Below are 72,089 nucleotides of genomic sequence, written 5' to 3' on the forward strand. Positions count from 1 at the left end.
TAAAGCATTTATGTAAATTACTATGCTTGTAGGCAGGCGCATAAATCTCACTGCAACCTCATGGGACCTGCAGGCCACATTTTGGACAGCCCTGTTACGGAGGATACAAAAGCAATTGAAAAAGGAATACTTACCCTTAGATATCTAACAATTCTATTATGACTTAAGTAACTCTAAGTAACTTTTTTTTTGGAGGCAGCTAGGTGGTGTAGTGAATTGAGTGCCACATCTCTGAGTTAGGAAGACCAGAGTTCAAATGTGACCTTAGACACTTATTAGCTGTGTGATTCTGGGCAAGTCACTTAACCCTATTTACCTCATTCCTCATCTGATCTATAAAATGAGCTGGAGAAGGAAATGGCACATTGTTCTAGTATCTTTGCTAAGAAAACCCCAAATGGGGTCATGAAGAGTCAGATACAACTGAAATGACTGAAAACAATTTTTCATGCTCCTTCCATAAAGTACAGAGATAAAAATGTTTTCATCCCTTCTTAATTGATATAATCTAGTTTAATGATTTAAACAGATACACCATCATAACTCTTCACAATAAGGTTGTTCAACTATTTTTCCTAAAATAAAACTGAACCTTGACTAGGAGTAGGGGACAGGTGCATTTTCATTGATAGGCAATCTAGAGAGGGAGCTTGGTTACTGTGGATAGAGTACTAGGAGCCAGAAGACCTGAGTTCAAAACGTGTCTCTATCTTTGTTGCCCTGGGTGAGTCAATTGACCTTGCTTAACCTCAATTTCAACATCTTATAAGTGGGGATAATAGTTCCTATAGGGGAATTATGAGGATAATTTGAGATAATTTGCAAAAAGTACCGTAGTATGGATTTAAACAAACAGAGGAGTGGGATTCAAATAACTAATTCTAAGTATGCTCTTCTTGTTTGAATAATCTTGAAGGAAAATGTTGCTTTGAAATCACTTGTGAAAAACTCTGAGTTGTTAGCTTTTGTAAAAATACTCTCCATGCTACTCAAATATTTTCATTATTAATCCTTGATTTTTGAAAACTTCAGTGTAAGAAGGTCATATACCTAATCACTAGGTACAGCAGATTCTTATAATCCACTTAATTTTTAACATCATTCAGCCTTTAAAACATTGTCAAAAAGACTGTTTCATACAAGCATGCAACATTGAACTAAAATGATGGCTTATATGCACACAACACTTCAGTGCAACATTCACAAGTGTCTGAGGTGTAATTGAACCCAGATCTTCCTGATTCCAAGTGATGCAATCTCCCCATTGTACTCTGACTCTAAATTGGCCGTATGGGAAAATCTTCATGTTTTGATAAGAGTATTATGGAAATTTTAGGTGGTTGAAAAAAATAATCTAGGTATGAATAACCATGGCAAGACCAGGTTGGGAAGCAAATAGGTACTACATGAATGTCAGAACTAGGTGGTGCAGTGGATAGGATGCTGGGCCTGGAGTCAGGAAGACTCATCTTCCTATGTTCAAACCTAGCCTCAAATACTAGCTATGTGACTTTAGGCAAGTCATTTAATCATGTTTGCTTCAGTTTCCTCCTCTGTAAAATGAGCTGGAGAAGGAAATGGCAAACTATTCCAGTATCTTTTCCAAGAAAGGGGTCACGAAGAGTCAGCCACAACTGAAAATGATTGAACAACAACAAAAATATCAGAACTGAAATGTTGGGGTTCCAACAATTCCATATGGTCATGAAGATAAGTCCCAACTGATCAAACCAATCACATATTGTAGTCACATCTAGTTGAGCCATACTCTTATAAATAGTCTTTGACTTGAGTTATGACTTTATTTTCAAAATGTATGCTAGGTTGTTGTTTTAGTAACAATTGAATTTCCAACTTTTCCATTTGTCTTTTGATTTCATTCATGAATATTAATGAACATTGCTAGCTTACGATTTAACATCCTTCTTTAGTTGCTATCATTGAAATTTGGAGTTATTACTGAAATGTTTTTGCTAAGTTCTTGCCATCTCCTTTGTTCTTTTTCTCAACATTCCTGTTGCTAAATAAATGGTTGCAGAGATCAAAGAATCAGGTAAATGTTTACTTTTCTAAAGGATATGAGAGGAAAAAATTCTAAGGTAGCTATGTAGCCATGTCCTTTTTAAAAAATAAGAAATGTTTGCATATATTAATGATTCATTTCGTATGTCTTCTGCCTAGGGGATATGACATTCAGCTATTATAGCTGGTCAGATGATAACTCATTAGGATTATCCTAGTGATTTCATTTTTTGTCATCTGCTCACTGTAAAATATACATTAGTGACCCTGAACTTTTTTGAAAATTTATTTGTTGTTGAGAATATGTAGCCATGTCATCAGTAATCATAGTTAATGTAAAATAAGTCAACTAAAGCCTTGATGTTACATGACACTTAATAGATCTGAAGTTAATATTACATGAGTCTATCAGGCCCCATTCAGATGAGTTTAGTACAGAGCAGAATCATCTCATTATTACAGTCGAATTATTACATGGCCCTCAGACATGTGTCTTCCCTACACAAAGCCTCCAATATAGAAGTATCATTACTTGGCAATCTGATTTCTTAAAGCACTGTGCTATCTGATTCAGTAACCTCAAGTCCGTATTGCCTAGTTATTTTAGCTTCTAGTATTTATCTATGTGACTTAGATTAGATTAGATTCATTCAATAATGGAAGAGTGAGAATTGCCTTATTTTTATCTTTATATTCTCATTCCCTTGCAAAACATATTGCACAAAGAATATATTAAATAAATATTTTAATTGAGATAAACACATATTTCATAGTTAGAAGCGGAAGGGATCATAGAAGTTACCTAATCCAATACCCTCATTTTAAGTGAATTTAAGCCTAGAGGTATTAAGTAATTTTCCAGGGTCAAACAGGTACCTATTAAGCATCCACTCCATGTTTGGCATCTTGCTACACCCTGTAAATGAAAACTTGAAATGAGATACAGTCACCTTCCTCATAGAACTTACAGTTTAGGAGGGGAAGAGTGCTGGATATGGGGATCCAGGGATCTGTGTTAAAATCCTGATTATGAAAACCCAAAGAACTCTCGCATTTTCGTTGCCGTGGAGTATCCTCCCGTAATCTCCTTTACAAATGGGCTCTGTGGCCTAGCGCCCCCTTCCCCCGAGCCAGGTCACCCGTGATCGTCCGCCGCAACCCACTGTCTGACAGGGGCTGCTCGGGAGCCACCACTAAGGTTTACATCATCATAAGAAGAACAAGCAACATGGCAGCAATCCCGTCCAGCGGTTCACTTGTAGCAACCCATGACTACTACCGAAGGCGTCTGGGTTCCACTTCCAGCAACAGCTCCTGTGGAAGTGCTGAGTACTCTGGGGAAGTGATCCCCCACCATCCTGGTCTTCCCAAATCAGACCCAGGCCACTGGTGGGCAAGCTTCTTCTTCGGGAAGTCGAGTCATCCGTTCATGACAACTGTATTGGAATCCCCAGAGCACTCAGGAACTTTCCAGGTTGCTCATGGCACGATCACCTGTGACCTGGCTCAGGAGGCCATGAGGAAGCGGCATGTCAGCGAGCCCAGCAAGACCAACACTGGGCCTTCCGCATGAACAGCAGCACCCTCCTTGCTGCTCCCTCGCTTCTGAAGTGTGCTGGGCATCAGAGCCCATTTCCCTCTCCCCTCCCCCCCTTCCCTCTCCCACCTATTCCCTTAGAATAGATAGGCTGCTTAAGTGTAGAAGTAGTTGTGTTGTGTGTGTGGTTTTTTTTAAAAAAGGAAAACAAAAGCAAAACACCAAAAAAACGAGTAAAAGAAGCCACACTGTTATTATTTTTTTTTTTTTTACTATCTGAATCACCTATGTGCTTTTCAGCAACCTCAGTAACTTGTTCACTTTGTACTCAACAGAAACTAATAAACTTTGAGCAGCCTTTAAAAAAAAAAATCCTCATTGTGCTGTTTGGTACCCTGTGACCTTGGACAATCAATACCTTTATGGACCTCAGGTTCCTCAACTATAGTATTGGGTGTGTATGTGGGCGGGAGTGAGTGTTACCAGATGACTCCTGAGCTCTGTATCTAGGATCCTGTGACGTAAGGACAGATGACTATAACCAACGTAAGTGGGGTTGGAGATACGACAAATGAAAAGCTTTATGAACTTCCTGAAAGCAACGATTATGTCATTTTCTCCTTCTTTTTGTATTCCTGTTGCCCAGGGCAAAGTTGGGTCAGGAGTCCTCTTCCTGACTTCAAATCCAGCCTCACACACTTACTAGCTGTGTGACCATGGGAAAGTCACTTAACACTATTTGCCTCCATTCCTCATTTTTAAAATGAGCTAGAGAAGGAAACGTCAGACCACTCCAGGATTTTTGCCAAGAAAACTCCAAATGGGGTCACGAAGAGTTGGACACGACTGGAAACAACTGAAAAATAATAATAAAATAAACCTGAGTGGGTTGAGGATGGGGTTAGTGACAGCAGGCTGGATTAAAATCACAAGAAAACTTGAAAGAAATAGTCTATTTAGACTTTGGGAATAATATTAAATTAGTTGTGATGCTTCCTCCCCTCATTCCGTTAACTCTTCCCTTCCTCCATTACAGGAAATGAGCAGGGCCCAAACAGGAAGGAGCCACATTCTATTTCCTATTCTTTTCCCTTTCTAACCTGGGCCTATGTTCTCTGTAGGGGATATTCCTTCTCTATCACCTAGTGATCATTTGGAAAACATGTGTTGTAAAAATTAGTATGTAGAAAAGCTCATTTCTGGGGAAGGTAAGACTATCCCAGAGAACAATAGGACACTTATAAGGTTCTATCAGGGTTACCTCAACTTTTCTAAGTAGTCCTGAGGAAATTACTTTGAAATGCTGTTTGCAGAACTGGGACTCTGAGAATTTTCTCTGTTGACTTTGCTGAAAGAGGCAGTCCCTGTGAGAGTCTGGGTCATTGTTGTATACCTGAGAGAAAGCTTAGTTAACTGCTTCATTTCATCAACACACCACACAATACACACAAAAGGCCCATGAAGCCCAGGGAGCCCATAAGTGGAACATAGAAATAGAGCACCAGTCTTCCTTCATACATTGAAAGAGTTGGGGTACAGGGTCAGAAATCCTGGGTTCAGACCTGGCCTCTGCTTTTTGCTACCTTAGGCAAGTCTTCCTTGGGTCTCAATTTCTTCATTCATAAAATACATTGTTAGGTAATCCCTAAAATCTCATCCAGCTCATATGACATGTCCCTCATAGCAAAAACCTTTAGGAAACTTCCATCCATGTATCTAAGTGTGTCTGATCTTCAAGTAAAAAAATGGTGATTTAAACCATATATCTTTTTATATTTCCTAGACAAGAAAAAAATAGAAAAACCTGAAAAAGAAATCAAAGGTAAAGATGGCAAATCTTAAATATCTGTGTGTATTATATTGTCTGCCAGTGAAAATGTAGTAATAATAATGGGCTGATGCCATTTTAAGATAGTTGTTTAGAATATGAACAGTGACTTTGTAGGATTGGAATTATTCCAGTGATTGGAATTATTTACATTTGTATAGTGCTTTATATCCATTAATTATCTCATTTGAGCTCCCTAGCAAACCTATGAGGCAGGTATTAGTTATTTTATCTGTATGTTATAAATGTGGAGACCAAAAGTTAAAAAGTTCGTGCAGCTAATTTAAGTGTCAGAGGCAGGATTGCAACCCAGGCCATCCTGATTCCAAGTCCAAGACCCTATTCACTCTGAAGATAGCAGATAGAAACTTTTGATGATAGCCACAGAGGTCAGAAGTTTATGTTATAAGGCAGCATGCCCTTACTATTTCTAAATTTTCATTAAAGATATGAATTCCCCTTCATTCAATGCCATATGCTGTATTAGAAACATCACTGGCCTTGGAATCAGAAGACCTTGGTTAGTGTCCTCTCTGAAGGAGGCTGAAGCAGGCTTTTTAAAGCACTTAGTGCTTGGTCAGACATAAAAAAACATCAAGGTCATCCACTGCATCCTGGGCCATCACCAGTCATCTTGATTTTTGCCTTGTCACTGGACTTCAATGACCCTGGATGAGAGAGTGAGGCTGACAACTTTGTGCAACCCTGCTTCACTTAGATCTAATTCACACATGAGCCAAGATATCAACTGTAATGTTATTGGTCATCTACAAAGAGAGAGAGAGAGAGAGAGAGAGAGAGAGAGAGAGAGAGAGAGAGAGAGAGAGAGAGAGAGAGGGAGAGAGGGACAGGGAGAGAGGGAAAGGGAGGGAGAGAGGGAGAGGGAGAGGGAGAGAGAAAGAAAGAAAGAAAGAAAGAAAGAAAGAAAGAAAGAAAGAAAGAAAGAAAGAAAGAAAGAAAGAAAGAAAGAAAGAAAGAAAGAAAGAAAGAAAGAAAGAAATAAGGAAGGAAAGAAAGAGAAAGGACAAATAACATGGGAATTTGCACAAGTTTGTTAGCCTTGCCATTAATTTTGGATTTTTTTTGGGGGGGAGGTGTCCCTCAGTCTTCCCCCACTCAGACATCTGCTATTCCTTAGATGAAAGTTTGTGAGGTAAAAGTTTGTGAGGTGAAAGTTTCTGAGATGAAATTTCTTGAGGTCCTGAATGAGACCAAAGTTGAGGTGAAATTTCTTGAGGCCTAGTCCACTTCCCAATGGAGCTTCCCTCAGGACTTACCCTTTGTTGATTCAGTGTAGTCAGCCTGGAGGTGTCTACAATTCACTCAGATCAAATCTCAGCCTCTGGAGGCCCTGCCTTTCCTGAAGTTGTCTCAAGTTATTCTAGAAAGACAACCGCTTTACTCCTTTATTTTTGTTGCTCTGTGTTCATTTCCTGGTGATTTTCTGTCTGTTTTTGGAAGAGATCTGGAGAGCCTGGAAATTTCTGACCCACTCCACTCTCTGATGTTTGTGCTTTCTACATTATAGAGTTGTTATATGGGTTGTCCCAAAGGTCTTTAGAATAATTTTAAGTTATTAAAGCTAAAACTTCAATAACACTTTGGGGACATCCTAGATGGATCAAATTAATTTAATATATATGAAAGTATTTTGTAATTGAAGAACCATTATATATAATATGTGTAAGCTCTGATTATTCCCTGAGAGAACAGGCGTTAAAAGTTTGACACTGGCTTCACAAACTTTAGTTTCAACACTTAGAGGCTAAATAAAAGTGTTCGTCTACCCTAAACCACATTATTTTGTTTCTATAGAAAAAACAGCTCCAAAGAAGCAGCTGAAAGAGCACAAAGGTAATAACAGAGGGGTCAGAGGGTTTGTCAGGAACTCAGCAGGAAATGACTACACTTTACATCACAATGTGTGTTTGCAAAAATAATATTTCATTTAATCAAGTATCTAATATGTTTATCCAGTTAAAAAACCATAAGCATGATAAATAATATGGGAAACCTGGTTCCACAAAAATGCCCCATTAATCTAAAGTTTAAACAGTTGTGTCAGTAGTATGACTAGATCCATTGTCCTAGAATTGCAAAATCAGAGCTTGGGAAGGGATCTCCATGGACCTGTATAGGACTGGTGATCTTTTCTTCCAAACCTCTGAGAAATACTCATTTCTGATTGACGTTTACCTGTTGTTATTGTCTTGTTGTTCAGTCATTTCAGTCACATCCAACTCTTTGTGACTCCATTTGGGGTTTTCTTGACAAAGATATTGGAGTGGTTTAACTTTTCCAGCTCATTTTATAGATGAGGAACTGAGACAAACAGGGTTAAGTGACTTGCCCAGGGTCACACAGCTAGTAAGTATCTGAGGACAGACTCCCACTCATGGTGATGCTTCTTCCTGATTCCAAATACAGTGCTCTATCCACTGTGCCCCCTAGCTGCCTCATTTACCTGTTGATTAGCTATGAACGCATTACCTGGAACCTCACAATATTCCTTTGAACATGTTTAGATAAAGTAGTTTTATCATACTTTGCATGTAAGGAAACTGAGGCAAAGAAAAAATGGAGTAATTTAAACTGATACCACAGAAATCAAGGGCAGAGCCAGGAACGACTTAGATCTCCTGGTATAGTGAGTGGAATGGATGTCAGATTGGAAGTTAAAGTTCTTGGTCTAAATATTAGCTCAACCACACAATGGCTGTGACCCTGGAAAAGTCACATCTTTAAGTCTGAGATTCCTTAACTATATAATAAAGCAGCTAAACTATATCATACCTAAGCTCTTGTTAATTCCTATGAGCATCGACATTTCCTCTGGTCTCATGGAAATCTGGATTATGAGATAGTCTCTACTGAATGATTTAGGCTTTGTCTGCCTTAAATACTTACTCATTTGCTCTAAGTCTCAGTTTCTTCATATGCAAAGCAGGAGCTAATAATGTCCGTAGTATATCAGGATTTTGTGGAACTCAAATGAAATAATGCATATGATCCATAGCAAACTTTTTAAAGCACTATATAAATGTCAGTAATTTGCATTCATCATAAACAACTAATTTTTGAGGAATTTGAATATTACTAAAATATGCTAAACATTAAATTTATATTGAATGCTATTTAGTCTTTCTTTACTGATTCAGAAGATACTTCAAGATTTGGCAGGGCTCCCAGGTTCATTGGTAGTCATGTCAACAACTGCCCTATCAGTATTGGAGATAGAGGATATTGAGGTCAATCTATATAGACCCCAAGACATACTTTAGCACTGTCTTTGTTGAATGTATTTCTCTTGTCAATTTTTCTTATAAATTTGCTCCTTTCTCCTCAAAATGAAATACATGGGGGGAAAAGGAAATTTTGGTTAGTAGAGGCCTATCCTCAATTTAATTTTCTACTTTTTCTAAAGTAAATATGGTTAATCAGTAAAGTATTGTGTATTTATTACTGATTTCCAGAATGTTTAGCCTAAAGATTACAAGATTCTCAGTCATCAAGAAAAGCTTAGAGCATCTTGGTTCCACTCACTAAATTGGGGAAGTAAACTGAGATAGTTTAGAAAATTTTTCAGAAAAAAAAGTGAAATGAAGTCTTCTTATTTGTAACCTGAAAGTCAAATTAATTTGAACCACTTCCAATCCCCCAGCATTTCAGTTAATTAAGGTTCTTTGCAACTGTGTTTACATTAACAATGTGGCAAGGATTGTTTAAATTGATGCCATTATAAACATTCCTTTCAGTCACTTTTTTTTCCATTAGTGTGAAGTGTGAAATATTGCCAAACAAATTTACTTTTATAAGGAGACTTTGTTTCAGATGTCTATTGTAGGAATGAGCCAAGTCAAAGCTGTAATCAAAAGCAGTTACTTTAAAAATTCACACATTTGATTAGCATATTTTTCCATAAACAGACACAACAGGAAAAGAAAATCTTCAGTCTCACAATGTGACGAGAGGTAATCAATCTTGAGTTTCTAAAATGTTTAACCAATATTTTGCTGCTGAGGTGCTCAGTTGTAAGGACTCTAAATATTTATACATGAAAATACTCAAGACGTCCAGTTGACAGGACAAGCTGCTATACATTTTTTAAAGCAATAGAAAAGGTTTCTGTGATGAGATTTTGTGAATAGTTGTAGTCTCATAGAACAACTACAAAATTGTCTAACAAAGTTAATACATTAAATGTACAATAATATATTAAGACAAAGAACCTGAAGATGCCTTGAAGCATTTTAAAATAATAAGTAATATTTAAAAGAGCATAGCAGTGAGATCAGAATTGAGATCGATGTGAAAAAAAGACTAATCTTATGACTCTGTTCTTACCAGTAAGTCTCGACAAAGCCTACAGAAAATATGTATGAGGGGATACAGTAGAGGGTAGACTATATATGCAATATATTTATCTCATGTAAGACATCCTAAGAGCAAACTGGTGCAGTCTGTGATTCTCATTATCAGCAAGATATTAATGGAAGGACTTGAGAACTTTACAGTAAAATCAATAAGCAGGTAAGATAAAATGACTTTAGGAAAGATAAAATTAAATGGAATACTTAAAGCTTTGCTTTCGGAAAAAAAAACAGAAAAGAAAAAGAAAGTGGAGGCAAGTGACATAAGTTTAAATTCCCAGTTCCCATGACAATAATGAAAGGCTGCCTTTATTTGTCAAATGGGTAAAAGTCTCCAATGGGAGATTCCCAGTCAAGTGTAAAGATGGGATTATCTCTAATTTATATTGTGTTATTTGGAATACTACAACAAACAACTAGAACAAAACCTTACTTCAGCATCTGTAGAATGGGATGACAAAATACTGTCAAAGTCTCCCTAGAGAACAGTAATTATCCCAACAATATTTTTGAGAAAAAGAATTTTCTTTTAGTCTATAGTAAAATTTTAGTCCTAAGATTTTTCTCAAACATCTGACAAGAAAATCATTTGTAAGTGAGGATACTATTGAGAAACTGATTAAAACAACTATTTTAAAATCCCACCCTTTAAAATAACATTATTGTTGCAGAAATGAAAATGTTATCTATGCTTTCCTGTTTCAGCAAAAGATAGCATTTTTTTGTTATGCTAGTAATGATCTCTGTTCCACCTGATATATTTCCACCGTCTGCAAATAAATAGATGAGTTTTAAAATAGTAAACAGAAATCCACTGAAATATTTCTGTCTTGCATTACAGCTATTAAGGAAGATATTAAGAAGAATTTGATTAATTGTATGTTACCTTTTTGATGATCATTTCTAAGATATAAGAGGCAAAATGTCCTCTCTGCAGTCCATTTCTTTTTTTATAAGAGAAAAGACAGTATTTACATGCATATTTAGGACATTTGGAATGTTAAAACTTACTTTCAAAAAAATTTTTTATGAAATCATACAGAGTTATTTCTAGCAGGGAAAATTTAGTTTCACAAATAGCTATTTCCAAAGAATATTTTTTAAATAAAGAATAAATACGGTCTTGAACCCCTGATGATTAATAGTGCTTTAATAGCTCGTGTTTTCTTGCATTAAAGAAACTAATTTAGCTATCAGCGAAAGTTATTCAAAGGCACATTTTTACTAACACTTTCAAATTATAATAATTTCAGTCCATTAGCTTTTTTAAGACAAGACATAGTTGATGTATAGGTTGCAGAATAATATGGATGTTTTCTTTGAATTTTATTTCTGTTATAGAATATGTCATTTGGACTTTGTTTGTTTTCTTACAGAAAAAGTGACCCACACGCCAAAAGTAATGAGTAAGTTCTGTTAGTGACACTCAGCTAAGTGTTGCGCAGTTTATTACGCTGAACTCCTCCTTCTCCTTCTCTTCCTCTTCCTCCTTCTCCTCCCTCTCCTCCTTTTCTTTCTCCTTCTTCTTCTCTCTCTCCTCCCACTTCCACTTCCTCTCCCTCTCTCCTTCCCCCTTTCCCCCTCCCCATTCTCTTCCTCTTCCTCTCCTCTTCCTCCTCCTTCTCTTTCTGCTCTTCTTTATCCTTCATCTTTTTGGGTGGGGGAGGGTCTCGACCTATGGTTTTATCTTTCTAAAGAACTTCTTAGGAGAACTCTCTCCTAGATAGACAAGGTATGTGTAACACAAAGTTTTAGAGTAGTGGTGGAGAGTTGGACAAAAAACGTTAAGTCACTTGTCCAGAGTCACACAGCCAGTGAGGGTCAGAAGCAGGACTTGAACCCGGATTTCCTTTCCATTCTGTCTATTTCTTAAACAAGCTATTGTAAGGAATATTTTATTTGATGTGATTAGTTATATAATCATTCTAACCCTGTAGTCTTTGAAAGTTGGAATGAATCAGTAATAGGTAAGTTTTTCTTACACTTAAATTTAGGTAATAATTTTAGCATCTGAAGTCTTTCTGAAAATCAAACTAGCCTACCATCTTCTTAAGGCAGGGCAAAAAAAGTAAAAGATGATCTATATATAATACATACATTTGATTGATAATTAAACTACTATAAAAAAAAACCAAATCCTTCTTCTCCTATCATCCCATAATCTCTGAACAATCATCCCAAGTCCTCATACAGTAGGATAATACTAGATTATTCCCTACGGTCATTTTGGTGCCCATTGTCCTAAAAATGAGAGAGTGATATTTGTAGAAAATAGGATTTAGTGTAACCATGATCATAATATCATTCGCCACAAACAGTAATTAGATCACTGAAACATATCATGTGTGACTAAGGTATGAGTGATAGAAAACTCTAAGCAAATAGAGTAGAATTCCAAAGTTTCCTGTGGGATTCTAATTCAGTGAAGTGAAAGAGAATAAGCATTTTACGTTCCTTCATATTTTCTATATTTGTCAATCATAATTAATCAATCATAAATATTTACTGAGTGCTACCATTGTGCCAAGCAAATTGTGGACAAAAATATAGGAGAAGTAGAAATCATGGCCCCTTTTTTCTACTATGTATTGTTGTCATGCTTATCATAATTTATTATTGTGACCTCATCTTATTTGATGGCATCCAGAAAAAAAAAGGTCCTGGGACAATTCGCAATCCAGTTGTCCTTTTACATTTAATGTTCTATGGACTATTGCACAGTTGGGTAAAATAATTGCTTTTTATAGCTGAATAAAAGGATTTAAATGTAGCCTCATCATCCTCTGTAGACCCACTAAAAGCATCTTTGAGACAACTCCAATATCAGATAGGATGACAGAGATAAAAGGTATCTTATCTTGTTCCCACATGATGTTGATTCATTCTGCTAGATTTTGATATCTCGAAATGTTTTTCTTCCATAGATTGGAGATTTGGTATTGGTAATATCTATCAATTTAAAAAGATTTTTTCCAATTTTAATGCATCAATATTATGGAAGAAAATTTCTGTGCTCTGAACTTTTAGCCAATATAATTTCTATATGATTTTGATTTCTTCTGCTAGGTCTCCATATTTTGAAATCCTTTTGCTCTAGATGACTTGAATATTATGAATTTGGGTCATGGCAAAATATATTAAAAATTTGTGGTGAGCAATGTTTTTATCTCTATGTTCTCATTCCAGTACAGTTAATTTATTGAATTGTGACAGACATTTTGAGATCTGTATTTATAATATGGGAATCGTTATCTGAGAGTTTAAGAAAGATAGCAAGCTTCTAATGTCCTATACCTAATATAATATACCTAATTCCAGGTATATTCCTAGATATATAACTAACTATAACTATATGTTTCCCAGTTGCTGTAATGTCCTCATATAGAATGCATTGATCTAATGTAAGGATAAACCTCCTTAAGGATAAACTTCTGTAACTTCTGGTGGTGATTACTTTGTGCTGAATTGTGATGATCTATAGATTTCTATAATTTCTATTAAAAATTCATTTATATAAACCCTTCCATTTCTATAAACAAATCTTTATGACTCAGCCATTTCTTCTATTTTTGTTGATGTGTGTTGTTGCTTGAGCTTATGTGGATGTCACCCATAGAAGGACTTTTGATTCCACTCTTGAATCTCACCTGTTGCTGTTGATTGCATAATTAAAATCTGTCAGTCACTAAGCATTTTAAAGCACCTTCTCTGCATCAGACACTAGGCTAGAGATGGAGCTATCCAAAAATGAAATATAGACTGCCCCGTGCTCATAAATTTTACTGTTAGAGGGATAGAGTGCACAAAAGTAACTATGATACAAAGTAGATGGTCATAAGAAGCAGGTAACAGTAGAAAGAACTCTGAATGTGAAATGAGAAGATCAATGTTTGAATCTTGGTTCTGCTGCTTGTTATCTGTGTTACACTGGGCAGGTTGCGTCATTTTTCTGGACATTGTTATTTTTTTGTTTTGTTTTTAATTTGAATTTATTTATTTAACATATTTAGTTTTCAGCATTGATTTTCACAATAGTTTCAATTACAAATTTTCTCCCCATTTCTACCCTCCCCCACCCACTACAAGATGGCATATATTCTGGTTGCCCTGTTTCCCAGTCAGCTCTCCCCTCTATCACCCCTCTCCCCTCTCATCCCCCATTCCCTTCCTTTCTTGTAGGGCAAGATAAATTTCTACATCCCATTGCCTGTGTATCTTATTTTCTAGTTGCATGCAAAAACATTTTGTTTTTGGTTTTGAACATCTGTTTTTAAAACTTTGAGTTCCAAATTCTCTCCCCTCTTCCCTTCCCACACCCCCTCCCTCAGAAGTCAAGCAATTCAACCTAGGCCACATGTGTATCATTATGTATAACCCTTCCACAATACTCATGTTGTGAAAGACTAACTATATTTTGCTCCTTCCCAACCCATCCCGCTTTATTGAATTTTCTCCCTTGACCCTGTCCCCTTTCCAAAGTGTTTGTTTTTGATTACCTCCACCCCCATCTGCCCTCTCCTCCATCATCCCCCCCTGTTATATTTTTTCATCTTCCTCCCTCTTCTTTCCTGTGGGGTAAGATACCCAATTGAGTATGCATGGTATTCCCTCCTCAGGCCAACTCTGATGGGAGCAAGGTTCACTCATTCCCCCCTCACCTGCCCTCTCCCCTCCTCCTACAGAACTGCTTCCTCTTGCCACCTCTATGTGAGATAATCCACCCCATTCTATCTCTCCCTATTTCCCTCTCTCAGTATGTTGCTCTCTCATCCCTTAATTTGATTTTATTTCTTTTAGATATCTTCCCTTCATCTTCAACTCACCCTGTCTGCTCTCTCTCTTTTATATATATATATATATATATATATATATATATATATATATATATATATATATATATATATATATATATATATATATATACATATATACATAAACATATATATATATATATGCATATTCCCTTCAGCTACCCTAATACTGATGTCTCATGTATCATACACATCATCTTTCCATGTAGGAATGTAAACAAAACAGTTCAACTTTAGTAAGTCCCTTACAATTTCTGTTTCTTGATTACCTTTTCATGCTTCTCTTGATTCTTGTGTCTGAAAGTCAAATTTTCTATTCAGCTCTGGTCTTTTCACTGAGAAAGCTTGTAAGTCCGCTATTTTATTGAAAATCCATATTTTGCCTTGGAGCATGATACTCAGTTTTGCTGGGTAGGTGATTCTTGGTTTTAATCCTAGCTCCATTGACCTCCGGAATATCGTATTCCAAGCCCTTCGATCTCTTAATGTAGAAGCTGCTAGATCCTGTGTTATCCTGATTATTTTTCCACAATACTCAAATTGTTTCTTTCTGGCTGCTTGCAATATTTTCTCCTTGTCCTGGGAACTCTGGAATTTGGCGACAATATTCCTAGGAATTTTCTTTTGGCGATCTTTTTGAGGAGGTCATCTGTGGATTCTTTCAATTTCTATTTTACCCTCTGGCTCTAGAATATCAGGGCAGTTCTCCTTGATAATTTCTTGAAAGATGACATCTAGGTTCTTTTTTTGATCATGGCTTTCAGTTACTCCAACAATTTTAAAATTATCTCTCCTGGACCTATTTTCCAGGTCAGTGGTTTTTCCAATGAGATATTTCACATTGTCTTCCATTTTTTCATTCCTTTGGTTCTGTTTTATAATATCTTGATTTCTCATAAAGTCACTAGCTTCCACTTGCTCCAATCTAATTTTTAAGGTAGTATTTTCCTCAGTGGTCTTTTGGACCTCCTTTTTCCATTTGGGTAATTCTGCCTTTCAAGACATTCTTCTCCTCATTGGCTTTTTGGAGCTCTTTTGCCATTTGAGTTAGTCTGTTTTTTTAAGGTGTTGTTTTCTTCAGTGTATTTTTCAGTATTTTTTGGGTCTCCTTTAGCAAGTCATTGACTTGTTTTTCATGATTTTCTTGCATCCTTCTCATTTCTCTTCCCAATTTTTCCTCTACTTCTCTAACTTGCTCTTCCAAATCCTTTTTGAGCTCTTCCATGGCCTGAGACCAGTTCATGTTTTTCTTGGAGGCTTTTGATGTAGGCTCTTTGACTTTGTTGACCTCTTCAGGCTGTATATTTTGGTCTTCTTTGTCACCAAAGAAAGATTCCAAAGTCTGAGTCTGAATCTGAGAGTGATTTCACTGCCTGGCCGTGTTCCCAGCCAACTTACTTGACCCTTGAGTTTTTTGTCGGGGTATGACTGTTTGTAGAGTAAGGAGTACTTTGTTCTGAGCTTGAGGGGATGTGCTGTTGTTTTCAGAGGTATTTCTATACAGCCAGCTCTGCCACACCAGCACTCCTCCTTCCCCAAGAACTGCCAGCCAGGACCTGACTGGGATCTTAAGCAGGCTGTGCACCCCTTCTCTTATCTGCCACTTAATTCCTCCCACCTGGTGGGCCTGGGGCCGAAGCAACTGCCGCTGTAGTTCTGTAGCTGCACCTCCCCCGCTGCCCCTGTCCCCCACAGCTTTTCCCACTAACCTTCTCTGTTGTCTTTGGTATTTGTGGGTTGAGAAGTCCGGTAACTGCCACAGCTCGCTGATTCAGGGCGCTAGGGCCTGTTCCACCCGGCTCCTGGTCTGGTTGGTCCTGCCGCTGCCCATGCTGGGCTCTGCTCTCCTCCGCCCCCAGCTCCAGTGCCTGATAGACCTCATCCAGTGACCATCCAGGCTGTCCTGGGCTGGATCCTTGCTTCCCTCTGCTATTTTGTGGGTTCTGCAGTTCTAGAATTTGTTCAGAGCCATTTTTATAGGTTTTTGGAGGGACCTGGTGGGGAGCTTATGCAAGCCCCTGCTTTCCAGCCGCCATCTTGGCTCCGCCCACCAAACAATATTGTTTTTACTGTGTATAATATTCTCCTGGTTCTGTTCACTTCACTTTGCATCAGTTCATGTCAGTCTTTCCAGGTTTTTCTGAAATCATCTTGCTCATCATTATTTATAGCAAAATAATATTCCATTACAATAATATACCACAACTTGTTCATCCATTCCCCAATTGATGGGCATCCCATTGATTTCCAATTCTTAGCCACCACAAAAAGAGCTGCTATAAATATTTTTGTACAAATAGCTCCTTTTATCTTTTTTGGATGTCTTTGGGATATCAACCCAGTACTGGTCTTTCTAGGTCAAAAGGTATGCACAGTTTTATAGTCCTTTGGTCATAGTTTCAAATTGTTTTCCAGAATGGTCATATCAGTTCACAACCCCAACTACAATGCATTAGTATCCCAGTTTTCCCATATCCCCTCCAACATCTATCATTTTCCTTTTTTGTCATATTAGCCAATCTGATAGGTGAACAACGGTCATAAATTTTGAGGGGAATGGAGGCAAAAAGAAATCCTTCAGATAAGACCAAGTCGTCAAAGAAAAAAATGGGAGAAGGACCAGGGGCAAAATTATGTTTTAGGTAATGCAGAAATCAGAAGGAAAGACAGCAATTGGACCTAATGTACTTAAATCAGAAATGGAAGCAACAAGAGGAACTGAGATTGGAGATAGAATGAAAAGGACATTCCCTAAAAATGATCAAAGAAACTGAGGACAGGTGAGAATTGGGTCTGATCAGTGCAAAAAATTTAACATATTTATACCTTCAGTGTGTTAGGAATACCTAGGGGTTTTCATCCCAGGGAACCTGGGATTGACCTATCCACCAAAATTCTCTCATGCACTGTTCCCATCAGAGGGAATATCAACTCAATTTTACTTCCTCTCTGATTCCAGGCAGCCATGTGAGGAATATATGCACATATAAATATATATACATATATGTATGTATATATAGGTATACACACATATATGTATGTGTGTTTGTTGTATCTAAAGATAAAATTCAAGATCCTTGAAAGCAGGGGTTGTTTCATTGATATTTTTTCTTTGCATCTCTAACACCTGGCACAGTGCCTGGAATATAATAGGTGCTTAATAAATACCTATTGATTGATGACTAAGGAAGATGTTAGAAGGCTACATGATTTTCTTTTTAAAAAAAAACATAGTTATTTAAATAATACTTTTGATATATTGAAATTTTAGCCTATCTCCAAATAGGAAAATATAAATTGGAGTAATATACTTATTTGAAATCACTCTATATGTAATTTAAATATCATTCTGCACGATCTTTTTTCTGACAGCATTTAATGATTATTTGCTTCTATTCTGACTGAGCCAAGATTTTTTTCAAATAGATTCTGCCTCCTGTGATGCAAATCACAACTCTTCTACCTCTTTCTCACTCTATAATTCTAGTATATGCCCTATCTCTTTTTCAGCCACTCTGAGACCATCTCAGTGAAAATGACAAGGATTTGCTCCATAAAACTAAAGATGGTTTTGTGGTTTTTTTTTCCATGTCCTGGTTGCATATACATACATACATAAATATATGCACATATGTATGTATACACATGGTTATATAGTTTATAGGTATGTGGTAGATAGATAGATAGATGTAGATATACCACTATGACCTTCTCCACATTTTGATGTATTGAACTGCACCTAGCAGATAAGTAGCCTATCTGTGAACTCAAACTTGAAAAATTCCTACCTTGGAAGAAATGGTTAGAATTTCTTCTAGAAACAAAACTCAATTTCATGCCATGAGGAGGAGATTTTTGTCTACTCTTTTATCCAAATCATCTATATAAAAATATCTGAATTCTCCACTGTCCCTGAGATAGTACCTTTTAGAATAATTTATTAGAATATTTTATTCAATAAAACCATTATGAGAAAATAAAACTTTTTTAGAACAAGTAATTTCTTCCTTCATGAAAGCAAGGAACAAATAAGGTCAAATTTTTCTTTTGGACACACTTCTTTGAAATTAGAGGTAGGTAAAATTTGAGGAAACATGCCTAAAGTTTCATTGAAAACAAGCTTTAAAAGTTAAAATAAATTAGTTAGTCAAATTAAAAGTGGGAGTTTATGACTTATAAAATGTTAGTCACTTCAGTTAGTCACTGAAATATTTGGTATCTCAGACCTAGTGGCTCATAGTGCAACTTGATTCTCCAGTCTTTTCTAGGAAACATCAAGAGTTTAAATAGAAATAGTGAACAAAATTTTGCTTTGATGAAAATTCTTGCTTTGTTTTTTCACCTGTTGACTATGTTTAAATACATGATTTGTCTAAAAGCCCATTAGGCAAAAACGTATTAAATAATATCCTAGTTTTAGACCATTGAGCCATCACTAGTCATTCATGAAATGTCACTCTGGTACCCTGAAAGCCATGCAGTTTTCCCAGATCTCAACATGAAAGAATGTGTTGAACGTCACTATTTAGGATACTGAATTAATCCTTTCCAGGCCCATCAAACATATTTTTAAAAAGAAAACAATATAACCATCTACTATGTGCCAAGTATTGTGCTAAGATTTTGAGATACTAGTGTTGCTGTTACTACTACTACTTACTACTATTATTGTTGCTGCTGCTGCTGCTACTACTATTACTACTACTAACTATTACTACTACTAACTAGTACTACTACTACTAACTAGTATTCCTATTAGCTAATATTTCTATAGTGCTTACTTTGTGCCAGGCATTCTGCTAAGTGCCTTACAAATATTATCACCTTTGATCCTCACAATAACCCTGGGAGGTAGGTGCTATTATTATCCTCGTTTTATACTTGATGAAACTGAAGCAAAAAGAAGCTAATTGACATGCCCACGGTCAAACAACTAGTAAGTGTCTGAGGCTGGATTTGAATTTAGGTCTTCCTTGACTCTGCACCCGTTCCTCAATCTAGTATTCCTGCCCTTGAGAAATACAGGATTGTAGTGGCTAGGGAGAAGTTTTGCTTTGGGAAGTTATAAGGATGGTGAGTGGAGCCTTAGGGGAATTAATTGATCTATACTTTCCAGTAGCAAAGGTGGTATTTATTTGATTATGGTTCCCAGAAAAAGAGAAGGAAAACAGGATGGAGATGCATAAGAAAAAAGCCAGGGTGAAATGTGAGCCATGACTGAGGCCTGTTAGAAATAGGAAACTACCTGAATTTGAGTTCATACCCTCACCAATCAGGACGGTGCAGGAAGGCACCAGGCTGGGAGTTTTGGAACTCAGAGTCGTAACTCACCAAGAGCATGGATTTTGCAAATTCAGAAAGTATAACAGACTGTTGAATCAATAGCCTGATCCAGATGCTCCAAACCATCATAGAATCCCTAGAAAGAATCAATGACCCCCTACAAGCAAATTACTTCTTCTTTCTCCTTGGTAGCTTAGACTTGAGTTGCTGATTAAAAAATTAATTGTTCCAAAAATTAGGCTAGGTACAGCAAACTTCCCTTTAACTCTAAAGATAGATTGATCAATTTTCCATCTAAACAACATATGCCAATCACTGTTTGAGCACTCCACAAGAAACTTTAATGGGGTAATTAACATGCAATTACAGATCCAATAATGAGAGACTGCTTTGCTTAACTTTATAGAATGAATCTGAATGCTGTTATTTGTGCCAATCATGTGCTGAATTCATTCTTCTTAAACTAGGTCAAAATGCTTCACAAAACCTAAACTGAATTACAGGAATCAAAATAGCTATTGAATTTCCTCTCAAAAAACCCCCACAACTTTTGTGATTTAACCATAAATATAAGCCAACACCATTGCTGTTAGTATGATTGTGTGGTTTTTTTACTGTTATTGCCAGAGAGATTGATGGCATACTTACATCAGACATGGAAGCAGCAAAAAACACATACCTTCCCATTGCCATAATGATTTCCCTGGAGGTGAAGTTTTTAGGTTATTTATGATTCCCTTAAAAGCAGTTGTGTTCACCAATTAACATTAGTCACCATTTCACTGAGTCTGATTCTTATTAACAACCCTAAATGATGCTCACTTGCCTATACTAAGTCACCAAATAAAAACTATTAAAGAGGCTTATGTCGTTTTACCTACCTACAAATCTCACTTTAAGTAATGTCATAACATATTTTCTTAAAATTTGTTTTTTTAACTGTTTGCTGCCATGGTCTTGGATGACTGGAATAATGTGGAAATGCCATTAAAAATTAGTATCACACAATCTCAGCATGGGAAGGGAACACAGAGATCATTTGGTCCAACCAACCTAAATTATGTATCTAACAAAATATCCTCAGTGGTACTACTAGTGAAAACTCTTGTTAATGGATAACAATGTTTTGCATTCTAAAACTTAATCCTTTGGGAAGAAATCAGCAAAAAGTTTGGTAAAGATAACTATACATACTTGAAGGGAGGGGAAAGGAAGGAGGAGATGGTGATAACTTCCTTTAGTCTATAGTTTGTATGTGAAACTCTTTTGTGATTCTTTCCATTTATTTATGGGAGTCATTTTCCAAAACTCTGGATGGATCCAACAATGAACAGTATGACTGATATCTAAGGACCATTTTAGCTGAGTTTGAAGATGCTTTTCACCAGGCTGGCTGCAAAATGATTAAATTTTGGCCAAAGAAACTCATTGGCTGCCATGTGCTAACACTATAAGTGTAGATAAAAAGAGTGCTCACACTCATTGGCTGCCACATACTAACACTATAAGTGTAGATAAAAAGAGTCCTCACACAGATGAGATGACAGACACTGGAAATGTAGAAGCATGTTTCAATTTGCTGGAAAAGCTCATTTGATTTGCATTAGTAGAAGGATTATGTCCTGAACAAAGACAATAATGCATTATTCTCTGACCTTAACAGACCAAATATTTTAGAAGAGATATTCATCAGCAGGAACACATTCAGAAGAAGGTAGCCAGGATAGTGAATATACTGGAAAAAAACTTTTCATCCAAAGATCAATGGAAGGAAGAGAAAAAAAGAGAGATAAAGTGGACTTGAAGTAGTTAAAGGTTGTCATTTATCTGGAAAGAGGGATTCCCAGAACTAGAGTAAATAGGCAAAAGTTATAGGAGACTGGTTTTAGTTCAATGTAAGGAATAACTTTCCAATAGTAGCCAGCCAGGAATGCAGATAGGTTCTAATTAGTACTAATTACCATGAAGTGGTTGCATTATTTGAAAAGATACTGCATGAGGGAGGATTCTGGGGAAATGGCGGAGTAGGTCAGAAAATTCCAAGTTCTCCAGATTTTCCCCACAAATGAGATGAAATGGCACCTCAAGGCAAACATAGAGTGGTTAAAAATAAATAAGAGTTGAGACAGAAGAGTGGTCCTCCTGGGACAGAGAAGACCCAAAGAAAAATCTCAGGTTTGGTCCTTGTGAAGAGTAAACATCTCCAGGCCACTTACACTTAAAGAACAAGCAGGGCAAGCCTTGGGGTTAGCTGGGTTAGAGAGCAGCCTCAGCCCCAGCCACAGCAACTTTAACCTCCCAGACAGCTGAGCCAGGGAAGATTGAGGGAACCTCTGCTGACAAGGAATGCCAGACCCAGCTGTGCTGCAGAGACTGGGCCTTGAATAAGAAGGAACCAGCACATATCTGTGAGGGCAGAAGCAGTGGGCAGGGACACTGTTGACTGTGGGCACTTACAGGAGGCTGGAGTTCTTGGTTTAGGTTCCAGGACAGAGGGGAGAACTGAAAGAGGATCTGAAACCAGAAGCACCATCCCCCATACTCTAGGCCTAGAGGGATTAAAAAAAATAAGCTGCTACAAATTTAAAAAAAAAATGAGCAGGGCAAGGAGAAAGAATCCAACCATAGAGAGTTACTATGGGAATAGAAAAGACTGGGATTCATCTTCCAAGGAAGATACTGAAACAAAGAAAGCCTCTCCTACCCCAAAGAGCAACATCAAATGGTCACCTACCCAAAAAGAATTCATAGAAGACCTTTAAAAAAACCTAAAATATCAAATGAGAGATACCAAGGAAAAAATTTTAAAAATAAGAACAATTAAAGAAAACCAAGAAGATTATGAAGAGAAAGTCAGCCAGTTAGACAAAGAAATCCAGAATGTTAAGGAAGGAAAAGGCTCCTTGAAAATCAGAATTGGGCAAGTGGGAGCCAGGGAAGTTATACAAGACCAAGAAATAAAAAATTAAATATAAAGAATGAACAAATAGAAGAGAATGTGAATCATCTCATAAGAAAAACAACTGAGCTGGAGAACTGATCAAGAAGAGAAAACATAAGAACAATTGGACTACCTGAAAGCTAGCCTCAAATAGAGCAAATTAGAATACATGCTAATCTGATTAATGCCATCAGTGGAGGTACGGTATCTGAGCAGAGACTAAATGACCATTCATTGGGAATGATAAGGGTAGAGTTAGTTCAAGTTTCAAGAAGGGATTGAACAATGTCACCTTTAAGTATCTTTGAATAGTATGGCTCTATGGAACTGAGAGTGGGGCAACTGCATTATATTCCCTTGTATATTTTTGAGGGAAAAGATCCCTTTTGTGTATTATTATTTAGGGAAAGTGACAGAAAATGTCACATTGGAGTTTATCTCTACCAGGAAGGTTCACATATAAATAATGGGACAGTCTAACATGCTGGTTTTATCTCTTAGGATAGCAAGGAACAAATAAGATAACTGAAATATCATAGTTACTTCTGGGTTGTGTTTAAAGCAGAGTCACTTTCATTTTCAGGAGGGCCTGAGACTTTCCCATTCTTTGTTAGAAAGGAATCTAAACATGTGTTTTTGGCAATGTTAGCCCACTTTTAGTATTAATATGAAAATCAAAATGATCACAGTCTCAGAATTGGAAGCAATCTCAGGTCTTCTAATGCAATTTGGATTGGAAGCAGAATGCTTGCTACAATATTCCCAAGAAGTGGTCATCCCACTTTTACTACAATATACCTTTTGACGGAAAACCAGACCTGCCTTTAGCCTTGCTTGATACTGACTGTGTGACCTTGGGCAATTCACTTGATTTCTTCAGGCTTTAGTTTTCTCATTTGTTAATGAGAGGCCAAGACTAGGTGATTTTTGAAGTTCCCTCTCACTATAATCTTGTGATTCTATGAACACACTACTTCCTGAGGAAATTTTAGATAGCTCTAATTATTAGGTTTCTAAATGAGCCAAAGTCTTTCTTTCTGAAATTTCTACTCATTGCTCCTCTGAAACAAAATGTAATCGCTTTTAGTACCAGGCATTCAGATATGCTATTATCCAACTGATAAAGTCCCTCCTTTTGCTCAATCCGAAGGATGATCCTTGTCTAAAAAGTTTGGTGAAATGGCTGTCACTGCTCATCATTTCTCTTTTGGAAGGTGGCAATATAATCTCATTCATTTATAGTGACATTCAGTAGTGTTGGCAGGTGGCCTAAAGGCAGCCATGTCTCCATAAGAATGACAGGAGAGACCTTCAGAAATTAATGCATATATCTCTTGCACATTTTTGGCCTGGCTGGGCATCACACAAAGATTCCTAATGTGATCTGCTATGGCATGTCTTCTTTTTGGTCAATTGCCAGTGTTCTGAAGATATGGTGTGGTAAAATCCATTTATTTAAAGATATAATGGCATTGCACAATCACACTGAGTTCACTCCCACAAATATTTATTAATCATGCATTCTGTGCTTGGTACTAGAGATTTAAGATATGTATAGTTCATTCCTGAAGAATGAATAACAAGGAGCATACATTCTACTGGAGAGGGGAGTGCAACCTATATATAAGTAATAAACTACAAGATAAAAATAATATAAAGCAAAGAGGGTTCTAAGGAAAGTGCTAAAAATTAGGGCTGATCTGGATGAACCTTGTTGGATGTGACATCTGAGTGATATCTTAAAGGAAGGTCAGCATTCTACAATATAGAAGTGAGAAGGAAGTATCCTCTTGAGTCAATGGAAACTCAAGGTTATGTAAAACAGTACACAATTTCTCAAATCGACCTGCCTTACTTTCTTTTTTTTATTTTAATAGTTGTGTTTATATTGAAAACACTGCAAAATTTCTCAAATCTGTCTACCCTCCTTTTCTATATTTCATTATGTGCTCAGTTCACTGTTCATCTATAATTTTTGTCTAAGATAATTGGACCAGATATATGGGATCATGCATCCTAATACTTATAATAATCTAGAAAATGGTCATTTTAAATACACTTTGTTTTTCTTGTGTGTGTGATTTGACCCAACTCTTTGAAGTGACTGTAGATCACACAGCATTCGGAGATTTGTTGAAATTACTGCAGTTATCTACAAATAGGAGCACTGAAGAACCTCATCATGTGTAAGTGAGCCCTGAACTTGGAATCAGAAAGGCTTGAGTTTGGAATCTGCTTTAGTCACTTATTAGCTATATGGTCCTAATCAAGTCACTTAATATAGAGATCAGTCCTCTCCCAGACCCAGATTTTGTGAGGATCAAATGAGAAACTATACATAAAGCATCTTGTGAACCTTAGCTTCAAAAACATGAAAACAACAAGAGAATCTGCTAGTCTGGTTCCAGCCTGGAACAATAAAGAAAAGCTGGTTGTGGACGTAGAGGTGTTGAAAAACTTGGGAAGAAGTGACCCTTCCAATTTAGAGCTTGTGCTGAATAATGAGGAAAAAGCTGGACATAGTTTAGATAGACATGCGATAGTATACAATGATAAGAATACTGGATCTATTAAAACTTATGGAAGTGAATGTTGAAAACTGAAAATGAATTAATTAAATATATAAGAAAAATAATGAATTTAGAGTCAGAAGACAGAGGTCCAAATTGCAGCTCTGCTGCTTAACTGTTTGTGTGCCTTTAGGCAAGTCATTTAAACTCTTATGGTTTTAGCTTCCCCATCTATATAAATTGGAGGGATTATGTTAGGGTTACCTTAAAGTTACCTTTCAGATGTTAAGTCTTATGAACCCTATTAACTTTTTGAAATATGTTTTCCCATGTGGTCTTTTATAGTACAGTGGACTAAATTTCTAAACAGCAAGTGAGGCCAAGTCTCATGGGGAACAGCTGACCACACAAAAACAAATTATCCCAACGAGCAATGGGAGGTAAGGGAAGTATTATAAACAGAGTCTCAGAGAATGCAAAGAGATGCATAGAGAACTCATTGACCAATTTAGGTTTAAAGATATGTAAAGAAAACAAAATAAGGAGAAATAGCTGAGGATGAATGCAAAGTGGAATAGTACCAGCAGAGATAATACACAGAATGACTGAGGCTACAGATGACAAATAGAATTGTGTTTTTATTTTTTAATTGCAATGTTTGGAGCAAGATGAAAATCACAGAAAAGCCAATATTGCTGCTCAGAGTGGATGGGATAGTGCCATTGGATAATGAAGGGATGGTGTAAATGCTTAATTACTATTTTTCATCTGTTTTCTCTATCAATGAAAACAATTTTTTGAGTGGGAAAAATAGAACAAAAATAATTCACAGAGCTGAAACTCAAGCTAAATGTAGATATGGTAAAAAAAGGAAAAAGTAAAAAAAAAATACAGATAGTTTCCATGTGTTAAGGTCAGTAGAATCAGAGGAATTTATCCTAGAGTTCTGAAAAAACTTGCACAGTGGATTGCTAAGTTGCTGTTGGTCATATATTGTCCATTTTAAAGGAAAACAGATTGTAGTCTTTTTATTGCAGAACAGTGATATTGACCTCAATATTTGGCAAAATCCTAGAACATCCTTAAATGTATTTTTGTAAGCATTTACAAAATGAAGTTGTTATTGCTAAGAACCTTCATAGATTCATGAAACACAAATCAAGCTAACATAACTTTCTTTTCTTTTAGCAAAGCTAATACAGATATAGATAAATGGAATGTCATAGGTATAATTTTCCTGGTTTTTAACAGGGCATTTATAAATGTCTCACAATATCTATGTGAACAGGGTGGAAAAATATAAATTAAATGTTAACGTAGTTAGGTGGATAGCCAATGTGATTAATTCAATCCAATAAGAGTTTGTTTGCCTGGCACTATGCCTGGCACTATGGTAGGGGCAACAGCCCCTACCATGAAGGACATTCTACGCGGGAAAATGGGCTTGATTGAATGAACCTGATCTAAAGTATAGTCATGAATCAAATGTGAACTCAGAAAGCGGTCTTCACTGAAGATTCCCAGAGATCTGACTCTATATTAATCAACACTTTGATAAGAGACTTGGATGAAAGTACCAACTGCCTGATAATCAAGTTTGCAGATGACACAAACCTGGGTAGATGAGGAGGAGATGGCACAGGGGATGGTGATATCTAACATATCAAACAACAAGAGGTAGGATACAAAGTATTTCTCAACATACAAAAATGTTTTGCCAAAAGATGAAATTTGGTGGGGAAAACTTTAAATATGCTTGGGGAGAGAAAAACACAGGATTATGGACTATGGCTCTATGAATCTTTATAAATGAGCTCTTGAGGCTTGAATGAACTTCAAGTAAGCGCAAAATGAATGAACAGTTCGACATTGAAACTAGAAAGCTGTACTCATTTTATACTGTCTCCAGAAGTGTAGTGTCAAATTGTTGTTGTTGTTGTATAAGGATGGTGATAGTTCCCTTGACCTTTTCCCTAGTCAAACCATGCCTAGGGTATCATATACATGAGGTCACTAAATCTCGAGGTTGAAGGGGACTTCAGAAGCCATGCAGACAGTCAATGTAAATACTAAATTCAATAACTGTTTTTCTTTTGGTCAGGGAGAGGGAGAGGCTACTCACAGGTTGTGTTTGTCATTCATTCTTGAAAAGGACCATGACATCAGGGAAATGATGACATGACTTCCAGTTGACATTGATTTGAGTGAGGGAGGACTGTGCAAGGTCACCAGCCTCACTTTCTCCTCCAGAGCCATCTGGGACCAGTGGCCTGATATTCACCAGGACAACTGGAGATGGCCCAGGATAATAGGTCTACAGATAAACTCATCATCCTTTTTTCCTTATTAAATGCCCAAAATTTGTAATGCCACTATTTTTTCCAGTCATCCAAAGTTCAAAACATCAATGATTCTTGAATCTCTCTCCTTCATTGTTATTTAAGTATACTATTGATTTCACTACCAACTTTTCCATATCACCATTTTTCCTACACCAACCACATTACCTTAATAGCAAAATGTCTACTTTGATAACATTATGGAGTAGATAGTGCAAACAGCATTGCCCCTATTTTTTATATGTGAAAAATGAGGCTCAAAAATATTAAGTGATTTACCCAGCATCATACAGCTAAAAAAATGGTGGAATTGTGACTCCAAACGGGTTTTCTCACTCTCATATCATTATTCCTTCTACTATGCCAAGCATTCAACTTCGAGCCATCATGAGTTCTTACTTAGGCTATAGTAATCACTTTGTGACTAATCTCACTTACTTTAATGGCCAGCATGTATATACTTTGAATTAGAAAAAAATAATTGGTCCATATTCTGCCATTGATATGGATCTTCTATGTGATTATGAGCAAACCACTTAAATTCTCTGTGCCCCAGTTTTTTCATGTTTAAAATGAGGGTATTGGAATAAATGTCTTCTACATTTCATGGTAACTCTAGCTCTATGATTCTGTTCTCTCCCCTTCACATCTGTCTTTCACATAGGCACCATATTATGTTTCATAAAGTTGATTTGGATGATATTATTCTCTAATATCATTCAATGGATTGTCCTGGACTAAAGGAGCTGGCAAGCTACAACCTTAGGTTTAAATCCTGCCTGCCTGTTTTGTACTGCTTGCTCTTGAAAAATGGTTTTTATATTCTTAATACAATGAAACTTTAATTAAAAATGTTAAAACCATTTTAGTGAGCAGGCCATACAAAAACAGATGGACTTATGGCATATGGCCTGCAGACTCTAGTTTACTGATGTCTGGAAAGGATGAAGTCTAACCTGTTTAGCCTGGCATTCAAGGCTTCTCATTATCTCAACCTTACCAGCATCTCTCAATTTATATTCCACTAAACCTATCCAAACTACCTAAACCACTGGCTCTTCTGAATGAATCTTGTACCTTCCTGCCCCTTTGCTTTTTATAAATGTTATTCCTCTTACCTAGAGTGCCCTCCCCACTCCCTATCTCTACTAGCTTCAATTCAACCTTTTCCATGACACTGTTCCTAATAATCTCTAAGGATTTGATTTCTATTTCCTTTATAGAGTTTGTGATGCATTGCCTTTTATTAGAGCTATGTGTTTCTATATCTTTTTTTCTACTAGATTTTATATACTTTAAGAATGGAGACTGGGCGGGGCGGAGAGGGGGAGCCAAGATATAAACTGGAAAGCAAGGACTTGCTCAAGCTCTTCCCCAAATCCCTCCAAACACCTGTAAAAATGGCTCCGAACACATTCTAGAGCTGTGGAACCCACGAAATAGCAGAGAAAAGCAGGTCTCCAGCCCAGGATAGCCTGGATGGTCACTGGGAAAGGTCTATCACATGGTGCTGGGAGCAGAGTGCAGCTCAGCCTGGGCCGCAGGACCAATCAGACTGGGAGTTGGGTGGAACAGGACATGGGGGCAAGAATCATTGAGTTGTGGCAGGTACCAGATTTCTCAACCCACAAATGCCAAAGACCACTGAGCAGGTTAGTGGGAAAGCTGCTGAATCAGGGTGAGAGCACCCTGGAAGTGGTGGGGGTGCTGTGGCAGTGGTGGCAGCAGCAGCAGCAGGAAGCTCCTGTGGCTGCTTCCAGAGTTCCTGGCTCACACTGTGGGAGGAATCAATCAGCAGACCAGAGCCAGAGTGCAGGGCTTGCTTTGCCCTTCTTGGATCTGGGTAAAATCTTTTTGGCAGTTCTTGGGGGAGAAGGAGTGAGGTGACAGAAGGTGAGGGCTGACTGGGGAATGGGGCAATCAGAATATATGCTATCTTGGAGTGGGAGGAGAGTAGAAATGGGGAGAAAATTTGTAATTCCAAATCTTGTAGAAATCAATGTTGAAAACTAAAATATTAAATAATAAAATGTTTTAAAAATTTAAATTAAAAAAAAGAATAAAGACTGAATCTTATGCAGTATCATGTTCCCCTCAGAGCCTAACACAGTACCTTTCTTCTAGAAGTCCACTAAGTGTGGTAGTGAACAGAGTACTGGATTTGGAGCCAAGAAGACTTGAGTTCAAATCCTGCTTCAGATATTAGTCACTTAACCTCTGTCAGTTTCAGTTATCTAATCTATAAAATGGATTTGATAATAACATTTATGTCACAGGATTGTTGTGAAAAAATATATGTATATGTACATATATGTATGTATTATAAACACATGTCCATATGTATTATACATACACATATGTATATATATATACATATATGTATATGTGTCTCTATATAATACATAAATGTATGTCTGTGTGTGTATATATATATATATATCTATATATCTTATCTTATAAACCTTAAAGCACTATATGGAGTGGCCCCAAAATCTTAGTGCACTTTTAAGCTATTTATGTATTTATTTTCATTCAACGCATAAATAGTTAATGTTTCTACAATTTCTCATTTATACATGGTACCATGCTACAATTTAAACTGCACTAAGACTTTTGGGACACCTAGATGCTGATTGTTGCCTGCTCATTGAATATGTGAAAAGAAAAGAATAGCTCAGTGATTGATGAGCCCTACTTTGGCTCCATTGAAGCTCAACTAGTTCCCAAGCTTAAAAGCCTTTAAAAACGACATTCTCTTTCTCTAATACTGTAAGCCCATGGAACTTGAAGGCACAAAATAGATATTATCCCTATTTTTTTTCTTTTTTGCTGTTCTTTTTATCTGAATCTGTGATTTCATTGGTGAGTGGGGGGGGGAGGGAGAACTTCTCAAAATGTAGATCAGTACTATTTCTGAAACTTGGAGTTGACTAGTGCGCTTAGAGATTAAGTGACTTGCTGAGACTTACATCATGTTGCAAGAGGCTAGACTTGAAATCAAGTCTCCCTGACCTGAGATTTTTCTCTATCTACTTTGCCATCCATGGGACCTCTCTTCTCTACTATCCACCTCATCACAGGCAAAGAGATACCAAAATAGGCCCCATAAAAAAGGCTCTAGATCAGGTTCAATCTTGAGGGAACTTGAGCTCAAAGAGAAGAGATTAAGCTTTTTGTTGCACTTTCTGTTTTGCTATATCTTGAACTTGGAATTCTAGGGAAGGACTCTACCACCAACTTTAGCTAAAGTTCTTTGTAGGGTTTCATCAAAGGAGTCAGTCAGAAAATCGTACTCAATGGACAAAGTAGATATCAAGTAAAGGAGAGAGATATTTATTTTTTCCCACTAAAAGAGAAATACTTGAATACAAAATACTCATGATCTGACATTAACAGATACTTGAAACATAAAACAACAAACCATCACATATTATTTTTTAGAAACCTAAAGGTATTTCTAGATCTACTAAACAGATATTTCACTTTCCCTTCAGGCTTTCATTGTCTACAATTGACTCAGGAGCTTCTCAGCCTATTGACCAGGCAGACATTACTAACTAATCTTTTAATCTCAGAACAATTCCATCAGTAGTCATCTCTTTGGCAAAGTTGTATGATTGCTGGAAGCAATTACTCCTGAGCAACTGGTATTTTCTCAGGAACTCTGCACTCAATGATTTAGCTGCCAAGGCTGGAAATGTCTCTCAGAACAGCTATTTGGTGACCTGAAATCAAAGGAAGAAATACAAAACAGAAGAAGCAGCTGGGGATTTAAGGTCTAATCTCACATTCATCAAAGGAAATATATATTCTCTCTGCAATGTGTATCAGTTGTAGGGGTCATTGCTCTTAGAGGGACAGAAGGAAAAGAAATACTATTCACCCCACCAGTCTTGCTGAAAATTGAATGGAAAGTTGACAGTCTTGAGCAACACACTCAAAAGAGGAAAGTGCTATTCCTGGCTCAGTAACCAATCATCTTTGATGTAATCCTCCAGTCATGATTACCAGGGGACCAACTAGGAGTCTCTGGTCATACATGCACTATAATAAAAGATATGCATCCCACTGGAAGAAACCAGAACAACTTCTCAGTTCTATGAGAAGTGTCCAAGTGCAGTAATTCAGGGAAGTTCTTCTGAGTGACTGAAGAAGAAACAGGAGAGAAAACTGAGGTTCAATCTATCATTGGAAGACTGAATAAGCTCAAGTTTCCTCATGGCCAAATGTCTATATGCAGTCTCAATGGTGTTTGAAAGGTTCATTTCAATTATCCACATTTAGGAGGTACATTATGTTTTAATTAGTAATCAAACATGTTGATTTTTATTTCAAGTTCTAGAAATATTTTTTCTGCTCCTGTATGTTTTAGTTCATGAATAAAAAGAATCTGTGATCCCATTGATGGGGCTACTCTCATCAGTGATATAGAGGGCAACCCATGCATGTCTGTCCATCCTACATTACTGTCATTCATGTGTTCCTATAAATATATTACAGGGAGATATTGTGTGGATACCCATGGCAAGAATCTTATCTATAGCTTATCCAATGTGTTCTGGTCCTATAATTCTTGATTTCCATTGTGTAAGACTAAATATTTGATAATTGCAGACAAATTATTGGTGTTCTAATGTCTTAGCATATTTTCTAGTCTGATTTAAAAGTGAGACTACCAATCCAGCGCAACTTTGATATAGGGAGCTTTTCTCTAAACATCCCTTAAGCTATGGATGGATATGGACTTTGGTACATTTTGCATTACTTCCTTTGAACTCCTGAGACAAAACAGAATAAGATTTGTTCAGTGTGTTCTCAGGGGGAGCTCATTTAATTTTTTGCTTTTTCTGGTAATGTAGTTTGATGTTGACCTAAGTGAAATGATTTAAAAAAAAATAATTACCTTTGCTTTTGAAACAAAATTTTTAAAAAGAAAATAATCCCTGACTATTTTCTAGTGGTAGAGCTATTCTCATTTTATTGAGCAATAAAGTATAAAATGAAGATTAGGTTGATTGCTCAGAAAGATAAATTTGTGATTTTCTTAGTGTAAAACATGGAAATTCATATATCTAGTCTGTTTATTTAAAAGGGAAAAAGGACCTCTTTATTCCCATTATTTGCCTATACCTAGACTATGACGTAATGTTCCTGTTCCCCATGGAAAAAGCCCTGATCAGTCAAATACCAATTATACTCAACATTTAATTTTTTTTTATTTTTCATTTATTTAATATTTTTAGTTTTCAGCATTGATTTCCACAAGATTTTGAGTTACAAATTTTCTCCCCACTTCTACCCTCCCCCCCACTCCAAGATGGTATATATTCTGATTGCCCCATTCCCCAGTCAGCCCTCCTTTCTGTCACCCCACTCCCCCCCATCCCCTTTTCCCTTACTTTCTTGTAGGGCAAGATAGATTTCTATGCCCCATCGCCTGCCTACATTATTTCCTAGTTGCATGCAAAAACTTTTTTTTTGAACATCTGCTTTTAAAACTTTGAGTTCCAAATTCTCTCCCCTCTTCCCTCCCCAACCACCCTCCCTAAGAAGGCAAGCAATTCAACATAGGCCACATGTGTATCATTATGCAAAACACTTCCACAATACTCATGTTGTGAAAGACTAACTATATTTTGCTCCTTCCTATCCTATCCCCCTTTATTCAATTTTCTCCCTTGACCCTATCCCTTTCCAAAAGTGTTTGCTTTTGATTACCTCCTCCCCCTATCTGCCCTCCCTTCTATCATCCCCCCCCCCCTTTCTTATCCCCTTCCTGCTACTTTCCCGTGGGGTAAGATGCCCAATTGAGTGTGTATGTTATTCCCTCCTCAGGCCAAATTTGATGAGAGGAAGATTCACTCATTCCCCCCCTCACCTGCCCTCTCCCCTCCTCCCACAGAACTGCTTCCTCTTGCCACCTCTATGTGAGATAATCCACCCCATTCTATCTCTCCCTATTTCCCTCTCTCAGTATGTTGCTCTCTCATCCCTTAATTTGATTTTATTTCTTTTAGATATCTTCCCTTCATCTTCAACTCACCCTGTCTGCTCTCTCTCTTTTGGGATTCTGCTGTGGCTGTACAAAAAATTGCAGGGATTCCCAAGAGTTGTGTGATGCCAATCAGTGATTAAATATCTTTCCTGCCCCTTCAATAGGCCAGACATTGTATCTCTCTAGAAGCTGTCTAGAGCATGCTCTCTACGCCTTTATAATGGTCATCCCCCACGTGTAGAATATAATCCCTCCTCACCTCCCAGACATAGCTTAATCCTTTGAGATTCCATTCGAGGGCCATCTTCTACAAAAAACCTTTCCTGATTCCCTACTCCCAAAATGTTAGTGGCTTCCCTCTCTATGTACCTTGTATTTAGCTACCTTTTCTTTATTGTGTTGCTTCTGTCTTTATACTTTTTCTGTATGTACTAACATATGTGCCTGATGTCAATGTGCCCCATAAGAACATATACTCCTCAAAAACAGGAATTATTTCCTTCCTTCTAACACTTATCATAGTTTCTGGCACATAGCAGGTGCCCAATAAACCCTTGTTGACCAATTGATGTTCTCTATGTCATGATACTTTCTTTTTCTGAATGCACTCACCAGTGAAATATTTTTTATTTCTCAGTCATTTCAGGATTGCAAATAAAGGGTGAAATCTACCTCTCCTAACTATTTATACCTAATAAAGCTCGAAAAGTATGAGAAAAGGAAAAACCAATTTTTCTACCCTTCATGATCAGTTGCAAAGGAGAAAACCAAGAGCTAAAGTTCTTGGATAATTTATGAATTTTTTTTAAAAATTGTCATAAATAATAGTATTTTATATTACTTTTATACCCCCTCTCCCTTAGCCTATAATGACACAGAATAAATGCTTCTTGATTTGATGATTCATTGAATCCATCTGGCCCTATTTATATCTCCATTGAAGTCCCATCCAGGGCTTTATCATATTATGAGGTCACCCTGGAGTTTGAAAAGCTATACCAGGAAAGCATAACCTCTAACATCTCCCACCAAGCTGGAAACACCTTCAGGATAGGTCTTGCAGAGGATCATGGGTCAGAAATCTAAAGAGAACAATCACTGGGTTCAGAAAGGGACGGCCACTAGGTGGTGAGCTTACTTCCAGTATCAGTAATTTCTGTCTGCTGAAGCATGTGGGAGTTATGATCTACATTTGAAGGAGGGTTCAGAAAGGATGAAATCATGTTGATTGAAGTAATTGGTATGCCTAATTGTTAAATGAGGGCAATTTGATGTACATTCAAAGTAAACTTGATTGGGAATTAGGAAACTTTGGTTTCATTCTCTACTCTTCCAATTAGCCATGTCTCCATGGGCAAGGTTCTTTCATTCTCCAAGTCTCCATTCCTTCACCTCTAATATTGATTGATTCAATCAATAAGATTAAAATCTATGTTCTCTGTTTTCTTCCATATCTAATGTTCTCTGAATTAGTGATGCAAAATCCTATTCAAATGTTCATTGTTTTCCCCTTTCATGTAATTGCTCCACAATTAGTCTCTTTTGGTTACACAGTTCACTGAATGTTGGCATTTTATTAATTCAGTTCAATTCTTTTTTATATAACCACTTAAAATATTGTAGCTTAAGCTTTAACTTCTAAGGAAAAGAATGTCATTGATTTTTTTTATCAATGTTTTACTCTTCATTCAACGGCTTCTTCTCCCAAATGACCACATCTCTTCCCTATTAAAGTGCATTTGCAAGTGTCCTTCCCAGGCATCTAGTTATTACAGGGCAATTAGTATATTTGAATCAGCAGAAATAAGTAGGCATCAGAGCCATATTCAAAATGGTATTAAAAAGTTAGTGTTTAGCAGAGGGAATAGAGAGGATGGCATAGAAGAATACTTTATTCTATTATGAAATGATTATATTGAACTTTACCTCACTTCCAGACCTTTCCTTGCAAATTTAATATGTTCACCAGTGTCAGAAAATGTTAAAGCACAAAAGTCAAAACAATTTTAAAAATGCAACCTTGGGCTGATTTTGCACATTTGAGTTTTATTTCAAATTCAAAGCTAGATGTTTAGCCTATCCTTTTGTTTTAATTGCCTTAGGAAAAGTTTAAAAGCAAGCAATCAACCTCTAAATACAATAATTGTACTTATAGTTTCCTGAAGATCCCTTTGCCCCCTAGACTCTGATTGCCTGGTTGCTAAAAGCTAAACTACATATAATATGTCAATTAAAGCTCTAAGGACACTAGAATATGAATAGGAGGGCAGGGATAGCTGAGGCCAGCCACAAGGCCTTCTTCATCCTGGATTTCTTCTAGGCTTGCTGACCCAGTGGGAAAATACTTATCTGCTCCCTTTCTACACTCCTCTCTTTTTTCAAATGTATATCATTATATTGTGTTCAGCAACACTCTTCAAAGTTGATGCCAAATAAATAGTGTAATGGAGCCTGCAATTTTGTGGTTATTCAACTATTTGCTATTTTGGAAACAAAAAAAAAAAACCAACAAGATAAATCACTTCCTGATATTTTTTCCTTTGTTCATTTTGTCTAGAAGAGTTTGATGAAGTTCCATCTTCAAAAAAACCCAAAGGTAAGTTAGAAAGATGAGACAAAAGGTAAGTCAGTTAGCATCTTAGAGCCCCCAGCCAACACTTTTAAGACTATAAGTTAAAGATGAATTTGCACCTGCTTCAATGAAGAGTGTTTCCTAGTTGGGAGTTCCTCACACCAATGAAAATACAAATCTAGACCCCACTTACCCCCAACTATTTATTTTACTATCTCTTTTATTCTAGTCATGGGTTTGCATTATGTATGTATTTGCAGTTCAGGCACCTTTTATTTAATAAAAAAAATAAAAGATTAAATAAAATATTTATTTATTAAAATAAAGATATTTTATAATTTAAAAAGATAGAGACAAAAAAAGATATCTTTTGTTTTTACATTAGTTAAACTTACATTGTCTGTATCCTTCTGTCTCCCTCTTCCATAAGGGCCATCCTTCAAAATAGAGGTTATTTTTGTTCTTAAAAAAAAAAAAAAAGAAAAAAATTAGCACAACTTAGCAATAAAATAAAATCTGACAACATATACAACATTTCACCTTTGCAAATGAGTGGAGTAAGGTGTTTTCTCATCTTTTCTTTGGGGTCATATGTGTTTTCTGTTGTGGATTTCCTTGAAGGAATTGTGTCATGGCATTAATTTCGGCAGGATTTGAAGACAAATGTAGCCAGCAAATCTTGTAGCATCCTGTCAGTCACTTATGTCAATGCAAATTAGTGTGGGAACCGTTTTTGGTGATTAACAAGCTTTGAAACAGGAATGGAAAGGACTTTGGTTTCCAGGATGACTAGGATGTTACATGATAGTAAGAACATCAGTCACCTACTTAGGAGATAACTAGGTATGCTGCTGCCATCATTAGGGAGACAAAATGTACTGATTAATTCTAATCTACTGGTTTAGTTACTGGCTGGATAGTGTAAAGGCTGGGCAATTAGAGTCAGGGACTTTGATGAGGGGTGGGGAACCATCAGGGGGCAAATGCCCTTCTAGGTCCTTGGGTGTGGCTTTTTGCCTGAGTCCAAGTTTTACAGAGCAAATCCTTTTATTAAGGGGATTTGTTCTGCGAAGTTTGGATTCAGCCAAAGGGCCATACTTGAGAACCTAGAGGGGTACATGTAGACTTGAGGCCTCAGATTGCCCACCCCTGAACTAGATAAATAAGTAGTTTAAGGTCTCTGAACCTCAAGTTTCTACATTTGTAAATTAAATAGACTGGACTATACCATTCCTAAGGTCCCTTTTACTTCCCAGTCTCTGTGATCATTTTCTGGGAAGCTTCCTGAATTCAGAGCTACTGATAGGGTATGAAATAGTTATTTTCTGCTAAACTCATAAATTTGCCTATAGGCATGAGTTTCTCTGATGACTGCTCTTTGCTCTTATGATTAAAATACAGAATTTTGTGGTAATCTCTATCATTAGCCAATAAATAATTAAAAGATGGGCCTATCAATCAATCAGTAAACATTTATTTGGCACCTACTTTGAGCTAGGTCACATGCTAGACACTAAAACACTAAAGAATGGAGATTACTTAACCTAGAGGTGATAAAACTGAGGAATGGTTATTCTTCTAGAATTCCAAGTTATAAAGAGTATCAGTCAGATATACATCTAATGAGGTAAAGTGACATGACCAAAGTCACTCAGTGACTTTGCAAAACCAGGATGCAAGTAGAAGTCCTCAGACTTAAAATCTGTGCTCCTTCTACTATACTATGCTATCTCTCAAATAGAGTTTTTATGGTTGTTAAAGTACCTTAGAGGTCCCAGTAGTACAATTTCTTTATTTTACACATGAAGAAACAAAGGCTGAAATAAAAAGTCCTAGGTTACTTAACTAGTTAGTAATAGACAATAACTAAGTCAGGACTAGACTCTCGCTTATTTCAAGCCTAGGAGTTTTTCACTAAAAGTCTTTTTCTGTTACTTCTCCCTTTAGGTAGGTCTTCCAAATAAGATGTACCCACATATTTGCTTTTGAAGGTTTAACCAAGGACTCTCTATGGGGATAAAACAAATAACCTTGACTCTTTGCTGAATACTTTGACCCTAGATGACTTAATATCTGTCATCACATATAGAAATGCTACCCATTCTCTTATTCTCAACCTCCACACCCCCTGAAAGAAAAGAAAATCACAGAGTACAGCCAAAATGCCAATGTATTTTCTTAATAGGTCTGGTTATTAAAATTCATTCAAATATTAGAGAAAAATCACTCAAATAATGTTCAGGGAGCTAGGGTCCATACTTTATTACTATTATTCTAAGATTCAAGAATTCTCCAGAAAAACAATCAGTGGATACCTCAGATGGGAATCTTCCATACCCGTCCTGTAAATCTATGCCATTTTCCTATCTTACCACTTTCCCCATAAAAAAAAATATCAGTCTCTTTTCTGGGTAACCTTTCTCCTTATCTCTGGTTTTCCTTTGAACTTTTACATGCTGATGTTCTAATATGAAGACCTAACAACCTTCCTGATGCAAACATTATTCCTTTCTGCTTAGATTTGTGTTCAAATATGCTGGTGCCCTCATGATATGTAGCTTTGTAGTCTATACATTTATGCCATAGTAGTATACTGATAAAATATGTGCTTTTATATTTTTATATCCACCAGAGGAAACTGAAGACATGACTTCCATGAAGAAAGCAAAAAGTGAGTTCATTGATGACTAACTTACACGTTTTTTATGCTCTTCATATTAAAAACAAAAACAATGTATTTGAAACTGAGCTTGAAGATGTCTTCATGAAAAGCCAATAATCTATTCCTGGGAGAAAATTTTTAGTACAGACATCAAGCATGCCTTTAAAGTAGGTCATTTTTTTTCCCTCTCTCTCAAAGAGAAACTAGTCACTCTTTGTGTCAGGCAAGAGGCACTTAGTTGAAGAAATTACATGGTAATGACTAGCCCAGCATTTATGGCAAACAGCCCTATAAAGCTCTGTTTCATAAGTACAACAGCTGAATCGATGCCTGAGCCTGTCTATTACTGTAGGATCTAGAGTAGAACTGCTGAACCTGATGTACTAAACTTCCTTTCATCAAATGGAAAAGAAATAGAACTAGGCCACAGCAAATCAACTGTACAGAAACTGAATTCTGTCCCTAAGTGCCACAGTTCTTTTTTTTCCAGCTATGTAATAGACTAATAATATTCACTTTCTCTGTGTGATCATTGATTCTACTATGCAATCAATGTTCATATTCAGTTATAAAATTCAGCACCCTAGATAGCTCAATATCCCTGCACTAATAAATTTGACATTTTTCTTCAAGTGAAAAAGGAATATGCTATTGGTCCCCAGCTGTATTGCAAAAAGCAATTTCTGGACAGTCTGAATAAAGCACTCTTTATAAAAGCCTTAATTTAAAGTTTTGTCATATAGTTCTTACAAAGTGTCAAAATTTCTGAGGCAGGGAATGTCAACCAAGGGGTCATGAAGCAGGTCATTAAGACATAAAGATACACAAACACATATACACACATATATGTGTGTATTATTCATATAGATATAATATGCATATGTGCCTTTTCTACATGTGCATATATGCAATATACATACACATATATACATACGCATATGCATATACATACATACATACACACACACACACGTGTGTGTGTGTAATCTTTTGGACTTGGAGAGAAAGAACACCTGAATTAGAAAAACAGCTCTTCCACTTATTACTTGTGTGGCCTTGAAAGAGCATACTTCAATTTTCTGAGCTGCCATTTCCTCATTGACTAAATAAGAGGGTTGCACTAGATTGCTTCTAACATCAGGACCTCTCAGCTCAGAACTCTATGATCCTAAGTTTCACATCTTTTCCTACTTCATCAACAAATACCTTCAATCCTGAATGTCTTCCAGAATTTGACATCGTCACTATGGGGAAAATACGTGGAATAAGGATAGTGTCTATATTTTTCCATGATACTGTTGAATGTTGGTGGAAATTTGTTTTTAAGTTAATTCTCATTACAGAGCCATAGCAGCATCTTTTCCTACCCCTATGTTTGCCTATGATAACACTTCATGGATATGGAACAATAATTATCTAGCTCCTAAATCTTAACATCCAATTATTATATAATATAAAATTTTATGTTGATTGTTAAGATATAACTGTACCTTCATATCATATTTCAAATGCATAAAATATGTACTTTGATGCTTTCAGTCTTTATTTCTCTAAATAAAACTTTGTTTTCACATAAATTATAGCATGGTACTGCTCTAGAAAACAAGAAACCTCAGTTTGACTAGAATGTAAATTCCTTGAGGACCATTTCTTTTTCATATCTGTGCTGCTAGTGTCTCAAACAATCCAAAGATTGCATATACACACACACACATATGCACACACATACACATAGACATACATTAAAACAATGTTTTATATGAAACAATAAATGTCTACTGAATTTAATTGAATTAAATTGAATTGAGTCTGTGCACTGCTATGTATTACTTCTGTATTTCTGAGAAGGTCATTTTATTTTTCAAAACTTCAATTTCTTATGAAAAATGGGGATAATAATAGTTGTACTATCTACCTCAATGGCTTATAGTGAGGAAGACCACGCTGCATATTTCTAAGTGTTTCATAAATAAGTTATTGGCATTATTCTTTTAGAGTTACTTGACACTAACACTCTATGTTCTATGACTTTTATAAGCATTTAAAAGAGAATCCATCATATAACATATTCATTAATATACTCACTAACATATGACAGGCTCATTGAATGTGGTATAGTCCCAAATCAGTTTAAATACACAACCTCCCTTCAAGAAAGCCTGTGTATTTAAGCTGTCTTGGGACAACATGAATTTGAGCATAGATTCCATTGTGAATCGAGTAGTGATAGTGCAGATACCAATTTGCTAAAATGGCCTCCTCTCCAATCCCCTTAAAACCAATAAAAATGAAAAAAAATTGTCCAAAGGAGATTTAATCTAAGTCCTTATTGTGACAAGAGTGAAGGTGAAAATTCAGCTAGAGGCAGAGAAGGGGTTTGAAATTTAAGGGATCATGTTCTATTGGCAACAGAATTATAGGATCTTAAATTTGGAAGTTTTCAGAAGTCGTATTATTTGGCTTATACTTGAGGAAGAATAAAGCATTTCCGGGCATTGCTCATACAGCCTCTGATTATTTCCAGTGGATGGGACATGCACTAATCAATAGTTCAATAAACATTTATTGAAGAGCCCACTATGTGCCAGGCACTGTGCTAAGTAATAGGGGTACATGTACAGAAAAGAAAGATAATTCCTGACCTTGAGGAATTTACAATCTAGTGGAAAAATCTGATGAGCACTGTCTTGTAAGGAAGCCCATCCTGGTTTTGAACAAATCTCAGTGCCAAGAAGTCTTTTGAAAGATGATGAAATAAGAAGCAGAACCAACACAAAGTCTATCTCATTACTATTCCAGCAAAGTGGTGATTGGGAAATCCAAAGGGGAATCACAGTGGTGTTTTTTTACAGCCTAGATCATCACAGGCCTCTGAGAACTCAAGAGAGAGAGAGGGAAAGAGAGAGAGACAGACAGACAGGCAGAGAGAGAGAGAGAGAGAGAGAGAGAGAGGAGAGAGAGAGAGAGAGAGAGAGAGAGAGAGGGCATAGCTAGGAGTCCATGTAGGTCCTTCCAGCATGGATCCTGGACTAGAGCTGTTTACCTATAAAAAGTAAGAACAAGAGTGAGCTCACAGCTATGCCTCTCAGACCTCAGAGGAGATTCAGTGAATGCTATGACTGAGTCCTTTAGCTACATACCAAGGCAAGGAGCATAATTGTGGAATCAACACAAGCTGAAGCTAGGGCCTGAGGTTCTGTGTGAAGACAGGGAATACAAATCAGGGGTGAGTTGAGCAAAACTGGGGCTGGCAACCGATTAATAGAAATTTAGGTCCAGGGGTGACTCTACAGTTTTGTTACTCTGAACTTAGAAAGATATCCTACTAGCTGGCAATGACTAAAGTCAGCAGCTATCTACTGAAGCTCTAATCAGGTGCAAGTCTAAAGTTTTGTTACTTAGACTCAAACTGGAGTAGGAAGCCTGAAAATCTCACATCAGGAGAGCAACGGTTAGTCTATGTTCTACATCAGAGCACTTAAAGTTGATGAAAATTTGCAGCTTCTTGTCCTAAACTGCCCTTAATATCCTTAAAGAATTCGGCAGCCAATACCTGGAAAAAAGTAGGAGAAAGATAACACAGATCAAATATGACCAAATATGACCCCAAAATTTCTTCCAGAACTATACAGAGCCTGGCCCTAACACAAAAACCCAATTCAGAAACTAAGGCTAGGAGAAGGAATAAACAAAAAAGACACTAATGTTAGAGAGCTATTATGGAGATAGAGATTCACAAGATATTAACCAAAAAGAAGAGGAGAATTCTACCACATCTAGAAGAAAAGTTTCAGTGACACAGTTTGACTATAAAGTCAGTTATAATTCCCAAGAAAAATAACAGTTATTAAAAAAACCCAAGAGTTTTAAAATGATGGGTTATACCTATCTCACGGAGTTAATATGAGGATCAAATGAGATAAATGTATAGCACTTTGCAAACCATACAGTACTATCTAAATGCGAGTATTACTGTGAAATGAAATATGACCTCTAGAGGAAATAATTCGAAAAAATTGAGAACTCCAAAGGAAAGACTTGGGAAGAGAATTAACAGCTTGAAAGAAGATATGCAAAACCTTACCCAAAAGAAAGGCTACCAGAAAATTAGAATGAATTAAGCAAAAGCTAATCACTCAATGAGGCAATAAGAATTCTTTTTTAAAAGGTCAAAAGGCTAGAAAATAGAAGAAAATGTAGGATACTGCATAGCAGACATACCAGACTCAGAACACAGGCCAAGGAGAAAAAAAATCACAGACACCATATTTCAAGAAATCATGAATAAAAATTGTCCAACCTTATTAGAAAGAGAAGAGTTCTGCCGGAGACCAAAGAATGCAAAATTAACTTCTCTTTTAGTCTTAACAGCCTTTTTGTGATGAAGCCTAAAGAAAGCTGTTATTTCCTTTTCCCTAATTATGTCTTCTTTTCCTGGCACAGAGTTTACTATAGGTTGTATAGTTCAAATTCCCTTCAGACTACTGGACTTAACTGGTTGGCATGCCTTTCATTTATTCACTGGTATCATTTAGGGCTATTGTTGGATAGGCTGCTAATTACCTCCCTCTCTTCCACACCAGAGAGAAGTGCTATAGAGAAGCAGTGACAAACATAGACATTTCCTGCTTATCTCATCCAACTCAATCAATCAATAAACATTTATTAAGCACCTACTATGTGCCAGCCACTTGCTAAGTCACCCATGCTTTATTTTCTACCCTTCCTCAGTGGCCCAATATCTTAACCTTGTGATCATATTACCCATCTCCTTATGATCTTAGTCTCCATTGTTAGCCACCTCTCATGTGTTTTCCTATCTACACCCCTTGCTGGCCATTATATTTCTGTGGTTTTCATGTTGGCATCTGGTTTGGAGCAAGAATGTTTCTACCTAGTCAGCAGGTTTTGTTGTGGGAAAATACAACCCTCTGCTCAGAATAAATTCAGGTTCTCTCTACAGACACCTGTCCAACTGGCAACAGAGCTAACGGGTAGAGAAATTGCCAGAGTAGCATTACAGCCATATGCACTTTATAGTAGTGGCTAGCATTAATATAGCATTTTAAAATTTGTAAAATGCTTTATGAAATATGTTCTCAGAAGATGCATGACTCGTCCATGGTCACACAACTGGTGTGGGGGGAATTTAATGATGTCTTTCCTACTCTGAGTCCATCAGGTCATGCAGTATAGTATTGATTCTCCTTTTTCTCATAGCCCAAATAATCCAGGTGTGTCTATACTTGAAAATCCAGGGTCTGACACATCTTGAATCCTCCCTCATTTTGGATCTTGTTGCAACCCCCTCAGCTGATTACAGCATTTGAAACAGTTCATTTTCTTCTCACATTTGGTGTTGGCAAGCTTTGAAGCCTAATATTATATAAGTATTCACTGAAAGCAAGAGATTTCTGTCCATTTCTATAAACCCTGTACTTTGGCTTTTAAAACTAAACATCTTTACTTTAACTGTTCTTATCTGTCATGGTCCAAAATAATGGCTGCACTTAAGCCTGGGTGTTCTTTTCCACAGCTCCCATCAGTTTCTTCCAGTGTGTCTACTTGGATGGGTACAACGGATACGGATTCCAATTTCCTGTTACACCAGCACACCAACCTGAGAGCTCTAGTCACTCAAAATCACCAGGACAGAAGCAACAAGGGCAATAGGCATGCGTGTTTGGACCTGCAAGCTTGTAAGATTCTGAGTGTTAGATCTTCCCTTGTGATCCACTGGAGTACTTCCAGTGTGACCCATTGGGTCATTTGTATTTGCAAACATTTTATTTCCTCATCTGGTACTATAAAAAATGTGGATAAGGTGACTGAAAATCGAAGTAGGAATACTGAAGCACCTCATGTCGGGATTGGTGCTCAAAGAGCTCCTGTTAAATTGTGTGGTTTTATTGTTGTTGTGTGTGCATTTAATTGCCTGTACAATTCTACTTTCTTTTTCCCTGTGTACAGGTTTTTCTGTTAACATGGACAATTTTTCAATCCTGTGTAAACCTAAGCTTTGAGTCACTCAGTAAGGTAGAGCTAAAGAGCTTAACCTTGTTTACACATATTTGTATTTATGTTGTGACCACAGAACCAAGACATCTTTACTACACCATTTTATTTAAGATCCTCATGGGCCTTTTTCAGCGCTCAAAGAAAATGGTAAATATGTCATAGAATACAATCCAACAGACATTTATTAAGCACCTACTGTATACTAATAGCACTGTGCCAGGTACTGAGGATACAGTGACAAATATGAAACAGTCCTTGCCCTCAAGGAGTTTACATTCTACTGCCTGATAAGTCTATCTACAGTTTATATTATGCCATATTCACCAGCAGCACTGCACAATTCATTTGGATGGTACTGGTGGATTGTTTGTTTACTGTTTTTAGGCAAACACAACATGACATTTCCAGACATCTCCAGATAGCATTATATAGCCAAAAAAAATGCCGACTGGAAGAAACTTCACAGTAATCCCTGAGAATAGGTAATATATGGCAAACATATTTTCATTCACTTTGATAAATCCTTTCTGAGGAGTTTGTTCTCTCAAAGTGGAAATACTTGAATGTCAACAAAGATGGAGGAAGGCACTTCAGATGGAAGTGCTGCTCCTAGAGCACTTTATTTATTTTTTCTAGACAGTCAATCATCAGAGCTAGGGAAAGGGATAACATGACTTTGAACCTCATGAGAGTGTTTCACTGGAAATGGGATGTTGATGGTCGTGCTCCCTTTTGGCCTCCCTAGAGCTGTAAATACCAATGTTTCTTGACCACATTTCTCCATGGACACTAAAATCCATATAGCTGTGACCTTCATCGCACTTACAGTTCCTATCTGATTTATGATAGAGTAACTCAGAAAATAGAGTTATTCTTGCTATAACTTAACTTCATCTCAAAGATCTGAGACAGCCAGGATCAGCCCTAGCTTAAGTAAACCATTGACTTTCATGGGATGCAAATGATTGTGGTTTTATAGGTCAGAAAATTTATTTTACAATCAAATCATTAAGCAAATGTCTTATTGCCATGAATAAGTATGCTAAGAATAATTTGGTGGTCTTAAGCAAGATGATAAAACATTCACACCCCAAATGTCACTATTACAACTAATCGATACTGATTATGTTCCTTATAGTGGGACCCAGATTAGGTCAATCCAAAACTAAGTTGATTTTCACAGCAAAGGGTAGTCAGTTTCTCCAAGGTAGAGCTGAAGTATGTGGATGGGACAGTGTTTGATGTTTACTTTCTAATGACATACCTGTTTCAAATTTAGAGCTAATTTTATAGTACTTTGACCTCTAAGACTTCAATAAGACAGCATGGGCTAGTGGATAAAAGGCTATATTGGATCCCAGGGGACTGAGGTTCCCTTTTCAATGCTGCTTGAGAAAAATCACTCAATCTCCCCACCTCATTTCTCAATCTATAAAATGTGGAAGTAAAAATGTTACTATAGTATTTTCTTGGAGAGATTATAGTGAATATGATGAAATATTTGCAAAATCCTTTGACTATCTTAAAGGAGAACTGATTGTAATAAGAATTTAAAATACTACTTTTTTTTTACTAAAATGAGTATTCTCTAACTACTTATCTATATTGCCCTTAGCTAGTTCTTACATTCTTATCCTGGGATTTATTTGTATTTTTAAAAATGGGCTAAAATACAGTTTTGCATGACTAGAATCTTGATGAATAAATAGTAGAAAAATTTATGAAATGATTTCTACATGTAAAGCAATGAGATAAGGGCTGGAGATAAATATAGAAAAGTAAGACAGCCCCTGCTTTTGAGGAGCTCACATTCAAATTGGGGCAGAGAACACACAGAAAGTTTCAGCCTCAAGCTAGATAAAAAGATTGCATGGTCTTTGGAGTACGTAGGCAAAGCAAATTTAGTGAAGTAACTACACTGGACATATGATTTATAATGAATCAAAATTACCTCTACACATCATATTTAATTTTACCTGAGTTGAGCTGTTATAGTGAAATTGTTTTTGACAATGTAAATTACAATGTTATCTGTTAATATGCTTTTTTCAGATGAATGCTTCCTATCCCCTTTTAATCACATTTACACATTGTAAGAAATTATAAGAGAATAAATCAGCGACTCCATCCTTAATAGATCAATCATAACATATCATTTTGACCTTGAAGGTATAAAAGTTTGAAATTGAACTCTGTCTCTATAATTGTTCAATTGATGTGTTTGACCTACTTACTTCCCAGAATAACAAATGAAGTCCTAAAGAAAATCATGCTCTTCCTACCTTTAAGACTTTTGTTTTCCTTAAATTTCAAAAACTCAAGTTTCCTTGCTAAAGCATTATTCAGTATTTCTTGGCTTTGTTGACATAATTCTATTCAGAAAAAAAATTAGGCTATAGAATGTTAGAAAATATAGGGATTTTAGGCTAGTAAAACTCATTTTGCAGATTGGAACTTTATGTCAAGATTAGTGAAATGACTTATACCCCACTTATGTTGCTAATTAGTGACAAAATTAGAACTAGAACCCAGGTTTTGTGACTCACTCCCATACTCTTTTGTCTATATTCATTCATTTCTTCAACAAATGTTTAATTAATCATCTACACTGTAAAAGACACTTTCTTTGAAACCTGGTTCATTTTACATTATGTCAATAAGCACATTTTGTGTGTGTGTTATCAGTGATAGAATTGAAATAATTCATTCTGAAAATTCTAACTGCAATGTCACAGACTCATAGTATGTTATAGCTGGAAGGAACCTTAGAGATTATATAGGTTAACACTATCCTACAGAAAAGGAACCTAGAGGACAGACAGGGAAGGAGATTTGTTTAAGGTTGCATAGCTAAAGTGCTGAGATTAGAAGTCAAGAGAAGTGTTTTTCCTTTAGTGTCATCTTATTATTTTGATATGATTTGCTATTCCTTACGATTTTCTTTTTTCTTATGATTTCTAAACTGATTGAACCTTCATCACTCACATTGTGTTCATAGATAATGGACTCAGAGAAGTGCCTTCATTCCAACTTCCAGAGGTCCTCTGCTCTTGTTACTCTACCTACTGACAGCGTCATGTAATATATTTGTGACCTAACCGTTTATGTCCTTTGACAGATATTTTTGTTTAAACATTTAAAAACAAGGAACAAGATTTGTTCATCTATATAAAATTATTAACGGTGTAAGTAGCAGTAGCAAAGATAGACCCTGTAATATTTATGGATCAAAAGAGAAGACAAACCCATTTTCATAAATACACACACACCTGAAACAGACCCAGCCTAATATAATAATAAACAGGGAATGTAAATGGTGGGTAAATGGCTTGGGGATTATTTGAATGCTAAGTGATAGTTACAACATATCCTAACATTTGTTAACAAGCACAACCTGTGCATGTTTCCATAAAGCTGGTAGATTAACAAAGCATTCCCAAAAATGAAATGATAATATGCCATGTTAAGCAATATGCATAGCTCATTCTTTCAGCAAATTTCATTTGAAAATCTGGTTTCATTTCCTTGGGTTTTGTGCTGCCAAGGCTAAACCACTGAACAACTCTTGTCATCAAGTTATAATGACAGCATTTAAAAGTAGCTGCATCATATTTGATGATACACAAAACCTATGTACACAAATAAACACAAGCTGTTCTTGCCAAGTTCACATTTCTGGAGCAATGATTTGGAACTGAAGAACAGGAAAAGAGCTAAGTCATGAAAATTACTTTAGTGGTTTGTCACAAGGCTTCTCTCCACACTGTTGAATGATATCTTTATTCTACCAAAGACAGAGTGTGAGGCCAAGTAGCTTCCCGTTGTCCAGTCCTGTTCTCTCACATCATTCTAAATTTACTCAGCAGTTATGATTTGGGTTTTGTTGACATAATATAAAAGTCAACAAGAAGAGACAGGGAACTCATTTTAGAACCCAACTTAACAATTGGGATTTTGCCACTGATGAAAATTCACACAGTTTCAGTAGGGTAAAAAAAAATATGCTGGTAATACCCTTCTTGTAGAAATGTAATAAGTCAAAAGTAGCAATACACCCATCAATCCAATGCAACAGAATCCAGAATAGAGCTTTGTAATACAGCTTTTTGAAAAGATAGTTAGACTTGAAAGGACTTTTGAACCCCAATGGTTCAGCATGGCACTTTGAAATTCTTTGGAAAGGCTGACAAATCAGTGTCCAGAAATCTCAGCTATACTTTAACCCAATGCCTGGCTATATCATTCAAACTATTCTGAAGTTTGCTACTTCTTTTATGCAAATCACATGTCCTATTTCTCTCTTTTTAGCCAAACCAATAGAAGTCCCTTCCCCACCTTTTAAAAGTAACAGAACGCATATTTCTCCTAGAAAACTGTTACACAAACATGAGAGGGAATTGAAAGGATATAAATGGAAGAAAGGAAGTAGACTTCATTGCAATGGCAACAGTGTTGCATGTCAAATATGTTCTATGTTCTCATGTCTAGTCACAGATATGTATCCATATATACATGCTGAAACATAGCATGCCAAAAATGTTCCCTTTGATATTGGAACAGAGCAACTAATCAATTAATCATCCTGGTTCATTAATTCTTAAAAAAACAACCAAGAGTAATAACAAGAACTGGGACACACAGGTAAAATGCATAGTTCAATTGACAGTATTAAAAATGACTGCACAGATTATTTGACTCTCTTGCTGAGTTTAATGAGTATACTAAACATAACTTTAGTTTTGGTTGTAAATATATGTGTGGGGTTCCATTTCCCTCCAGACCTATAATATTATCTCTGAGAATCTCTGGCATAGAAATTTCTTATATAGATTATCAGATCAGTTTTATAGAGTTACTTGGGAGTACTGAGAGTTTAAGTCATTTGCCCATGATCATATAGCTAATATGTGTCTGAGGCAGGACTTGAACCCGCTTCCATTCTCCCGACTTCATTCTGCCTCCCTGAAAATGAGCTATTGTACTTTAAATAATCAACATTTCCATATAGATGTGGAAATTGCCAAAGCGGAGAAGGCAAAAGAAAAAATTGTAATTTTAACATTTTAATTCCAGAAATGCAGAAAGAATGAACACTTTGACTTAGCAATTAGGTATTGGAATAATAGAAATCACAGAACTATTTCAGACCTAAGGAAATAAAGCCTACATTTAATCTCATCGTGGTGCTGCATGACAGAGTTTAAAGAAATCAAAGTGTCATGATTCATACCATTAACACCTCCAGCTTTCCAGCAGCACCTTTGATGTGCTATAACCTCATTTGAACAGAAGTGACAATAGTCTTAGCTCATCTTTGTTCAAAAACATTTTTGACTAAGAGTGCTGAGAAATCCCATTCACGTTCATTTTATTCAGGTTTGCTGGAGCCTGGATCTCCATGTCTACTGAGATGTACTTTTAGAATGGGGGGCTTAATAGGATTTATAGTGTATAACTAGCTTAAAAGCTATCCAAATAGTACAAGGTCTAACAAAAGCTTATTGTGATTTATTTCAGGGGGATACTTTATGCTCATCCTATTGAAAAATGCTATTAAGAGTGTGATCTACAGCAAGCAGGTCATGAGCTGCTACCTACCCCTTAGCTTATTTGATGATCTGGAGTGGTTTTGTGCCAGATTAGAGAAGTCGTAACGCACCGTACTATGCCCAGATTCTCAAACAGTGTACAAATAAAGCAGAATTCATGTCGTTTTTTAAAGGAGAAATTTTAGGAGTAATACAAAAAGCATAACTTCTATATGTTACAAAATGCAAAAAGAGTCTTGGGAGTCCATTCAGACTATCTCATTTACTAGGGATAATTTGGCCCACAGCTCAATGTATGATCTTTGTCTTTTTAGTTTCTCTCCTGTTATCTTTCTGTCAGAAGACTGTCAGCCATTGAAATAAATAGCAATTTCAAATCAAGTTGATGTATTTCTTTTTTTTAATTAGGATATTGGTCTGTATAGGTTTATTGATGTTTCCAGTATTTCTAACAAGACATTAATCATACATGTTTAGGATAAATGAACTAGACGCTTTTTCTATGTGTGCATGCTCACACATACAGAAAGAGAGAAAGAGAGAGAGAGAGAGAGAGAGAGAGAGAGAGAGAGGTAAAAACTCTTATCAGATCAGATACCTGAAGGAAGGATACCAGGAGGGAAGGAAGGAAGGCATCTAGCCAGTAAACCTCAAGTTAAATGGGCAACTTCTGGCCATCAAAATTTACCTTCCTTTGGAGAGGAGAAGGAAAGAGAGAGGGAGATTGAGAGGGAGAGGACAAGCTGAGTTACACAGCTGGCTGGGTCTCCATTCAGGCGGCTCAGACTACGCACAGGTTGTTTTTGTCCTTCATTTTTTGAAGAGGACCCTAAAATGGAGCTGTGGAAATGGAACAAGTAATCTCACATGCATTCTGAGAGATTGGTATCAATATATTTCTACACTAAAATGGTTACATGAGCTCATCAGTGTGGGTTATTTCTCCGTCAGTACAGATTGTAACCCATCCCTACACCTTTATGTGTGTAATTTTTGTCTCAGCACTAATTTCACGTCTTCCTGAGGAGAGTCTATGCAAAATTCTGGAGACATTCTTTTAGATCTTTTGATGTATTGGCCTCAGTATCAGTGGAGTATGCATGCTCTTGTCCAATATCCCTGATTCTCACTACATAACCAGTCTTTTATAGTCATTCATCACTCTGATGGCATCTTTATACCTCTGCCCTCTGTACTCCTTCACTTGGCAATCTTACCAGCTCCCATGGATTCAATTATCATCTCTGTGCTGATGATTCTCAAATCCTTTCATCAAGCCCTAACCTCTTTGTTGACCTCTTGTTGCATCTCCAACTGCTTTTTGGACATCCTATAGACTAAACAAACACAACATGTCCAAAACTGAATTCATTATCTTCCCTACCACCACCACAACCAAACCCCCTCCATTTTAAAACTTACTTTTATTATTGAGGAAACTACCAACCTCTTAGTCATCCAGGCTCTCAACGCAAGGGTCGTCTTTGACCTATCATTCTGTCTCACCACCCTCCCATATCCAATGCCCTACTTTCATAAGATCTCTCAAATATGCCCTCTTCTCTTCTCTGACCCTGCCATGACCTTAGTGCAGGCCCTCATCACCTCAAGCCTAGGCAATGGCAGTGGCCTACTGTTTGGTCTCCCTGCCACAGATTTCTTCCCACTTCTCGTTCATCCTCTATACAACTGTCAAAGTGGTCTTCCTAAAGTCCAAGTCAGTCCATGTCACACACACCCTTCAGTAAACTCCAGTGGCTCTCTATCACTTCTAAGATTAAGTATAAAATCTCCTGTCCAGCATCTAAAGACTTTTATAACATTGCTCTCCCCACACCAACCTTTCCAATCTTACTCCCTCACCACACATACTGAGATCTAACGATGCTGCCCCCCTTTCTATTCCTCCAGCCAGACATTCCATCTCCTGACTCTATATTTTCACTACCTGGAATTCTCTCCCTCCTCATCTCTGCCTCTTGGTTTCCTTCATGTCCTGGCTACAATCATACCTTCTCTAAGAAGCCTTTCCTGAACTTCTTTAATTCTAGTGCCTTCCCTCTGCTGATTATTTCCAATTTATCCTATCTATATTGTATATTGCTTTTATATAGTTCTTCAATGTTATTTCCCCTATAAGACTGTGAGTTCCTTGAGAGCAGATTGTTTTTTGCATCCCCAGTGCTAAGCACAGTGCCAATCACATACCGTAGTCCCCCTTTGTCCTTGGGGACACATACCAAGACCCTCAGTGGAGGTCTAAAACCAGGGATAGGATTTAATCCAAGGGTGGGGAACCTGTGGCCTAGAGGCTGTAAGTGGCCTTCTAGGTTCTTGGGTGTGGCCTTTTGACTGAGTACAAGTTTTACAGAACAAATCTTTTTATTAAGGGGATTTGTTCTTTGAAGTTTAGATTTGACCCTGATGGTCTTCCCTCTCAGTTTGACTTTTTTTTTAATTAAAGGGGCCATCTCTTGATTCACTTCTTTAAGAGGCCTATTCACTGAATGGGCATTTCCTCACTCAAAGTGAGAACCTGAAAAGGCCTTGGCCTGAAAGGGCCAGGGTCTCCCCATGCCCTGGGCTTTCTTCAGTCAACCTGATGAATATCTGGCCACTGGACCCAGAAGGCTCTGGAGAAGAAAATGAGGCTGGTGACCTTGCACAGTGCTCCCTCACTCAAATCAAAGTCATCTGCAAGTCTTGTCATCATTTCCCTGATGTCATGGTCCTCTTCAAAAATGAAGGACAAGCACAACCTATGAGTTGTGCCTAGCTGCCCGAATGGGGACCCAGGCATCTGGGTAACTCAGCTTGTCCTCTCCCTCTCCTCTCCTTCTCTCTCTCTCTCTTTCTCCTCTCCAAAAGAAAGTAAATTTTGATGGCCAGAAGCTTCCCAGTTAACTTGGGGTTTACTGGCTAGATTCCTTCCTTCCTTCCTTCCTTCCTTCCTTCCTTCCTTCCTTCCTTCCTTCCTTCCTTCCTTCCTTCCTTTCTTCTTCCTTCCTTCCTTCCTTTCTCCTCTTTGAAAATGAAGGATAAACACAGATTCAGTCAAAGGGCTGCACTTGAGAACATAGAGGGCCACATGTGGACTTGAGGCCCCAAGTTTCCCACCCCTGATCTAACCTTTTACAGATAGTTCTTGCATTACTTAAATTCACATTGCAAATTTGACTCTACTTAAAAAATTCTGAAAGAAATCAGTATTCCAAAAAAAAAAAAAAAAAACACCTTTGGTAATTTTACAATATTGTGTTCTCCCTCCTTACCTCCCCCCAATGTTCCTCAAATAGGTGCTCCTTGGCTTCCTACTCCCTAATCAAAAACAAAAAAGCAAAAAATCCTCCATGTGAAAGTACAAGAACAGATTCATGGAGAGACAGACACCTACATGTAGAGAGAGGAGATGGTGGCCCTGTTCTACCTACCCTCCCATGTGTCAGTCCCCCAAGTCTGTCTTCCATCGGTGTGTCTGTCCCTGACCCCCAAGTGTTCTTGAACTGTGAGATGGCCCCATCCCTCCATGGGCATATGGCCCCCTTCCTGCCTCTCCCGTTCCCCTGGAACTCAGAGTTGACCAGGGTAGCTGAAACCTTAGTGAAACCAGAATAAGTACCATAGTAGGTACTTAAACTTTAAACTGACCAAATGACTTCCATGAACCATTCTTCATCAATGATATGTTGTAACCTACTTGCACACACTCTGGATCTCTCTTTGGCCTTTCATACATGGTACTTTTATTTACCAATTGTAATGATTTCTTTTTAATCATCAGAACATTTTTGTGCAAAGGTTACAGTTTTGCAATTGTAGAAACTTGTACAGAAAAAGAAAAGCTTATATTACTTACTCTAGTCACACAGTAACATGGTAGGAGAACCTGAAATAAAAATCAAACTATTTCTTCACTCTGTGCACACAGGCAAGGCTGCTTTCTCTGATAAAATCTATCTGGGTAAATTTGGAAGATTAAGGGATACTTTTCAAGTTCCATAGCTATTTTCTGGGCCTAGCTCAAAAGGCCTTGCTGAGCTTACAATGTGTAAATGGCAACCAGGAGAGGGGGGAATTAAATGCATATCAAGGTCTCTAAAAGCAAATCAGATTCACTGTGAACACAGTCAATTTGTACATTGCCTTCTCTAACTTTTTCAATTAAAATTGGTGCTTGTTTTCAGCCTAAGATTTGACTTCTCTACTCACAGACTCAGTCTAAGCAAATAATAATAATAATAATAATAAAATCAAAATCAAAATACAGCTTTTATGTTCTTTAATAGATTACAGTAGTAACTTATTCAGAAGGTAGTCCATCAGCAAACTCAGTCCTCTATAACAATAGCGTTTCAAATAGACATAAGGACCACCAAATCATACATAGAGATTCATACGGGCCATATATTGACTTTGTTTTAAAATGTATTATTGTCTAGGTTTTATTGTATTTCTATTCATGTTGTTAAATATTTCACAATTACATTTTAATCTGGTTTGGCTACACTTAGAAATGTTATGGGAAGTATGCAGCCTAAGGGCCTCATGTTTGACACATTTGCTCTATAATATAAATAACCCTGGATACAGAAGTAAAATAAATATGACTAAAACTCTTTAAAATAGCCACATAATTCCTGATAAAGCTGTCACAAAGTCCATGCACTTGACTCCTTAGCCACCCACTCAGAGTCTTAGACATGCTAATTAAGTGCACAATGATAACATTCTTGGTTATCTGGTTTCTCATCCCACAGAAAGTTAGCAAACAGAATGAGAGATAAAGAGGGCAATTAGAGACAGAAAGATGCTTGGTCAAGTAAATTGGAGGTCAGAACAAGTCAAAGTCCAAAGCTGGAATGGGATGAAGACTGGGGCCAATGCATCTCCCTGATGCCTGCAGATTAAGTAGGTAGAGAAGTCACAGATGCCATGGCAAGGTAACTAAAGAAATAGGCATATTCAATGTAATCATTAACTAGATGAGAATTGGCAAAGGAGGGATAGGCCAAACTGCAAGCAATAACCTATCGCTTTTCCAGGAGGAAAAAATTTGTCATTAGAGGAAACTTAAGACAGCTTATCTTAACTATGGCCTAGCAACTGCTGGAATGAGAGTCAGCCTAGGAGTCAAATAGACTCAACCTCAAGTCTAGTCTCTGATGTTAACTATGTGACCGTAGATAGACCACTTAATCTTCTAGAGTCTTTGTTTCTCCATCTGTAAAATGGGAATAATGACATTTGCATTACCTACCTCAAAGTGTTTGGGGGAAGTAATTTATAAATTACAAAAATGCGAGCCGTTAGAATTTTTTCCCCCTAAATTCTTATGCCAATGCTTCATTGTGGTGTGGAGATGAAAGACTTTCACAAAGGAGGGACTAAAATTTTATAAATTTCAAATATGGGCCTCGTACTAGAATGTTATCTATATTATCTAAGCTTTATCCCAGCTATATTTGGAAAAAGTCATCACCAGAAAGTTATACCTTGTGATGGTTTTGCTTTGTGGGCCACAGTAATCTACTGAGATATAGAGGAAGGATTGACATTTGAATCAATAGTTGGAATCAATCAATGCAGAAGCAGGACTCTTTGGATCCTCAAAATACTTCAACGCGGTCTACAATTTCATTGATTTTTGTTGTTCCATCACGTCCGACTCTTCATGACCCCATTTGGGGTTTTCTTGGCAAACACGCTGGAGTGGCTTGCCATTTCCTTTCCAAGCTTTTTTTAGAGATGAGGAAACTGAGGCAAACAGGGTTAATTGACTTGCCCAAGGTTACACAGCTAGTAAGTATCTGAGGCCAGATTTGAACTGTGCCACCTACCTGCCCCAACAATCCCATTGATAGGAGTACTCATTCAATTAATTTCAGTGAACATGTATTAAAGGCCTATAACATTAAAGATACTATGTGAGATGCTGGTGATACAAAGCCAGAAATGAAATAACCTTTATCCTCAAAGAGCTTATGTTCCATTCCATTTAATGGTGCAAATTACAATCTATTCATGATCTCTCATCTTATGCAACTTTTGTATATATCTTCATGTAAATCTTTCATTCAACTCCACTGGATGAGCCTTCTTCTAGGTCCCTTGATATCGCCTGGATAACATTAAAAAACATGGACCATCCGTGATTTAACTCTAACTCTTGCTACATAACTAGCTCACCTTCCTTTCTGGTTACACACCCCTCTGAGGACAGTATTTACGTAACTTCTCTAGGACAATTCCTAGCTAATAATGTGTTACAACTAAGTCATGTCCAATATGGATAACCAAAAATTTTAAATTGGCAGAGACAATAGTATTCTTTTATTCATAACCATCCAACATCCCTGATAGTATATTAGTGCTTAAATGATGAGCTCTTTTTTTTTTTTTGAGGAGGGAAGGCAGGGCAATTGGGGTTAAGTGACTTGCCCAAGGTCATACAGCAAGTTCAGGTGCCAAATATCTGAGGCTGGATTTGAACTCAGGTCCTCCTGACTCCAGGGCCAGCGCTCTACTCACTGTGCCACCTAGCTGCCCATGAGCTTTTCTTTCAGAAAGAAATCTAGAGCTTTTAAAAGCAGTGTACAATTTCACAAGAGCAATCCAATCTGCACTCTTAATCCTTTTCAACTCTGGGCCCAGCTCACTGTCTAAATCTATTTATTCCATTCCATTCTATACTATTCTACTATCTTTCTATCATTTATCATATCTATTTACCTATCTATAAATATCTATAAATAAAAAGGTATATACATACACATAAATGTATTATATATTTAAATGTTCATACGTAGATATATATGTATAGAGAGAGATAGCCAGTGCAGCTCTATGGCTCTGTCCATTCAATTGGTTATTAGAACTTAGACATTAACCTTTCTTTGTCCATTAATTTTTTCTATGTGTTTAGTTCAACCAATATGTTGTAAGCAATTTAATAGTGCATTCAGGTTGAAGTGATCACAATGATGTCATCTGCAAGCAGGAACCTGTAAAAGACCTCTCACATTTTAGGAAATCCTGCATCCAGTTGGACTCTGTACTTGATATAAACAATTATTGGGTCATTGCACAAAGTTATCTCTGCTGCTATATATTTTGAGAAATTTTGTATACTTGGAGTAAGGAGGACCTGAGTTCAAATCTGTCCTGAAACACTTACCAGCTGTGTGACCCTGGAAAAGTCAATTAATCTCTATATGCTTGTAATATCAATCAAGTCGGAACTTTCTTACTGTTTTAAAGTGATTAAGTGTCTTTGATTGAGCCTTACTAGGCACAAAGCCCCAGGCCCAAACCCCTGTCTACTAGGTGCTAAACATATGTGGGCATGAAGCACTCGGTGTCCTAAGGGGAGTTGCTAAGACCAGAACCAATAGTAGGAGCCTGAGTTCTGGTCTCTCAGACAGCTAAAGAGTGTATTAAAAGGGAAGACAGAGTTATTTGCTTAGGGCTCTCACCCTTGGGGGATTGCTGATGTGGAGACTCTGGGCAGCTGTAGTTAAGAGCCCCCCAGCTTGTAAACTTGGATGTTCAGACTTTGGTAAACTCTGGTAACTATGCATTGAGATTTGAATCAGACAAGGTCTGTCAGTTGATGTTTGTAATTTGTTTGTACTTGCTCTGAAGTTCAGGGTGCTGGCTTATCCCCTGAACTAAGTGAATGATATTTGCATGATGGATTAAGTTGAGATTGTTAACCCCTTAATGTTGCTTTCCTCAGTAAAGCAGATCAAAGAACCTATGCTGGCAGCTGTCTGTGTGCTGGTTGTTGGCGGGCCTTTCACCCGCATAACCGCTGCCAGCCAGATTGTTACAATGCTTCTGTTTCCTCATCTATAAAATGGAGATAATAATAGCACCTACCTCCCAGGGTTGTTTTGAGGGAAAAAATGAAATAATATTTGTAAGGCTATTTGGAAACTTTACCATATTATTGGAAAGCTACCTGGGAGCAGCAGCGGCCTGCCTTCATCAAGGATAACCTCAATGTATTCATCTCATAAAATAGTATAGAATTTGTTTAATTATTTAAGAAAGTAATGATTTCAATAGGATATCTCTTGGCAAATGGCCTCAAGTTTTTAAATGCAGGGGAATGTAAATTCTTTGAGGATAGTGTTTATTTCATTTTGGGCTTCGTATCGCCAGCATCTTACACGATATCTTTCACATTATAGGTCTTAATACATGTTCGCTGAATTGAATGCAAGTTACTCAGCTGACTGGCAAATTCACATATGTAACTATTCAACCCAAGAGGGGAAGACTTTTACATGTAAGAATGTTGTTACTTATATTTTCCTGTATAGGATTGAATCCCAATAGCATCTAATTCTCCTAAAAGAATCGGAATCAGAGTGGAAACTTTTGAGAGAATAACAAGAACAGAGAACCTTGTAAGGCAAATGTAAATAGTTCTAATGAGGCTCTTGCTTTCTTTGTTTTCTCCCATTCTGACATCACTTTTAATTCTCCCTGTATTTGGACCCTACATATTGACTTTGTCAGATTTGTTTCTCCCAGACTACAGGTGGTTCACCTACAGTTGGTAGCAAACAGTGGGTGCCAGCCAATGTCCACCCATCCTTTCCTGAATGCAGCCTATGCTCAGTTCTAGTTAACCTCCTCCCTGGTATCCCCTGGAAGCAAGGACAGCTCTACTGCCTTTGCCAGCAGGAAGCAGTTTCAGAAGCCAAGACCTCCATCACTTACCCCAAAAGATTTTGGGTACCATTTGTTTGAGGGGGGAAATGATAGGGTGATGGGACCTGGATCCCTAGAAGGAAAAGACCATGTCTTTGAAAGCAACCCAGTCCCTGAATTTTCCCATACATTTCACTATCCCAGATCACTGGCATCTTATCCAAGGCATCTGGCCCACTCCAGACCACCTAGATACTTGACAGTTCTTTCACAATCATTCTTGGCCTACACCAGACTACTTAATACTCCTTTCACTGTTGCACCTGACCCACCCCCGGCTATTTACCACTCCTCAATCCCATACAGATCTTTTCACTATCTCTTTTTTTGTATGTAAGTATCAAGCTCACTCCCATTAAGTTGTGGGTTCTATTGGCTGCTTCTATTGGTATCATAATAAACCTTCTCACTTGACTGGAAAAAAAAGAGATTCTCAGCTAAAAGTGTGGAGAGATAGGGAGCCCTGAGGAGAGATGAATAAATTTAGATATGTGGTTAGTGAGATAGTAAACCAATCAGAAAGGTGTAAAATGGCTTGCCTTGCATTAGTGAGGACCCTATGTAACATAAAGGTTCAGTGGATTCCAATTAGCATGGTCATGTGCAAATGAGCCCATGCACCACAATGTCCTCAGCGCCCCAGTCATTACTCTGCTTTTAAATAGATCCTTTCAGTATATTCATATGAAGAACATATTGCTATCTGATCCCCAGAACTATCTGTAATTCTTCTCAACAATGTTTATTAGGGACTGACTATGGTTCTTCCATAGTGAATATTATCAATTTTGCTTGTGCTAAGCCTCCTTTTATCAACCAAACTCTTCATATGAAAAAGGAGTATAACCTTACACATGAATTATACAAGTGTCAATTTCCATTATTTTTAATTGCAAATTGAAACAGTCCTATGTTATAGATGAAAAACTTTTTCTAGTTTTTGGCTGGAAATCAAATGACTACTTATTGATTCAAATACATATAAAGTACTTTATAAACCTTAAAGCACTACATAAATGTTCCCTATACTTTTTGTTTTTCCTTGAGAAAAACATGTTCTAATGTCCAAATTCACTTACAAATAAACCTTTGGAACATAACCTGCTCATAACTTGGACCCTGTTGGATAGTCTAGGAATGAGAAAGATATTGTAGATATATATTTAATGATATGTCAAAATGACAACATAGGTAACTTAATATATATACAAAATAAGTACAGGGTATCACAAAAGTCTTATTTCAATTTTCTGTTATTAAAAGCTTTTGGGACACCCTTCTCTTAGGTAAATGTATGCATATATGTGTGTGTGTATGTACATACATAATTACCTGTGTTGCCATTAAGACACATATGTATATACACACATGTACTGGATATACTTACATATACACCCATATGTATGTGTATGTGTGGTTTTATGTATGTGTGTGTGTATGTTTACAAATGTGTGTGTGCTGACTATATGACTCTGAACAGTTACTTAACATTTCAGTGTTTGGGGCAAGTTTCTAAGTCTGACTTGTAGAGAACAGCACTGGAGAGAAGTTAGTTCCTCACCAGGAGTTCCCATATGTGTATATATCTATGTACCTATATATCTATATATATCTATATCTATATATCTATATCTATCTATCTATCTATCTATCTATCTATCTATCTATCTATTTATATATATGCCTCTGTGTGTGTGCGTGTGTGTGTGCATGTGCATGTGTATGTGTGTACCTGTGTAGGTATATCTGTGTGCATCCATGTGAATGTCTCTCTTTGTGTGTTTTATTCATGGCAGCCCTAGTTGAATTATGAAATAATTTCTTAGACACCTACACTTCTTGCAACACTGTTGAGAAATGGCAACATTATAAAGGGTCCCAGACAAAACCTTTCATCAGGAAGAGTAGTATAAATAATTTTCTTTCTGCAAGTCCTATTTCAAACAATCCATCAATCAACAAGGATTTCTTAACCACCTCATGTGGACCAAGCCCTGTGCAAGGAGCTGGGCGCATGAAGACAAAAAAAGAAATAACCCCTGTCCTCATGGAGCTACATTCTGTGGAGTGAGATAACACATACACACAGATAGAAGGTAATTTGTCAAGTGTTCGGTTGGAAAGGGGCAGTGGCAGGGAGATGATTAGGAAGCCCTCCATGCAGGAAGTGGTGTTTGAGCTGAGCTTTGAAGAACACTAAAAAAGATTCGGTGCCATCTCCTTTCTCATGATTCAATTCCCTGGCTAGGTATAGCTCAGACTTCAGAAAAGAGCTATTACCTTCTCTGCACGTACCGAGAAGTTGAACATGACAGCAGAATTTAATTTCAAGCATTTAGCAATTATTTCAGATGACTGAAGCCCAGGAATAGTTCATTGAAGTTACCTGAAGTATTGCAAGTTGTAAATTTCCTACATGCACTCAAACATGCTAGCAGAAAAGGATAAAGCAGTTTTATTCACTAAGTTATTGAAGGTTTTCTTTTTTGGCTCGAGAGGAGGAGTAAAATGATTGGGTCTAGGTTCTAATTACCCACACCCACAAACTGAGAATCTGTTCACCTCCATTTAAACCCCTTTCAGATATGTGCCATGTTTTCTCTAGATGTGAAAAATCAACTGACTCCATTCTAAGCAAATATTTCTCAGCAAAGGGGCTCAAAAAAGCATCTTTTCTGTCCATAAGTTTAATGTCCACTTTCCCTCTGCACATTTCATATTAATTCTCATTTCTCACTGTCCAACTCCTCTATTACTCCAATATTCTTTGAATGTTATGTCCCCTTTTCTCAATAGCTTTCCTTATCCTCCTTTTCAGTAATCAGCACAGTTCCTATTTTAGAAAGAGCTATTTCCTCCTCCCCTGCATCACACTACCTCCAATTTTGCCCTTCAAATACTTCTTTTAAACACATTCCTTCCACTTAGCCTTTGTTATTGATTTTCACTCTAAGGCTGCCTGCTTTCATTATTGATTATGATCTTTTATTGTATATTTTGTACTTGTCAAAATCACATCTTATGTTCATTGGGAAAGGTGCTTTATCCACATCTGAGCTTTCTTGAGGTAGGCCTTTCATGATGAATCCAAGAAGAGACATTCTCTTGTAATAAATGTCATCAAAATGACACACCCCTTTAACTGTAGCTCTGTGCTATACTGACTTTCCAACAGCTGGGACAAGAATCTGAAAATACAATCCTCTGCCAAACTTATATGCTAGGAGCCAAAACCTTAGGCAAAATTGTAAGACAGACGCAATCTGCCTCTGGTCTGGTATATGGCACTGCAACTTGTTCGCTCCTAGATTTTGGGCTTACTTTCTACTGTCATCAGGGAAAGATAAAATAGAAAATGACATCTTTCTTCCCAGACTGTCCCCCTGGATCACAGATTTAGAGCTGGATGAAACCTTAGAGGACAACTGGTTCATTTAAAAGTGAAGAAAATGAGTCCCAGAGAGGTTAGGTGAATTTTCCAATGAGACACTAGTAGCGAATGACAGGGATGAATTTCAAGACCAAGTCTTCAAGGTCCAAATTACACTCCTTTTCCACTGCATGGTTATGAGTATTTCTCCTTTGCTTTGGAGTATGGTTTTCTCCCAGAACTTTGGTGTAGGCAGTGATAGAAAGGGCCAAACTAGGGACAGCTTTTTATGCAATTCAACTGGTTGGGGAACACAGCACACACACAAAAAAGGAAGGCAATTGGAGGAGATGTCAGAAGAAAGCAATAAAAAGAAATACAGACAAGAGGTCAGTAAGTGCAGTGAGATCTAGCAGTAGGCAACAGATGGATTTCCTGGCAGGCAAACTGACTATGGTTTCAAAGGAGTCTGGCAACCCCAAAATAGGCAGAGGTCCAGGCAGTCAAGAATTGGCATTGGGGAGAGTAGGCAGCACCCAGTCTTCTAGCTATGGGGACTGGAGTTCATGGGCAGGACTCCAGTCCTTGAGAAATTTGGAAGGGCAAAACAGGCCTATAGAAAGAGCCAAATAACAAGCATGATATGAAGGCAAGGATGCATGCACTAAGGATGGGAAACAGTATGATACAACACAACACGACACGACACGACACAACACTACATGACACAACACGACACAATACAATACTATACAATACAATATAATAAAACATAATACAATATAATATAATTACATATATATAAATATAATATATGAACCTAATCATTAGAATTGATAAAATCAGAGTGGACCCTGCAGCAAAAATGACAATACCTGCAATCTCAGATATTTACTAGCTGAGTGACCCTGGGAAAATCACTTACATTCTGTTTACTTCAGTTTCCTCACCTGTAAAATGGGGATAATAATAGCATCTACCTCCAAGGATTGTTGTGGGGATCAAATGAGAAAAAGATGATAAAATGTTTAGCGCAGTGCCTGTCGTATAATACGCACTACATGAATGTTATCTATTGTTATCGTCATCGCTTTATCACTATTGTTATTATATTTTACCCTACCTGATGAGCAAGATAGGGTCCAGAGTCTAATCCAGATTCATCCAAAAAACAGGGTTAATTTGATACAATGATGATGAAGATGATGATGATGATGATGATGACATTTATTTAATTCTCTAAGATTTGCAAAGCGATTTTCTTATGTCATTTCCTTTGTTCCTTACAACAACTTTAGGAAGTAGGTACTATTTATTATTCCTGTTTTACTGATGAGAACTGAGGCTAAAAGAGATTAAGAAACTTGCAGAGAATAACATAGCTAGAAAGTGTCTAAAGGAAGATTTAAAATAGATGTCTTCCTGAATCCTAGTTAAACATCGAACCATCTAGCTTCTTGCTACTCATTGTGCAGATTGGCTGGCTTTGTTGTTGTTAAAATAGGTTGGTTGCCGAAAATCACAGAATCATAGAACTTCATTCCTGGAGAGGGACTTCTGAGGTGATCTTGTTCAACTCCTTTCTTAAGAATGAATCTCATCTGAAAAAAAAAATGGCATCTACCTCCAGAGAAAGAAATGGTGACTTCTGAATGCAGATTTAAACATAATTTTAAAACCTTATTTTTCTGGTTTCAGGGGGAAGGGAGGGATGGGTGGGGGAGGAATCTGTGTTCTCTTTTGCAATGTGGCTAATATGGAAATAATATGGATCTACAGTTCAATAGCTTTATAATCTTGGAAAAGTCAGTTCACCTCTGGGCCTTTGCTTGTCTGTAAAACAAGGACTACAGATTAGATCTCAAAGACCATGTCTGTCTCAGACTTGCACTCATACTGTGGTTCTCTCTTCCCTCCCTGATTCTCTTTTGGCTGTCCCTAACCTTTGCACTTTTGATTTGCCTGAGAAGCCCACTAGTACAAGCTATACTTGAAAAGGAAATTCCATCCACAAGAACCTTACTTTGAAGACCCACCAGTGAAGGAAAGCACTTCTTCTTAGGGCTTTCTAAGGCAGCCCTTTCCACTTTTCCATAGTTCTCATTTAAATATTTTTCTTTATATCCAATTTAAATTTACATTTTCTCATCTTCCATCTGTTGATCCTGGTTCTGCCCTTTGGGGCCGAGCAGAATAAATCAATTCCCTCTTCCACATGACAGCCTTTCAAATAACTGAAGGCAGCTATCATGTCCCCATTGAATCTCAAGAGTATGTCTAGTTCCTTATATCTCTGATCATATGTCAAAATTTCAAGGTCCTTCATCAGCCTGGTTGCCCTCTTGTTGAGCTTTTCTAGGTTATCAAACTTCTTTCTAAAATTTCTTTCCTTTCTCCATCAAATATTCTATCACTCATGCATCCTCTAACCCACTCCCCTCTTTGTCAAAAGAAAATGAATAAATCTTGACATTAGGCTTATAAATCTTAGTGCATTAGTTTAGGGTCAAGTGGATATATTATTTAGGAGTCTTCCTGATGCACAAAATCACATTAGGCAGACAGACACCTATTCCATTTGCTGATGAGTCTGACCCTGTCTGTAGAGAACAGATACTATAGTCCAAAAAGTAAAAAACAGCATTCTACCAAGATGTGATGTGTATGGACAAAGGAGCAAACAACCAACAGCTATTTAATAGTTAATTTCTATGTGCCAGACATTGTATTAAATAAGAGGGCAACAAGATAGAAGCAAAAACAATCTCTGATGAGTTTATGTTCTAATAGGGGATTCAACATATATAATCAGTACATTAAATGGACAAACACAAATAGAAGGGAGACTTAGAAGGAAAAGAGCTAGAAGGTAGGGGGAATGGGAATGGAATGCAGGGGATGACACTTGAATTGGTCTTAAAGGAAGCCAGGGAAACTAAGAGACAGAGGTTAGGAGGAAGAGCATTCTAGGCATGCAGTCCAGCCAGTGCAAAGGCACACAGATGCTATCATTGCTGTTGATAGCTCTGATTTCTTCCCTGAACGGATGAGACATAAAAGGGAGGAGGAAAAGAAATACTGAACATAAAAGAAAATATTTGTGTGGGAAATCAAAGGACTGGGGAAGAGGTCACAACTGTCTGTCATGATCTTCATACAGGTGCCTGTCATTCAGGAAGCAGCAAAAATGAGCAAGAGCTCTTCACAACTGTGGTCTTCCAAAGGAACAATGAGTATGGGGCTTAAAAACCCTTGGTGACATTCATTCTGTCAATGCAACAAATTGGGAGACATACTTTATCGAAACATTTGTCCTTCATCTGTTTGAGGGTATCCAGCTTTTGTGGATGATTATTGGCCACAAATTATTGCTACTATCTGCTTCCTGAATTCCTGCTGATTTACCACCACTGACTACTCCCAAGTAAGGTGAAATTCTCACTTCTGGCTCTTCTCCTGGATTCTATATTTGGTAGGCAAGTAATCGATGTGTATATTTTTTCACAAGTCCATGTAGGATTCAGACTGTAGGTCATTGTGTCTAACTTGGTCCAACCTTAAGAGTAAGGATCTTCACTGTCTCATTTAGCACTATCGAAGATTCTAACCACCTTGCCCATCCCAAGCTGAGGGAAGTAAGTGAACAGGGTTGCCTTCTTACTGGGGATGAAGGCTGTATAATGAAGCAGAGGATGCACTACCACTGAAGTCAGTGCGATCCTTGATAGATAGTCATTGATGGTTCAGTGTCAGCTTGAAAGGAAATTTTCAGTGTATTGCCCCAAGGAGCTGGGCCTGGCCCTGTGTTGCTTAATTTTTTTATCCACAACTGATAAAATGAGAGGTAGTGTGGTGGAGTGTATAAAGAAACAGCCTCAAAGATAAAGAAGATGGTTTCAAGTCCCATTTCTGATGAATACTGGCTGTGTGACTCTAGGTAAATTTCGTAACCTCTCAGTGTTCTAAGCAACTACCTAAGGCCTTAGAAAGATGGCATCTTATAGAGAAGGTGCCAGTTTGCATGGGGCTGGAGAGTTTTCCCTGCTAGGATTTTCTTATACAGTAAAATAAAAGATTTGGTCCCTATTCCAAGCAATAATTTAGATAACAGAATAGTTGACACCATTATAATTTTTTTCAAATGACTTAGAGCCAGGAAGAACAGATAATATAATCTAAAAGATAGGCTAAAAAATTAGAATGTATCTAATTAAATGAAATTAAATAAGGATCAATGTAAATTTTTCAATTTGTTTTCAAGAAATAAATTTCCTAAGTTCAAGATGAGAAAAATACGTTTGGATAACAGGAGGTAGCATATATCATGAAAGTTAAACCATCACTACCACATTGATTACCTTCTCTCTCAGATCTTGATGGATAAAACTGTGAACCTAAATCCAAGAGTCTTTGCAAAAAACAATGCTTTCAGTTCTCTGCCTCTAGCTACAATTCTCAGGAGCAATTCCTGTGGAAATGCAGCTTGGAAATTGCTCTAGTAGATGCTGTAGCCACATCTGTTAAAGATGCAGGAAAGGAAGTTCTTGCTACAAAAGTCCTTGGCAATGTTGAATGGTTTAACATCTGAAACAGATAGGATCTTATGATGGAAATGACGTTAAAGGGGTATTCCCATCTGCTTTACAGATGCACTCTAAGGATCTTTCCATGTGACTGCAGCTGAAGCCTTCCATTTGTGTTGTCTACCTAATCAGAATGTGAACTCCTTGAGATCAGGGACTGTCTTACTTTTCTATTTTTATCCCCAGTGCTTAGCACAGTTCTCTGTATACTGTAAATGTTTAACAAATGATTTATTCAGTTATTCATTTAATTCATCTGAAAATTATCTGGGATTACTTGTGGAAGACTACAAATGCAAAATGAGTTAACAATGAGACATTGAAACCCAAAAAGCTAATGTGATCTTAGGCTGCATTAAAAGAAGCATAATTCATTGGGACATAACACTACTGCTGTACTTTGTGTTAATCTGAAACTATCATGTTCTTTTCTGGTAACTACATTTTAAGAGACAACATTGGTAAGCTAAAGGACATCCAAAAGAAGGCAACCATGCAGTGAAGGACCTTAAGTTCAAATCATATTGGGATCAGTGGAAAGAACTACAGAGAAGAGAAATCTCAGGAGCACAGGGTAGTTATCAACAAGTATTTGAAGAAATGTCATTGGAAGAGAGCATCTTGTTCTGCTTGGCCCCAGATGAGACAAACTAGGAACAGCATAAAGAAGTGACAAAGAAATAAATTTAGACATGGCATCAGAAAAAAATTTCTAACAATTAGATCCGTGGAAAAGTGCAATGAACTGCCTTAAGAGTCCATTCTCCCTCACTAGTGGCCTTGAAGCAAAAACCGAATGAGCTCTTGCCAGGTGGGTATAGTAGAAATTTTGATGTGAAGATCTTTCCCACCCATTAATAGGCCATGAGGCCTGCTTATGTCACAGGAAGCCTAAGTTACATGTTGGGAGGAGCTTCCTGACAGGAAAAGGAAGTTATGACACAGGAAATGCTGAGAGAGAGAGAGAGAGAGAGAGATGTTATGGCTGCTGGTGGCTTCTAGTGGCCGGCCTCATGATTGTTAGAACTGAACAGGCTGACTTAGCTGTACTGTAAGTTTGTTTTGGGGAAGACCCCAGCAGAGTGTTGGAGAGGTTTTGGGATGTTGTGGTATTCTGTATTGAATGTTTTGGGTTCCTTGCTGTTATAATGAAGTGGAATGACTGGCTGTGGGAGCTGAGAATTTGGTTATGGGATGTGGTTCTCTGGTGTCTGAATAAATGATTTATTTCTTCTACCTTCTATGTGGAGAGTCTCTCATACTTTGCAATACAGAACTACATAGGCATATTTACGCTTATCACTGATGTTGTGTTTATTGCCTTACTATTTCAGTGGGTACTATTGAGATTTCTTTTTTTAGGTATGTCATGATGACCTTTGAGGTCACTTCCAATTCTAAAATTTGATGATTCTGTGAATTTAATTATTTTAGTTGAGTTTCAGCTGCTTTGTGCAAAATAAGGCTATATGAACTTGAACTGTCTACCTCATATACTTATGATCTTATGATGAAGAAAGCACCTCATAAACCTCAAAGCATAACAGAAATGGAAGCTGATGTTTTTGGCACACAGTGAGCAGTTAATAAGTGCTTGCTGATTGGTTGGTGATTATATTTTCCAAAATATCCTCTCTCGCTTTCCTCCTCAGTAAAATAGTGGCTTAGCTTTTAAAGTCACTCCAGCTTTAATATACAGATTTAATGCAAACTTCTCTCTACAATTTGTTATTCTGGGAATCATATTAGTCACTCAGAGAGGCCAAATGTTTGAAGCTTTCCTCAACATAGAATCAGAGACCAATTGAAAGAATGTAGGAAGCAGCTGGTCCAACTTCTCATTTACATATGAAGAAATAGGCTTAAACAAGTGAAGAGATTTTTTTTTTTAACAAGGTCACAGAAGTAGAAAATTTGAGACTAAAGCCTGGATTTTCTGTCTCCCAAGTCAATACATTTTACATGATACTGTACTGCAATCTCACAACTAAAATTAAATCCCCTTCTTAACAAATAAAATGTTATGAATTTCAAAATTGCCAGAACAAGCCTCACAAATTGTTCTTTACTTTGTTCTTCTGAACTCTCAGGGAACATTTATTTCTTTTTTATCTTATATTGCCTTTTCAGACATATAGTTACTATCTCAGAGGACTTCAACAATTCTTGTGTAGAATCAGGGATCTATTGCTGACTGTTTGTTTACTTTTTGCATTTTCTTTTTTAAGAAAAGGTAATTCAATCAGCTTTTAAAATTTCCTAGTCATTTAAAATCCATTGTCTCTCCTGTTATCTACTAAAAATGCTAGCATCTTTCCTTACAGGGAACCCCTGACTTAGTTCCATTCTTAGGGAGAGCTAAGAGAACTCCATTATGCTAATGAGGGGGTGGATAAGTGGATTAGTTAAATTAAATGAGCAAACACATCCAATTACTCTCCAACCATAGTGAACTTAACAAGAAAATCATTACCAGCAAAGAAAAGATTAAGCCTCCTCTTTCTGCCTCTTAAGAAAATCCTTATCTGAGCCAAAAAAATGCCCATTGAAAGGATAAATGGTTGACTGGTTAAAGTCAGCTTCCCTAAATTGAAAGTTGGCATAAGAGATTCAGTGAGTCAGCTCTCTCTCAATTAGAGGGTTCTAAAGTGACAACTCAGCTGGCAGCTCTGGTTATAAGAACTATGTCCCCAGATAGCTTTAATGCCATTTTCGAAAAGCAAAACAATCTCTTCCTTCAGAGAAGTACTGATGTCCTTTGACTATATATTTTGAAATAATCTTGGAAATAGAAAAATCAGGCTCTAGAAATCATAACAGTGTCACCCCTTGGCCCATTCCTTTTTCTTATCTTCTGAATGTCTGGTTATTTTTCATTTTTCCAATGCACTGCTTTGATTACCATTTCCTATCCTTAAAAATCTTCATTAGTGCCTCAGCCTCTAGCAGAAAATATAACTCTTTACCCTTTATCAAATCTCTTCTTAATTTGACTCTAGTCTCCTTTTCTAGCTTTATTTGACATAACTCCCCCTTCATCTACATTCTAGTCAAAAACCCAAATCACTCTGGTTCTCTTAGATTGGCCAACAATAGGTCCCAAGCCAAGACCTACTTGGTCATCATTTAGGCCTTGATTGGCTCAGAGTGAATGCAAATAACAATTCTTCCTGTTTTGGCCAGAAACCCTGAGGTTCTCCTCCCAGATCAATTTTTTAAACTAGGTAAAGAGACCATTCTCTGCCTCATTTCTTACCTAACCTTACACTGAATGAAGCATTGCCTCAGTCAAACTGAGACCTGTTAGAGACCTTAGCTTAAAAATAGCCAAAGTCCTCACTGCATTTAGAAACATCTCCAGTCATCCTGATCTATATCTCACCACTGAACCCAGATGCCTCTGGAGGAGAAAGTGAGGCTGGTGACTTTGCACAGCTTTTGCTCACTTAAATCCAATTCACTTGCATGTCATGGCATCACCTCCCTGATGTCACAATCAAGTCAACTTCAACAAGTCAAATGAACTATTTCCCAGTCTCATCCTATACTCTTATTCCTCCATGTCTTTGAACATAGACCTCTATCCCTGAAAGAGACACTACCCCATCCACCCTCACCTAACTCTCTACCTATTAAAGTCCTTTCTTTCCTTTTCTCAAGATCCAGCTCAGGAATGCAGAAACTTTTCCCGAAATGGGGCACCCTCACTTCCAGCTCTTCATAGCATTTTGCCTGGACCTGTCCCACTGCACCTCACCATATTTTCACGTGGAGCTCATGATATCATATATTTAGACCTGGAAGGGACCAGAGAGATCATCTAATCCAACCCCCTTATTTTAGAGATGAACATGACCAGCCAAGTAACATATCTGAAATCACACAGATATATGTTTGAGCAGGAATCTATATTCAAGGTATTCTGACTCCAAATCTAATACTATGCTCACTCCATGTACAGCTTTCTCTTCTCTCCAATTATATCTGTGAGGGAAGGTGTTGTATCTATCTTTGTATATTCTTCTGGGCATAGCACAACGCTTTTTCCATGGTAGAGCCACTTAATAAATGTTTGCGCAGTTAATTAAATTAACTTGAAGAATATATAAAGAAATGTTTCATGCATTACATGGCTGCTTAGTTCAGTTGGATATAATATTATATTAATGAAATTTAAATCATAAGACCAATCTCAATAGTTCATTTTGTTATTCTCTGCTACTACAAAATCAGACTTTACCCCTAACTCTGGCCTAACATCTTGTCAGTACAACCCATCGATCTCTAGGAAAACTGAGCAAAAAAAAGTGAATGATTCAACAGTAGTAAATGTCCATTCCAGAAGAAAAAAAAATGAAAACAATGGGTAAAAAGTTGTAACCTTCATACATAAATTATTATTAGATGTTTAATGGGAAAAAAGTAATTTCATCATTTAGAAGAACTATATATAAATGTGTTGTTGATTTGAGATTATGGCTTCTACCAAATCACCTTAGTAAAATAGTAAAAAAAGCTCCCTGATGGCAGTGATTGTTTAAGTTTTTGCCTCTCTGATCCCAGTTCCTAGCACATTGACTTGCATATAGTAGATATTAACAAATACAATAGACATTTATTAAGTACTGTTTATGTGGAGGGAACTATGCTAAGTGATGGGGATACAAATTCTTTAAAAAAGAAAGACAATCCTTGCCCTCAAGAAGTTTATAATCTGATGGGGAAAGACAATACCCAAAAGTAACCTGAAAGAGGGGGCACAACAGAGAGTAGTAAAACACTGAAGGGACATGTTGATGATGGTGGAGTTGAAACCAAAAAGTGCATGTGGTGGAAAATGAAGATTTTGAGCCCTCTATAAAGAAAGGTTCTGGAATGAGCTTTTTTGCTCCACCTCCCATCTTTGGGGCAGAAGCAACAGAGGGTATTGATGAGATATGTGTACAATCTCCATTAAGAGAGATGACATCTCTATGATGAT

At 37.2% G+C, this 72,089-nt stretch overlaps 1 protein-coding gene and 2 long non-coding RNA genes across 5 annotated transcripts in view; all 3 read left to right on the plus strand.

The window, feature by feature from the left end:
• The window catches only part of LOC118856971, a 21,506-nt gene extending 19,458 nt beyond the window's left edge, over positions 1–2,048 (plus strand). For all 3 annotated transcript variants that reach the window (XR_005010903.1, XR_005010902.1, XR_005010901.1), the window contains exon 6: positions 2,039–2,048. This is a non-coding gene — a long non-coding RNA (uncharacterized LOC118856971). The remainder of the gene's footprint in view (positions 1–2,038) is intronic.
• Positions 2,049–3,214: 1,166 nt separating this feature from the next.
• Positions 3,215–3,602, plus strand: LOC118856966 (pancreatic progenitor cell differentiation and proliferation factor-like). Its single transcript, XM_036767547.1, has one exon. The coding sequence runs from the start codon at positions 3,251–3,253 to the stop codon at positions 3,593–3,595; it is 345 nt and encodes a 114-aa protein (XP_036623442.1). The 5' UTR covers positions 3,215–3,250; the 3' UTR covers positions 3,596–3,602.
• A 3,600-nt stretch (positions 3,603–7,202) lies between these two features.
• On the plus strand, positions 7,203–50,818 carry LOC118856970. The gene is made up of 6 exons (XR_005010900.1): positions 7,203–7,241; positions 9,314–9,358; positions 11,134–11,163; positions 36,194–36,232; positions 38,841–38,879; positions 44,407–50,818. It is a non-coding gene; the product is annotated as an uncharacterized LOC118856970 (long non-coding RNA).
• The last annotated feature ends 21,271 nt before the right edge of the window (positions 50,819–72,089 follow it).

The sequence above is a fragment of the Trichosurus vulpecula genome, chromosome 7 (assembly GCF_011100635.1).
Source record: "Trichosurus vulpecula isolate mTriVul1 chromosome 7, mTriVul1.pri, whole genome shotgun sequence".
Lineage (NCBI taxonomy): Eukaryota > Metazoa > Chordata > Mammalia > Diprotodontia > Phalangeridae > Trichosurus > Trichosurus vulpecula.

Bases quoted from the DNA above. Each gene is read 5' to 3' on its own strand.
- LOC118856966 (XM_036767547.1), top strand. From the start codon at position 3,251: ATGGCAGCAATCCCGTCCAGCGGTTCACTTGTAGCAACCCATGACTAC.